This window comes from Phoenix dactylifera, chromosome 8 (genome assembly GCF_009389715.1).
Source record: "Phoenix dactylifera cultivar Barhee BC4 chromosome 8, palm_55x_up_171113_PBpolish2nd_filt_p, whole genome shotgun sequence".
In the NCBI taxonomy this organism is placed as follows: Eukaryota; Viridiplantae; Streptophyta; class Magnoliopsida; order Arecales; family Arecaceae; genus Phoenix; species Phoenix dactylifera.
In genome coordinates this window covers 14,179,869-14,251,024 of record NC_052399.1, presented here as the reverse complement: position 1 = coordinate 14,251,024, position 71,156 = coordinate 14,179,869, and the positions used below count along the sequence as shown (strand labels likewise).

The window sequence follows — 71,156 nt, the reverse complement described above, 5'->3', positions numbered from 1 at the left end:
TGAACCTGCCGACAGTGAGGAGCTAAACATGGACTTGAGCACCTATGGAGAGAAGTAGGTAAAAATGTAGGCTTTAAGGAGAGGAGAGAAGGTGAAAAAGAGGGACAGGATGGGGGACATGAGAACAGACTTGGCGATGTGGGGGTGAGGGTGGGGCCACCGTGGAGAGAGAAAAAAAAATAAAATTATTATTTTTTATAATTAAGATATCTATTCGAATGGTTGTAATTTGTTCTATGGCCATTTTAACTATAGTAAAATGGTCAACTTAACTTACCATGCAATTTGAGTTGTAAGATAGTTTTGCACATGCAAGTTAAAGAATGCAGAAAAGGATTTGAAATCAGAACCTTTGTTCTGATACTATGTTGAAATTTGCACTTATCTTAAAAGCTTAAGCTAATAGAATGAGATAGATTTATTTATATATTTTATATTTTTTTATAAAAGGTGCTGCTATGGTGTTTTTCTTTATATTTTTTTAATCTAAAAATTGAAATTCATCCTAACCGTTCTTTACCGGTGGGCATGGAAAAAAATCTACTTGGACCAGTTAAGAACCGGCTGCCCGGTTGCCTGTCTCTTATTTTTTTATTATTTTTATTTTGACGTATCCTGCGGGTGTCGGTGGAAGCTCAGGCAGGGGATGGCCGTAATACAAATGGACGATTTCATCTACATCGTCAACATCTCTCTATTAGAGAGAGAGAGAGAGAGCAGCTAAAGATTTTGGCATCGTACCATTGGGTTAAGCAATTTCTTTTCTATTTTCTGCAACCCAATAACTGCGGAACCCATGATGTTTATCTTTTTTAATGGAAATGGCAACAAAATATTGCTACTTTAAGCCTCAGGTTGGTTTCTTTTGTTAAAATAACAGTACTGTTATTCATTTTCTGAATAATGTCATCGTTCATGGGATAAAATAGTCCAAGCAGAAGAGGATGTTTGAATTTCAAAAAGCATTATTTTATTGAATAGATAGTGAGATGATATAATAACAATAATTCTAAGTACAGAAAGGTAGTTATAGCAAAATGATATCTTCAGAATAATTATATTTAAAAATAAATTGTTATTAAAACAAGGGAGTAGATGTTTGCGTAACAACGAATCTTAATAGTTAACTAGGTAGAGACCTAGCCAATTGAAATTTATAAGAGATTGAAAAACACCATTTGTACCCAAGAACATAGCCAAGATACTGTAATGGTAGATTACATACATTTAGATCTCCGAAACTGAATGGAATCTCCTACGTGCAACTCACATCATTTATATTTATTAGGCGGATGACTCTTCTTCATCTCCATGATATGACATGCATCGTGTTAAAAAATGTCCGGACCTATGGCTACTTGCCTTCGAGATGGATGATGTTTTGTGTGGTTATTACACTGAAGTCCCTCAGAGCAAGAAAAAACATGACTCAAATCTTTTCTGTCGAGTGAATCGAGCAGCATGTCGCCGCGATCGACGTTGCTGCTTCCTCTGGTTCAAAGCCAAACTGCTCTCCAGTCCAAGTTCTTTACTATTTGCAGAGCCTGCACAAAAGTCTTTGTACTTATCACTCTGGCGTTCTTCTCAAGCCAGACCGCCGATCCCAATGCAACAACTGACAATCTCAATCTTCCCGAATCCGACACGGTAGTCTTCTAATCTGCCACGATGTCTCCAGCGATCATATATTTGGAAAAAACATGCTTCAAATGCACCCACAGTGGTGGGACAAACACTCCCTGGCACTCTAGTTTCTCTTTATCCACTTCATTCCCTTCTTAAGTCGTCCAAGGTACCCATTGTGACGAGAAGAGACTCAAAGCACCCGCTGTTCTTTTGTTCAATCTTCTTTATTTAATAAAAACAAGCCTTGTCGTGATAAGAGCTGATCATTTTGTACAGCCAAATAAATAAAGGCCAGATTGCTATGTAAATAGACGTGGGCTACACCTGGGCTAGCTTCTTTGGATGACGTAGCTGGATTTGGCCTGTCAGCAGCTTCTCATGGGCTTAAATCTGTTTGGGCTTTAAGATCGTTAGGTTTTTCGTTGGTGACCCCCCTTCATTTTTCCTTTTTTAAAATTACGTTAAAATCTAGTAGATTTTTCCACCTCTGTTGCTTTGGGATCCAATATCGTTTTCAACCCATGATTTTGAATGGTCAAATAAGGAGAAATCTACTTGGTCGTGTGGCGTCAAGAGGAAATTCTACAAGATCCTCTTCCAATAAATTCCACAGGTTTAGTTCCATCGCGTACAAATTTCCCACGTTATGGAGGAAAACAACAACAACAACAACAAAAAAACGGTACTTTTCTTCGCGCGCGATAGTCCTTTTCGATTGCTAATAGATAATTCAATAACTATTTGTACCCTTGAAAGCATTAGCATTACAGTCGCGAAGCAAATCTCACACACAAACGCAAAGCAAACGCCAACTCTCCAGATAATCTTAGCCCACGCCTTAACGGCTCATGCCTCCTTCCACGGCTGGCGGTAAGGTCGCACTCTGCCTTCCCAAGTTACCTTCCCACCCTGCAAAATCCCAACCCCAATACACCAATGAGCACTCCAAAACATCAAACAAGCAGCCCTACAAACAAACAAAATAGTGACGCACAGAGAGATAGAGAGAGAGACAGTAATCCACACACCGGAGTGCAAGTCGAACCCACGGCTCTTGAGTTCTCTATACTCCTGGCACAATGCACACATCTCGCAGCAGCAGTGGACAAGGCAGTCAGCACAGGGGCTCTCCTCCAGGAAGTACTGCCCTCTCATCTTTGATCGGTAGAAGCACGAGTAGAGGCAATTGCACCCAGTCACACAGAATATCAGCGCATATAACCCTCCACTTGCCGCGCATGCTTCAGACATTCAGCAATTCAGTATGACAGATAAGTACATACGCGAGCCTCAACAAAGAGGAACGATCATGATAAAGGACTTACAGATCGATCCTTTGTCGACGATCTCGGCAATCTGACCAAAGGTAACGCATGGACAGAAGCAGGTTACACAACCTGCAAGAGTTTTGAAAATGAGATAAACTCTGGTAAATAATGGGGAAAAAACAATGCCGATAAAAGCATTGGTAATGTGGATGCATGGGATTGCATACAGTTGCCAACGTCGTCGCAGCAGTCGAAGAGGCCAGTGGACCAAGGGGTGGGCAATTGAGATTGGACCTGAAGGGTGGCGGAGGCAGGGCAGGTTGGAGGGTAGACTTGCTTAATTGTAGTTACTGGAATGGCCGTGGAGGGGGGTGGACTGGTCGCCGGCCGAGGAGAAGGCTGTGTGTGATACTCTTCTGCTTTGGAGGGATCCATGGCGAGTGTTACGAGATAGGTTAGGAGAGTAAGGAGTCGAGGGTACGAGCCCTAGAAGCCAACGTCCTTGAAGAAACCGCTATTGGTGAGGAAGGGGCGCCAACGGTAACCAACGTGGCGGTTGGTGATTGGGTGCTAAGTTCAAACTGCAAGAACGTGGACCTGTTTCAGATACGGGATAAGAAAGGGAGAAGAACTGGCAAGAGCAAACCAGTTACCAAATAACTCCCAAACGGGCATGCATGTCAACCCATGAATCGGCCCTGGTATTGAATAGTAAAAATCCCCTCATACCGTGTCCGAGTAAAAACTAGTTATGATGGGCTATTTACAACTACTTGAAAATAACTAATCCAAAAGAAAGATAAAAAGAAAAGCAAACAAAGCTAAAGCATTGCTCTTCAAGAATCAAATGCGGATGGAACAATGAATTTTTTGGGTGTGGCTGGATTTATTTCCTTCAGCTTAAAGATCGGTGTATAATTAAGTTAGTCTTGCATGGAGATTTTATGCACATAAATCTTGAGAAACTAGCGAATGATAAATAAATTACAGCTTTCCTGAGGATCAGTTTGGTATAATATAGCTGCGAGTAGATGATTCTCATGGTGTCAATCATAGACGAATAAGAAGAGATTAGGGGAAATTTCTACATCCATAGTACTTACGCCACATGCTCCTATGAGAGGATAGGTTTTCTGTGTGGGCCCAAAGCGATGGTCCGTGTGAGAGCAATGGATCAAAACAGAGGGCTTCCCCATCTATTGTCTGAACATTGCATTACGAAGAGTTTTTCCTTATCTATCCTTCTTTGTGAAAAATTCTCAATTCATATGCCCACTAGTGCTCTCATGCCATGTTCTATGGATCTTCATGTGCTTGGCGCCTAAGAGCAAACATAGACAGATTTTTATTTTTTTCTTACGAAAAAAAGAGAAATTCATCCATGTCGTGATTGGGGTTTTGGAGTGGTCTGTCCTGAAGTCCAAGACGATCTCCTATATATTCGAGCTGCCAACGTTTATTATAACTACAATGAAATGGTATACAAAGTCAACAGATCTCAACCAAAGAATAGTATTTTATGGCTACACAAACCGTTGAGGGTAGTTCTAGATCTGAGCTAAGATGAACTACTGTAGGGAATTTATTGAAACCATTGAATTCGGAATATGGTAAAGTAGCACCGGGCTGGAGGACTACACCACTTATGGGGGTCGCAATAAGTTGATTCACTTGTGATTTTATTTTCGTCTTATATCTTGAACTGAGGCTATCTTTAATTTGATTATCTTAATGAACCAAGGTGCAGGTAGACTTGTACTCACTGCAAGTGGCATTCGTAGCGTAGGTGAATGTAGAGCTCTCTTTTTTTGCCAGAAGTGAAAAAATAATAGGTACTATCTTTCAAATTAAAGTCTTATTTTCTTGTTTGCTTAGGGGGGAAAAATCAGTTTTAGTTATATAATCATGCATTACAAAACATTCCCCCCTATGAAATTACTTTTACCTTATAATCATCGCATCCCTCTCTATTGCCCTGACATCACTTAACAGCTCGTTGCTTCTGCCTGGCTTCGACTTCCTGCTGGTCTCATTATCACTCCTGCTAAAACTGGTTCAAATCTTTATTTTATAGATACATATATTATACTTTTCATGTTTCATATAATCAAAAAAAAAATTGTTTGACATGCATGCTGGGTTTGATGTTTAAATTAGCCCCAGAATACGTATCATATCTGAGGTGAGTTGGACCAGCTTATTTATTTTGGGTTTCGCTTAGTTCTTTTTAATGTTGGATCAAGCTCAAAGTAAACCATATATACACTATGTTATTAGAAGTAGGGCAAATTGGCTAAAATTTTAGGTATGACGAGCCTACCTAGCAATGAGTATGGTCCACAAGATGAGTAGATGTACAACCGAACCCACATTGCAGAAGACCGTGTCTACATTTTACATGTACTTTATCTTGGAGACGGACCATCATGATGGTGTGATGTTTGTTTTATTGAAATCACGAATTATCCTAAAAGCTTAAGCTCTGATACTAGATTGAAATCACCAATTATCCTAAAAGCTTAAACAAGAATGAGATAGATTTATTTATATATTTTTATATTTTCTTACACGTATGAGTTACTTTACCTTTGGTCTTGTAGACTGATTATGAGCATAGCACAAAATCTAAAACTGGATGAGCCCTATATATTGTTTTTGTCTCGGGATCTAATACCATCTTCACCATGATCCTGAGAGATTAAAATATTTGAGAAAGGACTACCCCCTTTTATATAATCCATTGCCAAAAAAAACCGTTTTTATAAAAAAGAAAGTATTCCTCTTAATTTGCATGAAGTAAGTGTACGTCAATTGCTTGGATTAATGAATGAAGTTGCTCGAAATTATCATCGAGGACCTTCCATCTATTTTAAAATCTATAATCCCAAAAAAATGGATGGGTGGCTAAAATCTCTAACCTACTAGGGAACAAGCTGTCCGCCCTTCCAAATAAGTATCATCTGCATCTTTATCTATGATTATTCGATACAATTCTTTATCTATAATTATTTTTTTTTTGGTAAACATCCATGATTATATAGTCTCTTTATCAAGTACAAATTGCATTATTGTCAACTTGCTTTTCTCGTGATTAGTGTTATAGAGTTTGTTACTGGTAAAACAATATCCAATCCAATCTCTCTCTCTTACTGGTACTCCATCCTCCGAGAATTTCTTCCATAGATAAAGTATTTTTCCATCCTTCAACTTTCTGTTTTTTATCTTTTTTTTATTTTCTAAGCAACTGAAGGAGTCGATTGGGTCAAGCCTCTACAGTGATCATGCTCGTTAGAGAAAGATCGGGCTGAGCCAGATTGTAGGATCTTGAGGACGAGATCGCTGCAAACCGGTATATAGAGAGCAAATTATGTTCTTAGGACAATGTATATCGCATGCTTTGATCCAGACAATTTTTTTTTCAATCTCCTGATTTTATTCTAATAAATTATTTTTTATAATATTTTTATAAAATAAAAATATAGTAATTTTTAGACAAAATATTCTTAATATTGTTAATTTGTTTTTCTCATGATTATTGCTATATGTGTCACCCAAACTTATTTGCTCTACTCCTAGTGATCGCAGAGGAATGGTGCAATTCAGAGGTGAGTTGGCAAAAATTAGTAATTTGATAGGAATTCATCAAGTGACATGTCAGTGTCACGTCGGACGAGAAGCGAGGACATAAATAGAGTAGAGCGCTATAGTACTCTTTCTTTATTTTTTTGCTTTTTTTTTAAAAAAAAGAAAACATTCTTGTCATATTTGCAATAGCCATTAGGCGAACCCTAGATGATAAGAGTGCAATGTCATGTCAGACTCAAAATCAATTAGGAAAAATGTGCTAGTATCCTAGATAGAATAGCTATAATTGCACACAACATGATAGAATACAATGCCATTGGGTGCTAGTATCCTAGGGAAAGATGTAACATGTGGTGTAGCATATTTTTTTTTTCTTTTTCGCTGAAAAATATAATCTAATTGCACCTTTTCATCATTTTATAGTCTCAAAAATTGCACGTCATATTGACAGTTCTATTCCATCCTTGCAATGTTGGAAAAATGATTTAGACACTGAACACTGAATACATGCGCTCAAATCAACATCAATACTCGAGAGGACCATAGATGTGAGAATGATAAAGGAAGAAATGAGGTTGGTGATCTAGCTCGAAACATGGCATTATGAAAATGACCAAGAGAGGTTGGTAAACAAGATCCGATCGAGTGGGTATTAGCATATGTAAATATTGAATTATAAGATAGTCAAATGACCAATAAAATTCACACATACCACATTTGAAGCTTAACTGAAACAAATAACTCGACCTAGCGAAGGTGGACTCAAATTGTTTAGCCTGATCATTTTCAACAATCAAGTTAGTGTTAGGCAATACGTAGTTGATCCATTGTTCGGATTTGGTTTGAGGCCGATCACCCCAATGGATCACCACATAGTCATATTCTTTATATGTGAAATTTGCCAAATTCAATCTTAACATGTCCATATTTTTTTATGTTAAGTAATTCAAAGATTTTTAACTTTAAACAGCAAGAAAATCTGTTTTGCTCCCATGGAGTCATGGAGATGACTTGCCATCTATTCTAACAATCCTAATCAGTGTTGTCAGGTGCCACCTTACCCTGCCAGTTTTTCCTCCATTAAAAACATCCAAGAGCGTACGTGGGAAGTCTTCATGGCCTACTTGTTTTCTCCGTTGGTTTCTCCTCCTTTAGCAACTTGAACTGACAAAAGGGAAAGGCTTAGAACTGCAAAAGGAAGAAACTTGAGAACAAGATGACGTTTCTCCGAAATTTCTCGGTTCTTCCCCTAAAGCAAGCAAACATTGCAACATTCAAGTTAATTAATAAATGAATAAAGCCACAACTAACAGCTTCTGGTCGGTCCAAAATGAAAAGAAGGGAACCCTTCTCTCGATGGAACAAAAGACCGAGAAAGAACATGGGACATGTGGAGACGTTAATGTTTGAACGAGAAGGTATGTGAGGATCTATATGGACGTATATTTAGTTTTATATTAATTATTCGGTGAAGAGATCTTAGATATTTATACAGGACTAAACAATTCAAAAAATATCTTCCGACTAGCTATTTTAGATGAGGTCATGAGGTGTTAGCAAACCCGGTGGGTGTGGTAGACAGAGTTATGTATCATGCTGCGAAAGTCATATCGGCTGCCGCAATGTTCGCTTCAAGGATGGCTAGGGACATTTGGGGTAACTATTCAGCTGTCACAGCGCCCAGATTTGCTCTCTTCTCTTGGGTACCTCCAACCCCTGGCTACCTTAAAGTGAACTTTGACGGTGGTATGTCGACGAATGGAGTAGCCGGAGGGGTGGGCTTCGTTATCAAAAACTACTAGGGGTGGTTGATTGCAGCGGGTGGTAGGAGCATGCCTGGTCTCACTCCGGTGGTGGCGGAGCTTCGGGCAGTTTGGGAGGGTATTTCTTATGCGAGGCGCGTGCTGGGTGTGGACATGGTATACTTCGAGAAGGATTTCTCCATGGTGATTGATTGGATCCGATGTGTGGATAGACATGGAGCTGGTCACCCTCTGCTCCGAAAGATATGCAGATTGATTCGAGATTTGGCTTCCTTCCAGGTGGGCCATATATTTCGAGAGGCGAACAAAGCAACTGACTGGGTCGTCTCATTTGTTGCTCAGCACATCAAAGAGGTTAGCTGGACGTCTGTATCAGAGATACCTTCACCCTTGTACTGTTTACTTTCTTCCGATTTGGCAGATTATACACACGTTAGAGTGACATGAAATGCTGCAATTCCCACAAAAAAAAAAAAAAGTCTAAATTATTAAAGCGTTCAACACGCTTGAGGCTGGCACCTTTCGAGTGAGGTGCAGCGAAAGTAGGGAAGTAGAAAACAAGTCTGCATGGACCATCCACCGTCCATCTCCATCGCAGAGAGAACCTTGTGCCCAGGTGGCTCCTTTGTCTTCCTTGCCATCAGACATTCTAATTGGTGATTGTTCGGAGCTGTGATGCGTTATCCAATGACCCTAAAGAAACATGAACGGCCGCCCAAGCCATCGAATATCCCAAAATGAGGCCTCTCCCCTTTCCAGTTTGTCCACCCACGTATATGGCTCTTATTCCATGCATGTGTCCCAATCTGTCTCTCTCTGCCTGCCAAAACATTATAAAAGGGAATAAGGGATAAAGCTCTCACCGCACCCTCAAACTCACCAACGCACTCCTCTCCCTGGCAATAGTCCAGACTCCAGTGTCCAAGTGTTTCGAGATGAAGCCAATTCCAGTCCACTTTCCTCTCCTTCTCTTCCTCCTCCTAGCTGCGTCGACCAACTCCGCCGCGGCTGGCGGCGGGCGGTGGGACCTCCTGCACCGCAGCATTGGCGTGTCGGCGATGCACATGCAGCTCCTCCACAACGACCGCGTTGTCATCTTCGACCGGACCGACTTCGGCCTCTCCAACCTCTCCCTCCCCAACGGCAAGTGCCGCAACGACCCCAACGAGAAAGTAATCAAGATCGACTGCACCGCCCACTCCGCCGAGTACGACGTCGCCACCAACACTTTCCGGCCACTCATGATCCTCACCGACTCATGGTGCTCCTCCGGCGCCGTCGCCCCCGACGGCCGCCTCATCCAGACCGGCGGCTGGAACGACGGCGACCGCGCAGTCCGCACCTTCGTCCCCTGCGATGACGGCAGCTGTGACTGGTCCGAGGTCCCGCAAGGCCTCGCGGCCCGCCGCTGGTACGCCACCAACCAAATCCTCCCCGACGGCCGCGCCATCATCGTCGGTGGCCGCAGGCAATTCAACTACGAATTCCATCCCAAACCCAATCCCTCCGACCTCACCACCTTCCCTCTCCCATTCCTCCAAAACACCAAGGACGACGTGGAGGACAATCTCTACCCCTTCGTCCACCTCAACGTCGACGGCAACCTCTTCATCTTCGCCAACAACCGGGCCATCCTGCTTGACTACACCAGGAACGCCATCGTCAGGACTTATCCAGAGATGCCCGGCGGGGACCCGAGGAACTACCCGAGCTCCGGGTCATCAGTTCTTCTGCCATTAAAGCCGTCAGCGACGGAAGCCGAAGTGCTGGTATGCGGCGGAGCCCCGGTAGGTTCGTACACCAGCGCGCGGGACGTCAAAAACTACATGCAAGCACTGAAGACCTGCGGCAGGATCAAGATCACGGACCAATCGCCGTCGTGGTCCGTGGAGACAATGTCTACGCCGCGGGTGATGGGGGACATGATCCTGCTCCCCACCGGTGAAGTGCTTCTCATTAATGGCGCGGCGGCGGGGGCCGCCGGGTGGGAGCTGGGCCACGAACCGGTCCTGACGCCGGTCGTGTACAGCCCAGAGAGCCCGGCAGGAGCCCGTTTCCAAGTCCAGAATCCATCGAAAATCCCCAGGCTGTATCACTCGTCCGCCATTTTGCTCCGCGACGGGCGGGTACTCGTCGGCGGGAGCAATCCCCACGTCTACTACAACTTTACCGGTGTCGAGTTCCCGACAGAGCTCAGCCTGGAGGCATTCTCACCCGAATACTTGACCTCGGGGAGCTCGAATTCACGGCCAAAAATTGACAATTCATCATCCCCAATTTCGCTGAATTATGGGAAACAGTTCACTCTGAGATTCGCGGTGGCGGCAATAAGCGGTGGCGGAGTTTCGGTGACGATGGCGGCGCCGGCATTTTCGACGCACGCGTTCTCGATGAACCAGAGGCTGCTGATTCTGGAGACGGGGAAGGCGTTAGCTGCAGGCAACAACGGTTCGTACGAAGTGACGGCTGTGGCGCCGGCGTCCGGCATCTTGGCGCCTTCCGGCTATTACATGGTGTTCGTCGTCAATGGAGGGATTCCAAGCGAAGGCGTTTGGGCCCAGATACAGTGATGTCTCTACCAGTCAAAATTAAAATACCGTAACTTCGTTCAATAACAATACAAGAGTTGGTGATTCCGATGAAGGGTTTGCTGATGTGATAGTATAGACGTAAAGGAAATCACTTGCAGGATAGTGCTTGCACAGTCTTCTTCCATTTTGCGAAGAGAATAAGAGTTTTTACCAAAAAAAAAAGAGAATAAGAGTTGGACTGCTTCTTGCTGAAAAAAAATCAATATTTTTTTATTTTTATTTAGTATTTATTCTAAATTTTGGACTGGCATTATCGATCCATTCCATTCTACAAGTCTTTCCTCGCTGAAAAGTATTTATTTGCTTCGACAACTTGATCACAGGTGGACATGAAGCAGCGGCAACTCACTGCGTCTATTCACAGCTATACACCAATTAATACTAAGAACCTTTGTCCCCATGCACACTTACGCAAGTTAAGGGCCTTAAGGCCAGCTGACGACGAAACTCATTCTTTTCTCTCTTTCTCTGAGCATATGGTGGGGGCTACCATGCTGTCGACTAGCTAGTCAAACGAGCTGGCTTCTTAACTCACTTTCTTTACTTTCCTTTTGGGGGAGACGGTGCACTTGAATGGCAAGGTAGTGTATTTATGGTGGACCTGCACCACGGCCCCATCGAGCCTTGTGCCAACCAGCAAGGGTCCATGAGCCTTGTCCTGACTCCCCCTAGAGCTCAAGTGGTCCAGGAATCATGAACTTAGGATCAGGCTCAGCTCCCCTGTATGTCCATGCATACAACTAGTTGCCAACTTAAATTATATCATCCCATCTCTACGTCCGTAACATTTTATGGTGAAAGTCACTGCTGACAAAGAAAAGCTTCACTTACATCACGGAATGACGTTACGGTTTCTGATGCTACGGTTCGAAGATGATGATGGTTTGGACCATGAACAATTTGTGGTTCTACTTAAATGGTTCCGGCAGGACAATATACTTTAGACTGGAAACCTTTTTTTTTTTTACTGGGACGAGGATAGGGAGAAGCGATGCCCCAGTGTCACGGGCCATTGGAATCAGCTCACGGGGTGGCTCGCTTTCCTCCTGTCTGTGCTCATACTTCCCGTCACCAAAGTAGAAAGGGAGCTTCGGCAGCCGAACCCATTAACTTCCAAACCGACTCACGGTTCCCTGCCGGTTTCTGCGCACATTGTTTTGCAAGAGTTTCACTGCTGTGGTTGGCACGTGTAAAAAGCGGAGGGCGTCCACCTTCACATGGTTGCAAGGTTTTAAACTTTTAATGGACTAAAGCGGCGTGGCATTCGATGGCTGTGGTTGGGCTTTAAGGATTAGTTTGGGAGAATGAAGCTTTTTCTTGATTGGAAGGGGAGAATGGGCATCGAGTGTTGCAAAGTGCAGCTGATCTTCCTTGACCGAGTCGATTCACCAACGGTATTTATATTTAGATTTAGATTGGAAGAATTCCGGAAAACATAAGAATTTATTATAAGAGTAATTTAGTTAATGCAGCGAAGTAAGATTTTATTTGACTTGGCATTTGTTGCTCTTTCGTGATATTTCATTGAATTTTCTTTTAGAAGAAAAGGAGAGGGAAAAAGTTCCCCATATTTTTTGTTGATACCTATCAAATTGTTGGACGAGCCTTTTCTAGTCATGGATTGGTCATCCAAGTATGCTCATTTGTTTAATTATTATTGCAGGCTTGGAGCTTTTTTAGGTAAAAGAAGCTTGCAACTTATTAAATAAGAGTTGAATTGCTATAGCTTGTACATCCAACAGCGGCTACCATGACCATGTCGTGAAATTGGAGACTAAACTTGAAAACTAGATTAGACCAAATACATAAACACTAGGCCGTTGGTACACAGAGAGAGATCAACAAAAGGGTCTCACCCAAGCCCATGACTGCCTCTTTTCCTTCAAGGTAGGCCTCCAATCCTAATCTCAAATTAAAAACGAAAGAATTCTGAGCCACAGTTAGCTTGTTGAGCGAGACGTCACCAAACCCGTACCCATACAGAGAGTTTTTCCGAAAGATGGCAGGGGAAATAAATATAGATAATTGAAGGAGAAAGGGGATTTACATGCCAAGCACGTCAGCTGCATAAAAAGGTCACTTGCCCTTCAGACTAGGCCGTCTCCAAGTGGTAAAAGAGGAACAAGCAAATCAATGCCATCCCAGGAAAAGATGTTGCTATTCCCACAGCCATTTTGGGAGCGCAGCATAGAAACCTCGGGCAACGCAGCGGGATTAGGCAATGCTCCCTTCCTCTTCTTTTTCTAAAGAAAGGTATATTTTTCTCCAGTTAGAAAGATACCAAAAACTAGAGGTCATCGAACATGGCTCTCGTGAGCGTACACCATTACTTCTGGCCTTTTCCATGGTACCGAACTTCTGGTTTTGTCCGCATTAGCCACTGAAATGGACGGTGCAACGTTTTTAGGGGTTTGGCGAGACACGGGACTGGGATGAGCCCGTGCCGGCTTGGCGTTTATCAGGCCGACCGAGCTTAAAGTCAGGCTTGGGCTAAATTTGGGGCATGTTCAATTGCAGGCTGCGTATAATTAGAAAAGAAAAGAAGTAGATCCTCGATGCAGCAGTCTTGTCAAAGTTTTGAGTAATGAGGGTCATAGGCTAGAAAGTATAGATTCTTGGAATGTTCCTTTTAATTTCAATAGAATTTGAGTGCATGTTATGCCTTCTTCAGTGTAGCTCCCTAGTGTCGATCCAATCTGCCTCAGATCCAGGGGAGGTTTGAGGTACTGGGAGAGAGTGACACTCGTTGTATAGCTCATCATTACAGGCAACTGGTCCTCTTCCAATCTCTTTGATCCGTCAAATCATTTACATAACAATGCAGAAATAGCTTCCCTTAGCTACCATGGTTTAATCAACTAAAACATTATTCCATGCCGACTGCAATTCTTACAAAGAAAAATATTCAGTACGTATAACTCGCCATGTCTTATTATCTTGGTCGCATTTCACATTTATGTGAAGGTATAGCTGCATGGAGTACTAAACTTTGTGAGGCAATATAAGAGATCTAGACAATTGATGTATGCCAACATCTGACTTTATTGATCATTATTCAGATAAATAACCCATTTGTTCTTGACAAATAGGGCTATGTTCCAATTACATGGTAGGAGGAAACTGTCGATCGATTCAATAACTATGCTGCTTTTACTGCAATCTTCAAATTCATCTGGCAATGGTTTGCAAAGCTGCAGAAGAAGTAGTTGGCTCCTTTCTGCAGTGAGATCCGATCGTTTCCAGAGTCGTAGACTTTGGAGTTTAATCCAACTTTACAGCTATTGTATCCAGCAGCATCGACCGCCACCACGTTATGGGCTTGAGGATCGTATCTGAAAACTGGATTAAATCAAAGAATACAAGCGTTTTGCCATAGTTAAAACAAATATGCAGTTATCTACTTTATTTGAACAACTATGCAAATACTTTTTTGCATGCAGTAGAATGTCTCTTTTCTTCTCAGAAGAAAAGGTAACATCTTGCATGTCAAGGCGCAGAGCCTGAACAGATACTGAGAAACTTAACTAAGCAACTAAGCCTGTCAAACAACTAGAGAACATTTCTAGTCATAGTTAAGTCCCTATATATACAGTGTCCACAAAGACCTTATCCATTCTGAATAGAGATTTCTCATGAAATGGAAAGAGAAAAGAAGTATACCAAGCACATCGCCTGCCTGAAAGTTCTTGCCGTTGGGCCAATTGGCGACGCCGAAGGTCCAGCCGAGGGCATCTCCAACAATGTATTCCTTCGATTCGATTATCTCAAATTGACAAACAAACAGGCAAATCAATACCAACCCAAGAGCCACCGTGCTACTGGTGGTGCCTCTTCCTTGAGCCATTTGACTCGTCTCCTGTAGGGATTTGAAACTACACAGCAAGAAAAATGGCCTCTAAAGTATTTTGTGGGGTTGGGTGGACATCCTGAAGGAATTGGAGATGTTTTATAGAGTCTTAGGTTCCTATGTATTAAATTGAATCTATCTGCAAATATATATTATGGATTCTCTGTTTGGTAAACGAGAATCTTTTGAAGATATTCTGCCTTAGAAAACCAGGTTGTATTAATGCAAACCATGGTATGAGCTTAATGGGCACATGCCTGACTTTGGCATGGCATGATAAAGGGTGTGAAGTTGCTAACCAAGTTGCAAGATTCATCCGGCAAAGATTCAAGCCAGACCTGAACATTTTGGTTTGAGTCAATGTCACGCTTAATCCTGGCTCAGTCGGATGGGCCTTTGGTTTAAAAAGTTTTCATGGGCCGGACTAATGCTGACCCAGTCCAATCAACCAACGAGTTAAGCCCGGGTCTAAAATCATGACCCAAAATATAAGCAGGTTGGGTCCGGCCCAGTCTCGGCCCTACCCATTTGCAGATGCAGGCATTTAGCTGTCTATATATTCAATGTGTCATTTGCTAGCGTGACATCCAATTTCAAATTCAACAAGGACATAGGTGTATATTATCATCATCAAGTAATACATAAACGTCAACAAATTATGAGGCTATAATTCTTTTTGGTCCACCATAATGAAGGATAGCAGGCTTCCCATCCCAGTGATTCCAAGCACCTCTTTTGTACCATGTCCTGAGGGAAATCAGCACACACCCCCCCTATTCTGCACTCTATGCCCGCTTCCTCCGACATCAACTTCGGTTGGTCACACCAATTGCACCAATGGAGCCATTTCCTGCTCCTGTCTCACCTATCAAAGACCAAGCCACTAACTCCCACCAATCCATCACAGTCCTCTGACTAACCATCAGATGTCTCCCATCATGTTATGTTAGCTGCATAGCATTGATTGATGCTACCTAACCAGTGTAGCTTAAGGGTCTAATTGTACAATTTCTGCTCCATATCAGAACTAATTCTAGGGCACCACAATCCGAGTCTGCCAATCAGACATCTTATTCACATGATAACAGTTCTGAAAGTCCTTCTGAACGAGCTTAATCACACACGAGGTCTTCTTGTTGCCCACAAGAATATGAGCTTAGTTTCTGTGTTTTTATTGTTTTGTTCAGTTATTACTAAATTTCATCAGACTATATCAGAACTGGATCTGTCTATAGGTGGACACAACGAAACTTATTTTCCTAATCTCCGATGTTCTAATTCTACAAACCACAAACCTCCCAGACTGCCATCTAGGATCAGAAATCCAAAGTCTTGAGCTTCCTAGAAATCCTTGATCTGATAATAGGGCTAATCTCCTCGATTCTGACATCTAGAATTCTCATCACTTGTTGCAAATATTCCATGTCCTTTTATGCAAACCTTTTACCACTTAAATTTCATTAAAAGTTCCGATGCAGTATAGGTGGGATAAGGCTTGCAGGTTGAAAACTTTTATCCAGATTAACCATTAGAAAGAAAAACTAATTTGCATTAGTGAAGGATTCAACTCATTCATGGTACGGTCTTGCCCAAAGAAATGAAAGATGGCTGGTCGTTATGCTCTGACAACCAGCTGACTATATTGACGAATTTATTTGATTATGACCCAACTTTCAGGTTCATCCCAATATGAAGGAATCAAAGCCCCACGGCCTATGCAAAACCATAGATTGCCAGAAGCCATGTGACGAGGCATGCAGCTCAAAATGAGCCTGCCTGCGCAAAAGGAGGAGATCAGGCTTCGAGATGCCATGAACAGAAGCCATGATCAGTTCTTTGGTTCGGTGAAGAGAGAGAACAGGCAGTGGGGTGGGGAGTGGTACCATCTCCCCAATGGACAGTTTTGCATCAGTGAAGAGAAAGAACAGGGAACCGAAGCTTGAGGTCGCAAGAACAAGGATGAGGCTGACTGATTTAGAAAAAGATCATGTCTCAATGAAACAAGAGTTTGTTCACAATGTAAAAGTATTATTCTAATTGGTGAAGCTAGTCATGAATCCTTGACAGCTCCTATCCCATCTACAATGTCCTTTTCCCTCCTACCGCATCCAGCAGCACCGAATTTAACTCCCCTGGACCTCTCTTCACCTCCCCACCCCTCTCCAAAACCAAACGACCTCACTCATAACCACCTCTGGCTTTCTCCAGCTCCCTCCCTCTTCTCCTCACGTTTCCAACCAATGTCCTCCTCAAAAACCTTGGACACCGCAGCACCGAAAGCTCAAGGCCACAACCCACCCTCACTGGGCTTCTGTCAGGCTAAGCCATCCTCATCGTCATCGCCAGCAACCACAGCCAGCTCCTGTCCTGAGAGGAGAGGGAGGAGGAAGCCCGCAGAGCCAGGGAGGTTCCTTGGTGTGAGGAGGCGGTCCTGGGGGAGGTATGCTGCTGAGGTAAGGGACTCCACGACCAAGGAAAGGCATTGGCTTGGGACCTTCGACACTGCCCAAGAGGCTGCCCTGGCCTACGACATGGAGGGAATGCGACGGCTGCCATGGGCAGTCTTACGGCACCTAGGAAGCCGGTCATTTTAGTCCCACATCGCGTGCGTGCAGAATCATAAGTTGGTTTAAGAGACAGAAGTCCCGCTTTCGCTATCGCCGAGCTTCGTTGCGGGAGCTTGTAACCCGAGTGGGGGCATTAAAGTGGTTCGGACGTGGGGTCACGCTCCCGAGTCTGGGTTCAAGTGGTGCGAATGGTTGGCTTAGCCCGTTCCAAGTGGAGTTGCGAGATATGCGCCTTGAGCGAAAGCTTGGGTCGCGCATCTCCTGAAGAGGAGGGAACAGCGTTAGGCTGGTTTCACAGAGCAGCGAACACCTCCCGCTCTCAACAGTGGAAGGACAACTAGCCGCCGCCCCTGAGGCCCTCCGCGGCTCGCGGGCAGACCAATAGCGGACAACCACTTTTTTTTTTTCTAATTTTTTTTTGTGGGTAAATTATCTCTATTCTCACTTTTAATGAATTCATATTTGACTATTAGTTATTATATTTTTAGGTATAAAAGAATTGCTAACCAAGTTGCAAAATTCATCCGAGACATAGTTTCAAGCTAGATATGAACATTTTGATTTGGGTCACACTTGGATGAGTCTTTGGCTTTAACAGTTTTTATTGGCCGGGCCAAAGCTCGTCCAATCGAGTCAGCCCGAGTCCAAAATCATGACCCAAAAGGTAAGCAAGATGGGTCCGGCTTAGTGTCAGCCCTACCCATTTGCAGATATAGGCATTCAGCAGTAGTCTATATATTCAATGTGGAAGGACAACTAGCCGCCGCCCCTGAGGCCCTCCGCGGCTCGCGGGCAGACCAATAGCGGACAACCACTTTTTTTTTTTCTAATTTTTTTTTGTGGGTAAATTATCTCTATTCTCACTTTTAATGAATTCATATTTGACTATTAGTTATTATATTTTTAGGTATAAAAGAATTGCTAACCAAGTTGCAAAATTCATCCGAGACATAGTTTCAAGCTAGATATGAACATTTTGATTTGGGTCACACTTGGATGAGTCTTTGGCTTTAACAGTTTTTATTGGCCGGGCCAAAGCTCGTCCAATCGAGTCAGCCCGAGTCCAAAATCATGACCCAAAAGGTAAGCAAGATGGGTCCGGCTTAGTGTCAGCCCTACCCATTTGCAGATATAGGCATTCAGCAGTAGTCTATATATTCAATGTGTCATCTGCTAGCGTGACATCCAATTCCAAATTCAACAGTTTTTATTGGCCGGGCCAAAGCTCGTCCAATCGAGTCAGCCCGAGTCCAAAATCATGACCCAAAAGGTAAGCAAGATGGGTCCGGCTTAGTGTCAGCCCTACCCATTTGCAGATATAGGCATTCAGCAGTAGTCTATATATTCAATGTGTCATCTGCTAGCGTGACATCCAATTCCAAATTCAACAAGGACATAGGTATATATTATCGTCATCTAGTAATACATAAATGTCAACAAATTATGAGGCTATAACTATCGTCATGCTTTTTTTTGCTCCACCATAATGAAAGGTAAGCAAGATGGGTCCGGCTTAGTGTCAGCCCTACCCATTTGCAGATATAGGCATTCAGCAGTAGTCTATATATTCAATGTGTCATCTGCTAGCGTGACATCCAATTCCAAATTCAACAAGGACATATGTATATATTATCGTCATCTAGTAATACATAAATGTCAACAAATTATGAGGCTATAACTATAGTCATGCTTTTTTTTGCTCCACCATAATGAAGGATAGCAAGCTTCCCATCCCAGTGATTCCAAGCACCACTTTTGTACCTTGTCCTGAGGGTAATTAGCACACACACCCCCTATCCTGCTCCTGTCCTACCTATCAAAGACCAAGCCACTAAGTCCCACCAATCCATCACAATCCTCTGATTAACCATCAGATGTCTCCCATCATGTTATGTTAGCTGCATAGCATTGATTGATGCTACTTAACCAGTGTAGCTTAAGGGTCTAATTGTACAATTCCTGCTCCATATCAGAACTAATTCTAGGGCACCACAATCCGAGTCTGCCAATCAGACATCTTATTCACATGATAACAGTTCTGAAAGTCTTTCTGAACGAGCTTAATCACACTCGAGGTCTTCTTGTTGCCCACAAGAATATGAGCTTAGTTTCTGTGTTTTTATTGTTTTGTTCAGTTATTACTAAATTTCATCAGAATCTGTCAGAACTGGATCTGTCTATAGGTGGACACAACGAAACTTATTTTCCTAATCTCCGATGTTCTAATTCTACAAACCACAAACCTCCCAGACTGCCATCTAGGATCAGAAATCCAAAGTCTTGAGCTTCCTAGAAATCCTTGATTTGATAATAGGGCTAATCTCCTCGATTCTGACATCTAGAATTCTCATCACTTGTTGCAAATATTCCATGTCCTTTTATGCAAACCTTTTACCACTTAAATTTCATGAAAAGTTCCGATGCAGTATAGGTGGGATAAGGCTTGCAGGTTGGAAACTTTCATCCAGATTAACCATTAGAAAGAAAAACTAATTTGCATTAGTGAAGGATTCAACTCATGATAAGGTCTTGCCCAAAGAAATGAAAGAAGGCTGGTCGTTATGCTCTGACAACCAGCTGACTATAAATATTGACGAATTTATTTGATTATGACCCAACTTTCAGGTTCGTCCCAATACGAAGGAAACAAAACCCACGGCCTTTGCAAAACCATAGATTGCCAGAAGCCATGTGACGAGGCATGCAGCTCAAAATGAGCCTGCCTGCGCAAAAGGAGGAGATCAGGCTTCGAGATGCCATGAACAGTGTTGGGGGAATGTAAGTCGCTCCCTAAGCACTTGAGCGCGCCAACGGCCCACGACCTCGGAATCGCCCGACCCCGGACATCCGACCGGACGCCCGACCTCGGACATCCGACCGGACGCCCGACCTGGCGCCCCGCCAGGCGTCTAACTTCAGAGCTCTTGACCTTGGAAGTCCGACCTCGTCGCTTACCTACCGCGGTCGCATCCTTCGGAAGTCCGGTCATGGGCCATACCCTGTCACCGCCCCCAGCATTCAATGCGCATGGTCTTTGCAGACCCCCGGCTCACTCAACGTTTAATGTATATCTCCGGCTCACTCAACAATTAATGCATATCTCCGGCTTACTCAACAATTAATGTATATCTCCGGCTCACTCAACAATTAATGCATATCTTCGGCTTACTCCACAATTAAAACGCGTGGCTCCTATTATCTACGGATCTTCGGTCCTCCACGGCAAATCAGCTCGGCAGTGTTCGGTCAGCCGTGACAACTCTCTGATCCCGGCCTCACCTCCGACATCAAGGTATTAATTCACCTGATCGCGCGCCAACTCATGCGACGTGCTAAGCCGTACGGCAACCTCGCCCCATCACATCACAGGTAACCCAACACTCCCTATAAAAAGGGGACCCCTCCATCCTAGAGGGGGTTGGACTCTGAAACCCGAAAAAGTATATCTTCCTCCTCTCTCCTCCCCCACAGATTGGCCCCCTCTGACTTAAGCATCGGAGGGCCGGCGCCGGAAACCCCAGCCACCGGCTTTCTTGCAGATCTCTCGGAGGATGCTGCCCGCCGACGGATCACCGCCCGCCAGTTCTCGACGGAGCTCCTCCTTCCCAGCGGACAGGTCATCCCCGGGTCCCGTTTCCAGCAACAGTTGGCGCTAGAGGAAGGGTCCGAGTCGCGGCCATGAAGTTGAGAAGTAAAGGAGCCTCCAACGCTTCCCGGCGTCTTCCGTCAAGTCCTGGACACTCTGTCCAGAACTCACTTTCTTCGGCTGATCCGGTTTCTCAAGTTCAACCGGAGCAGTTCAACGTCCTGGTGCAGCAAGTCCAGGCTTTGGCCGCCGCCGTCCAAGGCCTGCGGCATGAGGAAGCCCCACCTACGCTGCCTCCGCAGGCCCAGATCCCGCCGGAGCTTCCTCCGAATGGCCCGATCCTCCTGGGCCAGAATCTTCATGGCTCTTCCAGGGCCAATAACGAAGAAAGAGCGTCACCCCAGAGAGAGCTGCCAGGGGGAAGCCTAGACAGAAGACTGCAGCTCTTAGAAGCCGAGTCGGCCCCGGACCGCCGCGAGTCGGAGCAGACTACTGTGGCAATCTCCCAAGCCGGGGAGCTCGATAGGAAGGTCGAGAATCTTGAGCGCCAGATCGAGGCGCTTCACAGCAGAAAGGCAAGGCGCGAGGGCGACTTTGAGTTTACTACCAAGTCCCCCTTTTCCCGCCAGATCGAGGATGAGCCGGTTCCACCCAGATTCAAAATGCCCCAGGTGGAGCCCTACCACGGGACTACCGACCTCCTCGATCATTTGGAGAGCTACCGAGCCCTCATGGCATTGCAAGGGTCTTCGGAGGCCGTGCTCTGCAAGGCCTTCCCAGCTACTCTGCGGGGATTGGCTCGGCTTTGGTTTTCGGGACTGAAGCCGAGCACAGTCTCCTCTTTTGAGCAGCTCGGCAGGCAGTTTGCCACCAACTTCGTTGCCAGCCGGCGCCAGCGGCGAACGTCGGACTCGCTCCTGGACGTCAAGCAGCGGGAGGGAGAATCTCTCAGGGAGTATCTCGACCGTTTCACAGCTGCAACCTGGGAGGTCCGCGAGCTCGACCAGTCGATAGCCATGTCGGCGCTGAAGACTGGGGCTCGCTCCTACAGATTTCTCTTCTCTATCAAGAAGAGCTTCCCTGCCGACTTCACCGAGATGCTGGCCCGAGCTCGAAAATACGCGAAGGCCGAGGAGGCTATCGCCTCTAGGCGAGGTGCGACCGAGCCGGCTTCCAAGAAGCAGAAGAAGCGCCACGAGGAACGTGGCCACCCGGGAAGTCGATCTCCCCGCCAGGATGGGAACCTGCCTCGACTAAGGAGCCCGCCTCGGCAGCAGAGACGGTTTCGATCAAGGTCCCAGCCTCGACCCAGATCCCCGCTACGGCCTCGGATGCACTCGGGGAGGTACGAGAACTACACTCCCATCAACGCATCTCGGGCCGAGATCCTGATGGAGATCGAAGGTCGGGATTTCTTCCGACCCCCACCCCCGATGCGGGACATAGGAGTCCCGCGTAATCCCAGAAAGTACTGCCGCTTCCACCGGGACCACGGCCATAATACGGAGGATTGTTTCCAGCTCCGAGACGAGATTGAGGCGCTCATCCGCCGCGGGGTACTCAACCGGTTCGTGCGGGGCCGGCGTGAGGAAAGGAGGCCGGCAGAAAACGCTGTACAACCCGAAAATCCAAATGATAATAGGCCCATCGCCGGCACCATCAATGTAATTGGAGGAGGAAGCCCGGCTGGAGAGCCAGCCCAAGAGGGGATTCCCCCAAAGCGCCCGCGCACTTCCGAAGCCATCTCGTTCTCGGACAAGGATTTGGAAGGGGTTGAGACCCCTCACGATGATGCTGTGGTCATCTCTATAATTGTAAACAAGTTTGATGTAAAGCGTGTCTTAGTTGATAATGGAAGCTCGGCTAATGTTTTGTACTTTGACGCCTATTCTAGAATGGGGATGGCAGAGAAGCAATTACGGAGGATGAATGCCCCGCTGGTCGGATTTACTGGAGACTCAGTTCCAGTGGAGGACGAGATCGATCTCCTGATCACGGTCGGCCTCGCCCCCCGAGAGAGTACCGTGAGGATGGATTTCCTCGTGGTGCGTTTGCCCTCGGCCTATAATGCCATCCTTGGAAGACCAGGGCTCAACGCTCTTCAAGCCGTGGTCTCAACCTGCCACCTACTTATGCGGTTCCCCACCGGCCACGGAGTCGGCGAAGTCCGTGGGGACCGGGCGGTAGCAAGGCGATGCTACATGGCGACCCACGAAGCGAAACAACCAGCCAAAGTGTCGGCCTCGACATTAGATGGCAAGCTCGCGGCCGAAACCTTAGAGGCACGGGTCGGCCCACAGAAGAAGCGGGTAGAGCCTGGTGAGCTACTCACCCAAATTTCCTTACGAGAAAATTGCCCTGAGCTAACCGTGCAGGTCGGCTCCGGCCTTGATGCCCGCGAAAGGGAACGCCTTATCAACTTTCTACAGGCCAACATGGACGTCTTCGCCTGGTCGCCTGCCGACATGCCGGGAATAGATCCGGAGGTCGCAGTCCACCGACTCCAAGTAAAACCGACCTGTAAGCCCGTGCGACAAAAGAAGCGAAATGCCGCTCCAGAGCGACAACGAGCAGCGGCCGAGGAAGTCGACAAACTCCTCAAGGCCGGCTTCATCCGGGAGATATCTTATCCGGAGTGGCTCGCCAATGTGGTCCTCGTCGAAAAGGCTAGCGGAAAGTGGCGCATGTGCGTGGACTACACCGACCTGAACAAGGCTTGCCCGAAGGACAGCTTGCCACTCCCTAGCATCGACCAGCTCATGGACTCTGCCTCGGGACATGAGCTGTTGACATTCATGGACGCCTTCTCAGGGTACAACCAGATACGGATGGCGCCGGAAGATGAAGAAAAGACAGCCTTTATTACTGACGGGAGCACCTATTGTTACAAAGTGATGCCCTTCGACTTAAAGAATGCTGGAGCAACTTATCAAAGGCTGATCAGCCAAATCTTCAAAGACCAAATAGGCCGAAACATGGAGGTCTATGTCGACGACATGCTGGTAAAGAGTCGAATGACGAAGGATCATGTGGCTGACCTCGACGAAGCATTCTCCATGCTTCGAAAGCACCGGATGAAGCTCAATCCCGCGAAAGGTGCATTTGGAGTCACCTCGGACAAGTTCTTCGGCTTTGTGATCACCCAACGGGGAATTGAAGCCAACCCCGAGAAGATCCGAGCGCTCCAAGAGATGGTGCCCCCAAGGACAGTTAAAGAGGTGCAGCGGCTTACGGGACGGGTTGCAGCTCTCGGAAGATTTGTTTCTCGATCGGCCGAGCGTTGTCTTCCGTTCTTCGCGACTCTCAAGCGGCCGAAGAATTTTTTGTGGTCGGCGGAGTGCCAGCAAGCTTTCGAAGAGCTTAAGCGTCTCCTCGCTTCTCCTCCTTTGCTCACAAAGCCTCAGCAGGGTGAGCTCCTTTATCTGTACCTGGCTGTTTCTCCAGTTGCAGTGAGCTCGGTCCTGGTTTGAGAGGAGAGCAAGCTTCAGAGATCGGTATACTACACTAGCCGGGTCTTGAGGGATGCCGAGACCCGATACTCCAAGCTGGAAAAGACCATCTTTGCCCTAGTTGTCTCGGCTCGGAGACTTCGGCCCTATTTTCAAGCTCACACGGTGGCCGTGTTGACCGACCAGCCGATGAAGCAGATCCTGCAACGATCAGACCGTGCTAGCCGAATTACAAAGTGGGCCGTCAAGCTCGGAGAGGTCGACCTCGAGTACCGACCCAGATCGGCGATCAAAGCGCAGGCGCTCGCCGACTTTATAGTCGAGTGCACTGTGCCAGACGAGGCCGAGTTCGAGCCCGCACCAACGGAGCAGACCCCGAGGTCGACGTGGACTCTGCACGTCGACGGTTCTTCGAACTCGAGGGGTAGTGGAGCGGGCCTCATCCTCACCAGTCCAGATGGAGTGGTCGCCGAGCAGGCTCTACGTCTCGAGTTTTCCGCCTCCAACAATGTGGCGGAATACGAGACACTCATCGCCGGGCTCAAGTTGGCAAGGAAGCTGGAAGTGGAGGACCTACAGGCCTTCAGCGACTCCCAACTGGTTGTGAACCAAATCTTGGGCGACTTCGAAGCCAGAGAGCCCACGATGCAGGAATATCTTCGGAAAGTGCGGGATCTCACCTCGACCCTGAGCTCTTTCTACATCCAACACATTGCCAGGTCGGAGAACCTCAGAGCAGATCAACTGTCAAAGTTGGCATCCTCTCGCATGAGCGAGCTTCCCAAAGCGGCAGCGCTGGAGTACCTCCAAAAACTCAGCACGGAGAAACCCGAGCCAGCCTTTTGCATCGAAATCGAGCCGAGCTGGATGGACGAGCTCGTCAGCTATCTACAAAATGAAGTCCTCCCCAATGACGAACGCGAGGCTCGCCGAGTCAAGCGTCTAGCCGCTCGGTACATATTGTACGAAGGCAGGCTTTATCGGAGATCTTTCACCTCTCCCCTCCTCAGATGCCTCCGCCCGACAGAGGCGGATTATGCAATGCGCGAAGTCCATGAAGGGATTTATGAAAATCATCTCGGAGGCCGAGCGCTGGCGCACAAGATTTTGCGCCAGGGATATTACTGGCCGACACTCCAGAAGGATACGCTAGACTTCGTCCGGAGATGCGACCGATGCCAGAGGAACGCCAACATCCAACGCCGACCCTCGGCCCTGCTGACCTCGATCAGTTCCTCCTGGCCATTTGCCCAATGGGGAATTGATATTCTGGGACCATTTTCCCTGGCAATCGGGCAAAGAAAATTTTTGGTCGTCTCCATCGACTATTTTACTAAATAGGTGGAAGCCGAGCCAGTCGTCCGGATCACCAAGCAGAAGATGCGGGACTTCGTTTGGAAGTCAATAATCTGCAGATTCGGACTCCCCCGCATCCTTATATCAGACAACGGTTGCCAGTTTGACAACGCTCGCTTCAGAGAGTTCTGCTCCGAGCTCGGCATCGACCACCGCTTCACCTCGGTCGCGCATCCTCAGACAAATGGAGAAACCGAGGTAACGAATCGTACTATTTTGCAGGGGCTCAAAGCCAGGCTCGAACAGTCCAGGGGACAGTGGGTCGAAGACCTATACAACGTCCTGTGGGCTTATCGGACCACGTTCCGTGTACCCACCGGCGAAACTCCTTTCAATTTGACATATGAAACGGAAGCCGTCATTCCGTTGGAGATCGGGCTCCCTTCTCCGAGGGTAGAGCATTATGACGCCGACTCCAGCTTCTTGCAGCTCAGAAACAACCTGGACCTAATCAAGGAGACAAGGAAAGCCGCCCAAATCCGCATGGCGAGGTACCAGCAAAAGACGGCGCAATACTACAACGCCAAAGTCAAAGTCAAGTCCTTCAAGGTGGGAGACCTCGTCCTCAGAAGAGCTGAAGCCTCTCAGCCGACCGAGCGAGGAAAATTGGCTCCGAACTGGGAAGGGCCCTACCGGGTCGTGTGCGTCCAGCGACCCGGAGCGTACAAGCTGGAGTCTCTTGACGGGAGCCCAATTCCACGAAGCTGGAGCTCCGAAAACCTCCGGGTGTATCACCAATAGAACCCCAAGGGGTTCCCTATTTGGAGCATAAGTCTCATCTTTTTACAATAACTTATCTGCAATTGTTTCATTGTGCTGTGTTTCTCCTGATGTCTAAATATTTCGTAATTCTTAGACAACCCGGCCCAGCTCGGACGCCCGACACAACTCAGATGCCCGACACAACTCGGATGCCCGACCAAGATCGGATGCCCCAGCCAAGCCTGGAACGCCCAGACGCGCCGATATCGAGCTCGGTCTCGATCTCCCTCAAAGACCTCGACTAAGTTCGGGATGCCCCGAGTGTCAATCGTAGAGTCCCAAACTCCCTCGATCTCGGAAAGCGTCGCAGGTCGACAGTGCGTCCCTAGACCCCTCGACCTTGCGCACGATTCTCCGACTAAGGTCGGGATGCCCCGCTGAGTCGACAGTGAGCCCAAGCTCCTTCGGCCTCGGAAAGATGGGATAGTACCTTCGCGGCCCTCCGTGGCGCTCGACATCAACAACGGGGTAGTACCTTCGCGGCCCCCCGTAGCGCCTCCTCGACTAAGGTCGGGATGCCCCGTGTGTCGACCGTAGAGTCCCGAACTCCCTCAACCTCGGAAAGCATCGCAGGTCGACAGTGCGTTCCCAGATCCCTCGACCTTGCGCACGATCCCTCGACTAAAGTCGGGATGCCCCGTGTGTCGACCGTAGAATCCCAAACTCCCTCGACCTCGGGAAGCATCACCAGGTCGACGGCGAGCCCAAGCTCCCTCGGCCTCGTGCTCGATACCTCGACCAAGGTCGGGATGCCCCGTGTGTCGACCGTAGAGTCCTAAACTCCCTCGACCTCGGGAAGCATTACCAGGTCGACAGCGAGCCCGGGCTCCCTCGACCTCGGGAAGACGGGATAATACCTTCGCGGCCCTCTGTGACTCGACAACAGCGACGGGATAACGCCTACGCAAGTCCCCGACGACAGCGACATCTCCCAGCATGCCGGTGTCCCCAGAGCGGATCTCAGGCCAAAAAAAAAAACGCCTCTGAAAGCTGACCGAGGAACGAAACGGCCTGCTTCAACATGGGGCACCTGATTTCGAAGGTGCAAAAGGTACATCCCATTTAGCACCTGCTCCATTACATTTATTTGCTTATGTATCGCCAGTGAGATCCCAATCAAGCTCGAGATCCCTCCCGACCAAGGTCGGGATGCTCTTCTGAACCAACCCAAGGCTGAGGTCCCGGCGACCCCGTGCTTGTTTTCTTTATTTATGACCTCTGAATGAGGGCTCAGCCAAGCCCGAACACCAGGAAGTCGACGTCCGTGCGTAGCAATGACCTCGACCTTTGATGCTCTGGTCGACTTCAAAAGTGCCAAGGCACCCACCATATATTCTTATTTTGCTTGTCGGTACCTCGACCAAGTCCGAGGCCAATAGCCGCGAAGACCCTAGCGGCAACTTTACTTCGGTTTACAGTCCTCTCGGGGACCGACCCTACAATTTTTCGTGAACTTACGTCTGAAAAAGCAGAGCTCAAAAACTTGGCCGAATACTCCAGAAGATGAATCTGGAAGCCTAGCAAAGCCTCTTGTGGGGTCTGAGGCCCAACTTCGGTGCTTTAAAAATTCGAGAGCAAGGCTCAAGGACCTGGCAAACTACGAACCGAGCTCAAAGATTTAGTGAATTTTCCTAAGGTTTGAGCCCGGCGCCAAAAGGCTCTTCATCGGACCTAAGCTTGATAATCTGGCGAACGTAATCCGAACCTAAGTCTATGAGTTTAGCCGAACTCCAGTACTTAGAAAAATTCGCCAGGAGGGAATCAACTCGGACGATTAAAGTAAAGCCCTATTCGTTACGCAAAGAAGAGAAAAGCAGACATGAATTTATAAAGAAAGCTCTCTCATTAATGGAAGGCCCGAAGGTTGGAGTACAAAATTGAGGGTCGGCCAAACAACAAGTTTGAAGGCCAACCTCGCTTATAATAAAAGAAAAACAAAAGAAGATAAGTCCTAGGGGGCTACGGCCTCGTTAATGCCAGGATCGTCCACGACGATCACTTGGGGGCCCTCGGCGGAACTCAGCTCGGGACCCCCCGCGGCCGGCTCAGGTACCTCCCCAGTAAGAGCCTCTTGAACCGATCGATCAGCCTCGGCGGCCTCGGGTTCGGCAACCTGTCCCTCGACCTCGATTCTGGCGGCCTCGGGTTCGGCAACATGTCCTTCGACCTCGGTTCCGACGGCCTCCTCCTCGTCCTCAAGTGCGGAGGGCAAACCGAACTCATCACCGAATCCTGATTTCGACCGGATCCCAGACAGGTCGAACTGAGGGCAATACCGAGCCATTTGTCTTCGAAAATTTTCGAAGCCCCGGAGGAACCCGTCCACGGTCTCCTCCTCCAACATATCGCGGAACTCTTCCGACTCTTTGAAGAGCTTCCCGGCATTCTCGGCCCGCTCGAGCGCCCTTCTCTTCCAGGCCTCAAGCTGCTCGACCTTTAGGCGGAGAACTCCACCCTCATATTTATAGCCGGCGGCTTCAGAGTGGGCCTCAAGACGTGCCTCAGAGTCGTGCAGCGCCGTCCTCGTTAGGGCATGCGCGGCCCTCTCTTCCTCGAGCTCATCGGCGATTGCTCGCCGACCGGCCTCGGTGGCCTCCCTCCGAGCGACGGCCTCAGTTAGCGCGGCCTCCGACTCCGCGAGCTTCTTCTTGGCCGATTCCTGTTGTTTGCGGAATCGCCGAGACTCATTCTAGCATTCCGAGGCAATGAATACCAGAGTGTCTATTTCATGAATATGCTACAGGAAAAATAACAATGAGTAAGAGAAAAGAAAATGTCGACGACTAAGGACAAAATAAGAGGACAGCTTATCCGAGCAGTGTTGCAGTATGTCTGGTCGACAATCTCTTCGAGACCGAGATTCCTGAAGTCGGCCTGGTCGGCCGGGAGCATTGCGCGACGAAAGACGGCGCGCGCAACGTCACCATCCCGGAAGGCCGAGCTGCCCTCCGGGATCGGGGATTCCGGGTCGGCCGACTCCCTTCCGGAACACCCCCGGGGCCCCTGCTCGGCTCGGGCCCCGAGCGCCGCAGGCGCAAGGCCGGCCGACCCGCTTGTTGAGAAACGGGGGCAGGATGTTCCGAAGGCGCCGAGTCCGATGCCCCCCTGGAACCCGAGCTCGTATGCTCGGCGACTGGGACCCCTTCCCGGACGGACCCCGACGCTCCGGCCTCGGAACCCCTCACCTCGGCAGGGGTAGAAGCAGCAGCCAACTTGGCCTTTTTTCTGGGCTCGGGAACAGCCCCACCTGCTTCGGCTGACCTCCGTTTCAGCCGGAAGAAGAGAGATGTGTTGCTAGTCGGCATTCGGGGAATGTCTGAAATAAAAAAAGAGAAGAAGAAAAAATTCTAAGAAAAGAGAGAAAAAAACGAATAAGGTAAAGACAAAACAATGTGACCGCTCTTACCCTCGGGACGTGCCGAACTCAGGCCAACGCTCGCCAAGGCACCCTCTTTTAGGAGGTCGGTCAGGTTGAAATCCTTCCCGAGGCCCCGCGGAGCGTTAAGGACCCTCTGCTCGCTCGCCGAGGGCTCGGAGAGCCTGTTAAGGGCCTTCAGCCGGGGGTGCCCCCACTTGGGTCGAATCCCATGACACCTCGGATGCAAGAAAGAAAAATCTTCTCTTTCACTCATGAATAGAGGAAGGGGCACCTTGGAAAAGTGACATACCGCTCCGAAAGGCGAAATATAGCCACTCTCCATCCGTCGGGTTTGTCTTTAATAAAAAACACCGGCGAAAAACGCTCACCGAAGTCGGAATCCCGTGCGCAAGGCAAAGGGACAAGAATCCGACGATGGTCCTCCATGAATTCGAAGCAAGCTGTGCTGGGACGAGTTGGTACTCCACCAGCAGGCTGTTCACGAACTCATGGAGAGGGAACCGTAAACCAGCCCAGAGCGTCTCGAGATGAATCCCGATCCGACCTGGGATCGGCCGCGTCACCCTATCCTCCCGCCTCGCGGTTTCGAGATGAAACCCGGGCCGGAAAAAGAACAGGGTACGGACCAATTCCAGCTTCTCCCCCGACAGACTAGATCCAATCTCATCCGAACCAAGACCCATTTTAGAAGAAAGAAAAACAACCAAAAGAGGAAGAAGACGAGAAAAAGCCCAAAAAAGAAGAAGAAGAGGGACCCCCTAGCTAACGCAGGAAGGAAACCTATGGGGGGAACCGCCGGAGATCGCTCCGAGCACCGTCGGGGAAGCTCTGTTGCGACTGAGAAAGAAGACAAGAGGATAGAAACGGCGGAAAAAAGGGAGCAACCAAGCAAGACCTCCCTTTGAGCCAGATTGAGGGGTTTATATAAACCTTTCTAACGGCCCAGATCGGCAGAGCTGGTTTCCACCCCTCATCCAGATCACGCCACGTGTCGGCCTCGGAAGCCGAAGCAGCGCATTCATTCTGGGCTGATGCCTCGAGTACAGAATCGAGGCGATGTCCCGTCGGATCCCGAAGCCCCATCATGAGCTCACTATACGAAGCAACCTCGAAGGACGAAGGGGCATCGCCCCCTCTTCCCCCATTAAGGACGCCCCGAAACGTGCGGAGCGCCAGAATAATTTAAGATTTACTGGTCCCCACTAGTTTAATAATGGCAGTTACTTCCTGAGCCCGAGCTCGCGAAACGACTCGAACTCGGAAGTCGGGGGGTAGTGTTGGGGGAATGTAAGTCGCCCCCTAAGAACATGAGCACGCCAACGGCCCACGACCTCGGAATTGCCCGACCCCGGACACCTGACCTGGCGCCCGACCTCGGACGTCTGACCGGACGCCCGACCTGGCGCCCCGCCAGGCGTCTAACTTCAGAGCTCTTGACCTCGGAAGTTCGACCTCGCCAACTCATGCGACGTGCTAAGCCGTACGGCAACCTCGCCCCATCACATCACAGGTAACCCAACACCCCCTATAAAAAGGGGACCCCTCCATCCTAGAGGGGGTTGGACTCTGAAACCCGAAAAAGTATATCTTCCTCCTCTCTCCTCCCCCACAGATTAGCCCCCTCTGACTTAAGCATCGGAGGGCCGGCGCCGGAAATCCCGGCCACCGGCTTTCTTGCAGATCTTCCGGAGGATGCTGCCCGCCGACGGATCGCCGCCCGCCAGTTCTCGCCGGAGCTCCTCCTTCCCAGCGGACAGGTCACCCCCGGGTCCCATTTCCAGCAACAAACAAAAGCCATGATCAGTTCTTTGGTTCAGCGAAGAGAGAGAACAGGCAGTGGGGTGGGGAGTGGTACCATCTCCCCAATGGACAGTTTTGCATCAGTGAAGAGAGAGAACAGGGAACCGAAGCTTGAGGTCGCAAGAACAAGGATGAGGCTGACTGATTTAGAAAAAGATCATGTCTCAATGAAACAAGAGTTTGTTCACAATGTAAAAGTATCATTCTAATTGGTGAAGCCGGTCATGAATCCTTGACGGCTCCTATCCCATCTACAATGTCCTTTTCCCTCCTACCACATCCAGCAGCACCGAATTTAACTCCCCTGGACCTCTCTTCACCTCCCCACCCCTATCCAAACCCAAACGACCTCACTCATAACCACCTCTGGCTTTCTCCAGCTCCCTCTCTCTTCTTCTCATGTTTCCAACTGTTGCTGGAAATGGGATCTGGAGGCGACCGTTGGCTGAGAAGAAGAAGCTCCAGCAAGTGGTGTGGCGGTGGGCTGCGTCCTCCGGGGGACCTGCAAGAAGCAGGTGGCTGGAGTTTCCGGCGCCGGCCCTCCGATGCTTAAGTTAGAGAGGGACTCTTATGGAGAGAAAGAGATATTGCATGTAGAAGTCAAAAGTCAGAAGTCCTCTCCTCTGAGAAGAGGGAGTCTTCCTTTTATAGGAGGGGTGTCAGGGTTACGTGCGATGTAACTGTGCGAATTAATGAGTTACCGTCATAATTGGACGTGATCGTGTGAATTAATGAGTTGCCGTGGATGACTGGACGTGATTGAGTCAATGAGTTGCCGTGGATGACTGGACGTGATTGAGTCAATGAGTTGCCGTGGATGGCTTGAGATTTCGGGCTGGCTGGAGGTCCGTGGAGATCGTGCGCATTTAACTGTTAACAGTCGCTCAGGCAGAGATCGCGGGATTGGATCCCGGATAAGGAGGAGAAGGGCTTGATTTTCGGTGAGATGGAGAAGTCTGCTTCGTCCTTTGACCGGGTCTTCCTCGGACTTGAGGTCGATCGGGGTTCGGCTTGGTCGAGATCAAGGCCGCAAGCTCTGAGGTCGAGCGCCTTCAAGTCGTGCTCCTTTGAGGGTTGCTGCTATTACGCTCGCCATCACGTATCGGTGATGAATCCACGTATTTTGGGGCAATTCATTTTTCCCCCGACACCAACCAATGTCCTCAAAAATCTTGGACACCGCAGCACCGAAAGCTCAAGGCCACAACCCACCCTCAGTGGGCTTCTGTCGGGCTAAGCCATCCTCATCGTCATCGCCAGCAACCACAGAGCCAGGGAGGTTCCTTGGTGTGAGGAGAAGGCCTTGGGGGAGGTATGCTGTTGAGATAAGGGACCCCACGACCAAGGAAAGGCATTGGCTTGGGACCTTCGACCCTGCCCAAGAGGCTGCCCTGGCCTACGATATCGAGGGAATGCGACGGCTACCATGGGCAGTCTTACGGCAGCTAGGAAGCCGATCATTTTAGTCCCACATCGCCTGCGTGCAAAATAATATGTTCGTTTAAGATACAGAAGTCCCGCTCCCTTGATCGCCGAGCTTCGTTGCGGGAGCTTGTAACCCGAGTGGGGGCATTAAAGTTGTTTGGACGTTTGGTCGTGCCCCCGAGTACAGGCTCAGGTGGTGCGTATGGATCCGGCTAGCCCGTTCCAAGTTTGATTAGTGAGATGTGCGATTTGAGCGAAGGCTTGGTTCGCGCATCTCCTGAAGAGGAGGGAACAGCGTTAGGCTGGTATCACAGAGCAGCGAACACCTCCCGCTCTCAACGGTGAAAGGACAGTTAGCCGCCGCCCCACTGACCCTCTTAGGCTCGCAGGCAGACCAATTGCGGACGACCACTTTTTTTTGTCTTTTCTCCGTACCCTTATTTCTAAGCCCCTCGAAAAAAAATAGAATTAGGCTTCATATACCTCAAAAATAATATTCATTCGATGAGACCGTCTTCTTAATTAAAAAAACATAAATCATGGTCAGATATATATAAAATATACCCTCCACGCATGCTTCTATTCCTATTTCCTCTACAAAATAATATATATTTAATTTAATGTAATTTCAAAAAATATAGCCAGAAAAATAAGAATAAATTATTTCTATTCCAACTTCTAGTGAATTCATTTTTGACTATCAATAATTATATTCTTAGGTATAAAAGAATTGCTAACCAAGTTGCAAGGTTCATCCGGCATAGTTTCAAGCTCGCCCAATCCAGTCAGCCAACGAGTTAAGCCCGAATCCAAAATCATGACCCAAAAGATAAGCAAGCCCGGTCCGACCCAATCCTACCCATTTGCAGACATAGACAAATCAGCAGTCCCTATATTCAATGTGTCAATGTGTCATTTGCTAGCGTGACATCTAATTCCAAATTCCATGAGGACATAATTGCATATTATCATCAAATAATACATACATGCCAACAAATTATGAGGTTACAACTATCGTCATGCTTCTTTTTGGTCCACCATAAAATTTGCACATGCACCCCACTATTCTGAATTATCTATAACATATGCTCAATAAGATTTTCATACACAAGAATAAAAGAAAATATACAAACAACACAAACTAAACGTTTTTTATTACATATATACCATACACAATTACAGGCTGTAACACATTCTCTAACAGGCATTTTGTTGGAGAAAGAAGTTTATCCCAGCACAAAAACACCAAAAAAGAATGCAAAGATGGGAATTTTGAGGTTGATGAATGGACTTCTTTAAAGCCATGACCTCAAAGTTGCGACTATTTCTTTTACTCCCAACCGAGGCATGGGGCTTGGATACAGGAATGTTAAAGGAAGTTTAGAAACTGACCAAATAAAAAGAATGGTGAGGAAGAACCCTATTGGGATGACATGGCATTTGAAATGAAACATAAACAAGCCTCGGTGAAAAAATTGTGAAGCCTAGATTGATTTCAAAGAATAAAACCGGAGGAAGTTTTGAGAATAATTTGAATACCTTTATCAACAAATTTTATAGACCTCGACAACTAGAGACCACTTGAAAGAAAATGACAAAGGATTTTTGTTTGATTGGCAATGAAAAACACAGGAAAACAACTAGAGTGTAGAATATAAAAAAATGACATATGAGAATAGAAAATAAAAAATTATGCGAACTAACAAAAAGTAGAATAAGGGAGAAAAGATATTTATCTTAGACTAAAAGAGTGGTCCAATTTTATGAGACTACTGTAATTGCAAACTTGAGGAGGATCGAATGTAAGTAGTATCATCCTTGCATATGAATAGATTATTTTTGGATGTTTTAGGTCGGAGTCACGTTGGAGCACCACCCGATGCTGTTTCTCCACCATGCAACTCCATCAGAGCATTGCTGTGGAGGCGTGTGGCGATCCTATTCGATCTTTCCAGTTCGAATGGCAGACAACTTAGGAACTCTGACGATACAAACTACTTGCCGTCTGGGTCAGACCGATTCCTAGCAGCTATATTTTTCATTTGAACTTTTCCCAATTTCTAAAGACGTGAGAAATCGTACTTTTTTATTGAAACTCTTAATTACTTGCTGTGATCCTTCCAATCAGATCTCCAAATAGATTTTTATATTATTATTATTATCATTACGTTATTACTTGATGTGGGTGTAAGTAGAGAGGTTATTGGCGTGGGTACAATGCTTCTTGTTGAAGCACCGAGTTGGTTTCCAGTCTCTGCGATGCTCAGCGGAATACAAATCCTAATCTGGATTAGATATGATCGATAAATCTTGGTTTAAGAGGGACTTTTGAGGATCCTCATGGTCAATGAATTTTTAATATTGGTAGAAATACTTGCTCTCCTAACATAGCATCAAATCCTCAAATTTCGATCATCCTACATTAGCTAGCTTGGCGACAAACACTATTTTTGTTTAATGAGGTGAGCCTATTTTGAGTTGTCATAAATCTGAAGTAGTTCACTGCAATAGCTCATGCAATGTAGATTGAGCGCTCAGTTCATGATGAAGTATTTTGAGCCACCAACACCTTCTAGTCAAAGTGTTGATCTTTCATTAATGCTCTAAATATGACAGTGAGACACAAGTGATACATTAGAATACGGATAGCAATAACCCTCTTGCTGTTGGAGTGCAAACATCGTAATCAGGTGAAGATGGTAAACTCGAAGAAATATCACCAAATAATTCTACGTGACACATTAATTATTTTCACATAGCTTGACCTTCAAATCTTCTTAATTTGCAAGAACCTGCTCCTTTTCTCCGACCAAGAGTCCCTGTAACAAAAAAAAATAAAAATAATCTTAAAGTAAATAAATACTTTGTTCATAACGGTCATGTTTCTGTCCTCTTTAATTAGAAAGTAAGTGCACTAACCAGCTTCAGCCCTTCAGGTATGAGGAGGGGGGCAGCAGCAGGGAATAAAGACTCCTGTTCCCTTCCTCTCTCTCGGCAACAAAACCTACAATTCCGACCTCCCTGCCTTAAAAACAATTCCACATACCACTAATCTACCATATGCAATAGAATGGAGCTAAAAACATTCCCAAATAAATAAAATCCACTTATGTTTACGCCCTCGAGGATGGCTGCACTTACTGCTGCTGGCCGCTTCGTTTTAAGGCGTTGTGGTGTTAGTGGGTTTGAATGCCTCCGGCGGCAAGCACTACGGCTGATGCCGCAGTCCCACTGCTGCAGCATGCAAGATTTCTTCATAACTCAGCACTCGAAAAATAAAAAAGATAGTTTCCAAGACCTGAATCACAATAAGCAACAAGAACTCGATACTCTAGTTATCAGTCAGAAGATAATTCTTGCCTCAGTGAGTAAAGATGGGCTTGTTTTGCTCTCTTTAGGGGTCCGGCATGCCGCGTCTAACGAGCTCTCTCCATCGTCAGCCATGAGAAGCAAAATCTGCCTCTCTATATCCATAAAGAACTCATCCTTTTCTCCATCAACGTAGGGATCCATTTCTACAAAGGAAAGAGGGAGTTTGATGAACTGGTGGAGCGGCAGAGACAGCGAGGAGGCTATATATAGAGAGAGATGTAACTCCATGGGTGTGTTTCATATATAAGGTTCAGTTTACGATCCAGGGCTCGTGGGTCCAAGTTGAATGGCTCGATAACGACAATGAATCTATCTTCTTTTTTGTGCGTACAACGAATCCATCCTTATTTCCAACTTTTCCGTGTGGGCCGTGTTGGAGATGAGACAACCTTTTGTCACCCTCCTTGTAACGCTTGCAGCCATGACTGCCATATAAAAATGTATCAACTTATGGGGACGATCGGTGTTACCGTTAGCAATATGTGTGCGTATACGGGTGGAATCTGATCACGGGTCAGAACGGACAAGATCCTAAACAAACTCCTCGATCGTGCCATAGTTTAAGTTTGGCTCCATATTGGATGCCCCATAAGTGGCTTCTTTCCGAGAAAAACTGAAAACAGCTTTGAATTATATCTTAAAATCGTCATTTTTGCTGACGTTTCAGTATGGATGGTGTAATTATTTCCATAAATGTCGTGTTTTTAATATCAGTGATAGCCATGACTATCATTATAGATTCTTATGTTAATTTTGCTAGTTTCTTGTGCAAAAAATAGCAGATAATAGTTGTAACAAATTGAAACTTAAAAAATTAACATGATATTTACTTTTAGACGCACTAAATTAATCATGTATGTATCTTAAGGATGGTCTTGTTTAAGCTCGACCACTCTTATCTACATGCACATGCAAGTACTATGATCAGCCATGCATGAGACAATCATGGGACATGCTGCAATCAATCATAAGCTGGCTCATGAGTGCACAAATTTGCATATAAAGATATAGAAATTTTCTTTAAACTTTCACCGAATGAATTTATTGGTACTAGATTACGTGATAATGGTCAAGTAAAACTTATTGTTTGGGCCCAGCTAACAGCCCAATTTTCATGGGTTAGAAACTGGCCCAGGTTCAAGCTGGATCTGGTTCGTTTCTCTTCCGGTCCGGCCGGAACCTCGCAAGCTGCAAGAAGCCTTTTAGGCTGCGGGGGTTTGGGAAAAGATTGGAAGAGGAGGACGCGGCGGCCGAGGGAAGAGAGATGAACACGGACATAACAGCATCGGTGAAGCCGGAGTACCCGGTGGTGGATCGCAATCCTCCCTTCACCAAGACCGTCGCCAACTTCAGCACCCTCGACTACCTCCGTCTCTCCACCATCACCGGTGTCTCCGTCACCGTAGGCTATCTCTCCGGTCAGTCCCGCCGGCTTCGCCCATTCTCCCCCAATCTTTTCTAGGGCTAGGGTTAGGGTTAGGGTTAGGGTTAGGGTTTGACAATCGCTTTAATTCGTGCAGGGATTAAGCCCAACATCCGAGGGCCCTCGATGGTGACGGGCGGCCTGATCGGGCTGATGGGCGGTTTCATGTACGCCTACCAGAACTCCGCTGGCCGGCTTATGGGCTTCTTTCCCAACGACGGCGAGGTCGCACGTGACAAGAAGTAGAGGAAAGTCCAATCGCCGTCGAATAATTCTTCAAACTGCTTTTCTGGTTTTGCTGGTTGATTGTCTTCTAAAAGTCTTCATATGATGTTTATAACATGATGCTTCTGATTTGCTTCTATGATTAGAGATTTGCTTCCAAGGTCAAAAATTCGTAGCGGGTCTCAAATGTTATATAATAAGTATGCGATTGCATCATGTGAAATTTCTACCATGAACTTGAGTATGGATGGATGTTCTTGGATTTTGATGTGTTATGGATCATTTGTAGTTGTGTTCTAGTCATCAATCTCAAGCCTGGTGTTGGTTACTCAGGGACTTTCACATGCCTATTCCAGAATGTTTTCATGTTTTATATTTGTAACGTTTATGTTTTCTTTTTCTTGATAATGCATGATTGTTTTAGATTAATATGTTGTTCATTGGGTTCATTTTTGGTGCTTTTTACATAGTTTTATATTGAGATATGATATTAGCTCGCTTTTTTCATGCATTGATGAAATTCAATCCTCCTAATAATTGCAACAACACTTGATGGTTATGATTATGGTATTGATAAAGTGCAAATTAACACTGTGTACACTAATAGTTCTAGATTTCATTCATGTTCATTACCATATCTAGAATCTAGACAGTTCTAAATGCATCGTCAGAGTAAATCTGAACTCTGTATTGAGTGGTTTTACTCTGTGAATTGTTACTGTTTTGCTTAAGAATGCAAGAGAAAGGATGTTAATCAAAATACTACATTTCAGGGCAAGCTGTTGGCATGTTGCTGTTATCATTTTATCCTCAACTTGTTTTTGTGCTTGGCAATCCAAGAGATAGAGTGTAAACAAAAAATGGAAAGAAACATTTTAGTGTTTCTTGCAGGAATCTTAAAGAGTTTCATCTTGAGATCCATAATTACGGCCTCATGATAGATTATTGTTTCCCAAAAACCATACATTTTGCGCTTTAGCACATTTTCAAAGATGCACTGTTGTGACAGATCCATTGTGGGGTAATAAATGATATGATAGTTGTGTTAAATCCCTTGAGTTATCGGCTTTGAAATGCACCAAAGGTTTATTTATTTATGTTTGAAAGGATGCACATTCATACTTCATCATTGCCTATCTATTTTGTAAATTCATCCCCTTTAGCTTTCTGGATGATTGGTAATGTTTAGGAACAAGAGCTCCACAAACTTCCTTTGATCATTGACCAAATCAAGCAATAATTCAACTATAGGTTCAACACCGTCTCACACATTATGCAGATTGGTAGGAGAAGAAATGAAGGTTGGTTCAGATTTTTCAGCTTTGCTAATTGCTGTAGTGGGATTTCTTTATAGATTGATGTTGTGCTCAATGAACATAATAGGTCTAGCTTTGTATCAACAGCAAATGTTCATCCTTCCAACATTCTATAAAGCAAATCTTAAAACTTACACCTAGTTGTCTAAAACGAGGTTCATCGTGTAGTATTATATGAAAGCAATGGGCCAATTTTGTTTATTTGATATGGCTTTTGAGAGTTAGAGACTCCTTAAAGAACCTCTATATAGGGGCAACAAACTACTAAGGAAGTTACGATAATTCCAATATTAGCCATCAAAAATTTTGTTCTACTTCTTTGTTGGAGCAAACCTATTCACTAGTTATCATAAAGCGTAAGCATTGGCACACAACAACCAACCAAGGGGATCTAAGGTACCTTTAACCAAAATTAGCCTTGTACAACACGAAAAGCAGCCTTACAATCTAGTTAACTTGTTCGCCAGGTTAAGAAAGTTGTGAGTTGAACCAAACCAACCAATATTCAGGTATCCGAAACTTGACCTGAACATCTATTATTTTTTTTCCTTTTGCTTCTGGAAGGAAAAGTTTTAGGGGTTAGGACTAAGGATTAGGGTTTGGTCAAGGTATCATTAGCAGTCATAGCAATGGTAGAAGAAGGGTGCATGTTTTTTTTTCCTCCTTTTTGGGATAGGTGGTGGTTAGCGGGGTTGGATTGGGGAAGGGTGGAGAATAGCAAGGTAGGGGCCTAGGTAAGGGTGGGATGGATGGGGCTTGGTGGAGAGTGGTGATGGCACAAAGGTAGAGCATGGTGGAGGCAGGTGATGGAGCATAGATGGAGTGACGTTGGAGGTCGAGATGAGTTAACAACTGCAGTGAGGGTGAGTGCTTTCTTGGGTTATAGTGCAAAGAGAGATGGAGATGGAGGTGGAGATGGGGTAACGACTGCAGTGACGGTGAGTGCTTTCTTGGGTTATTGTGTAAGAGAGAGAGATATGGAGGTAGGGATGGCTAGAAGATGAGAGAAGGAAGGAGGAGTTGTTGTGATTGATGATCATTTAAGGAAGACTTGAAGGATTGCGGATTGGAAATTGCATGGGAGAGTAGCAAAATATGGAATCAAGGGTTTGGAAAAGCGGTTATGAGATATTTGATAAGTAAATTGTTGTTGGATATAAATTTTATTTTATAATACATATAATTTGAACAAGTCCAATTAGGTCCACACAAAACTGAGTCTGACCTAGTTACTAGTAGGGTAATTTGTTGGATCATTTTCTAGGTACATTGGGTCAAAGAATTTTGGCCCATACGTGGGCTAATTGGGTTGAATTTGACCAAATTCTAGCTTATTGGTAGGCCTATGGTCTATGAGTTTCATTCCATGCTTTCATTGGTTAAGATACAATTAGATTCGACTCTTGATTTTAGTTTTGCTAAAATTCTCAACCATTGAGATCCACCATTAGATGCCGCATTTTGCTCAACTATTCATACATATTTTTTTAACCATCAATCATCATCGTCATTGTCATCGCATGATGCTTATGTTAAATGACTGGGAATAAAGCGAGGAAAGTTATACGATAACTCAAAAAGAAGTTATAGAAAAAGGATTACATAGCACTGGCAGTGACTACGTGTTGCAAAAGTTAAACCTGAGTACTTGGGATAACCAGACAAGGCATGTTGGTTTTGGTTTGTTTTGAAACATTAACAATATCCTTTGTAATATCTTGGTCATGATTTGGTTCTCTACTACAATAGTGAACCAAGAGGGAAAAAACTGTTATAAATGCATAGTATCAATGTTATTTCATGCTTAACTTCTTTTGGAGACATTGTCCTAGTCATTCCACTCCATCTTTGAGCAATTTGCAACTCTTTTCAGTAGTCTTATGGTCTGCATTGTAAAGGGCATTTCTGTAATTCTTTTTTTGAAGAATGTCTCTTGCATCCGTTTGATTGTTTTCTTGCAGCATTTTCATCAATAATAAAGACTCATGAGCTTCTTGTGGGGGAAAATGTTCATTTCATTCCACCATGAAGTATTCTGTTGTTTTCTAGTCAAGCTCTTAAAGCCTAAGGAGGGATTAATATTTTAAAGAGACATGAACAAGGATCCCCAGTATCCAAACTCCATTTTATGACAATAAGGCAGTGGTTAGAAGCTTATTTGAAAATGATCCTTCCATTTTTTGAGAAAAGAAAAAGTTCTTAACATAGCACGAATCATGTTCTTGAAGTGATATTTGAATTGTAAAGATCCATGTGCCTTGGTTTCCATAGTAAGAACTGATATTTTACATCCTAAAAGTTATTGACTCCATCATCTCTCTAGTTAATCTTAAAATCGAAGAAATAGTTCTCCATGATAGTTTAGAGTGGATCTCACTCTGATGAGAGTCAATTTTGTTCTGATTATAAACCTTCCTCCAGATTATAATTATTGTCTTACTAACACATAATAAACAGGTGAAACTTTCCATGAATACATATTTGAAGATAATATATAATGTTTCTGGCTTATCATCTGATCTCTGAACATAATCAATAGGTTTGCTAGTGCATTGGCTTGATTGTAGTCTGGCACAACCCAAATCAAATCCTTATTGGATTGAGACAATAATTTTAATCCAAGCCTAACCTATTGGGTCAGAAACATTATATATTATCTTCAAGCTGAGTTATCTAAAATTTTATGTATTCATGGAAAGTTTCACCTGAGTTATCTAAAATTTATTTTGCCAGTCTATTGGGTTTTCAAGGCTGAATCAGGTCTAAAACATCTAAAACACAAACCATAAGACCTGATTATAGCCTAAACATATTATGCAGAAGAAGAGCTGTTAAGCAACATCTAGGTGTTAGCAACGAGGCATTTTACACAAGATTGATCAACAAATGCATAAAGATCATCATCAACTACTCAAGTTAATGATTAACTAAATAAGGGTTATTTATCAAAAGTAAATTACTTTCTTAAATCCAAGGTGGTTTGTGAAAACAAACACAGTTTTCAGCTTGGATTATCTGTATCCAAGCCTAATCCAAATGACTTTGTTTCAGATTGGACTGGATCATTTTTATACATATGATACCAAAATTATACTAATTTTCATCTTGAATTCAACATTTCTCTTATGTTGAAGATTTTCACTTCAGGGTTGCTTTTTTGTTTTTCATTCTCCTTATTCCTGGAATTCAAGAAGATTTTTCTTCCTAACTATGGTCAATAACCTCTCTTGCAGTTGTCATCTCCATGTTCTCCGTCCTATATAGATTGAGTTTTAATTTGTTCTTGTAATAGTTCCCCTTTTTCCATACGCAGTGTTGTGTTTTTGATCAAACTATAGCATCATTCGATGATCTCAAAGAACATCTCCTTGAGTCAGCAGCTGAAACAACTTTCTGAAGTCTAGTGTAGTTTTCTTTACACTGTCACTATTTCACATCCTTAGGAAGTATTGTATCTTTATTTCTAATTCAGGAAGTTGTCCTGGTTTGAGAAGGAGTGCCTGATGTTGGCTGTAGAGATAGAATGAGCAACAGAGGAAGAAGTGGTTCCCACCAAGTATATTCAGAATGAATGACACAGAGTCATGGAGGGAAGATATGCTATCGGAAATGAAATAAGAAGGGAGAGGAGGATTGGTTGCCATCATGTATTGTATAACAATGATGTCTATAACAATGCTGGGTTTTCCTGCATAGACTTGAAAGGTCCTGTTGAAAAATATTTTGAAGAAGAATTTATGAAAAGTGTTGGAGAAGCTGTAAGATCCTGGATTCTTTTATGTTAATCAAGCCTTCTTGTCTCTGATTGGTAGATCAAGATGTCTTCTGGTGCACTTCTATTTTCTCAGCAGGAGAACGAGACTGCACAAATGAGGCAATTTAGGGTGATACATCCATGTATGGCAGTAACTGCAATGAGGTCACGTGTTTGGAGCATCAGAATGCAGTTATTCAGCGACTTAAGGTCCAATTCCACCAGAAAATGTTCAAGTAGATGTGGCTTAGCTTCCAATTTTGGTATATGAAAGTTTTGATTCTTACCCTTTCTTTGGATGACATGTTTTTGCCTGTAAGTGGCCATAGGAGTTTGAACTGAATGCCTGGTTAGAATGGATCATCGGTGCCAGCATTGCGAGCAGGTGAGGGGAAGCATATGTTTTAAGAACACTTGAAGTTTCTGAAGCAGGTATGTCACGCTATGTAGAAGTTTCCTATTAGTAAGTGATGGACTTTAAGATGTCATAGGAAGAAGGGGAGCTGTGTATTTGAGCTTGTTATAGCATTTAGATTGGCTGCGGTCCATTAATTGCAGTTTGAGCCAGTAGAAAAGCAACTCATCCCACTTGACTTGATCGGGTTGGAAATATTTACAGCAGGAGATGCTAAAGACCATATAGGAGCACCTAGGCATTTTCATTGGCTTCATCGAGTACTATGCCGAAAAGGGACCCTGGCAATTCAAGGTTTTCACTGAGGCCATTGAGAGCACAAATTCTTGATTTTGATAAAGACATTATCCTCCTAAGAAAGAGAAGATGCAGCAATCAATCAGATTTCCAGAGGAAACATCCAAAAATAATATAGCTTTCCCAAGGGCAAGACAGTGGTAATGGCTCTGCCCAGAAGTTCTATAACGGCTGTGAGGATCATGCCATGGATAACGCCATGATCATGAGTTTGATGCTTTACAGTTTTAAAAATGCGATCTTTGATATGGCTGTGTTTTCAGGTTGTCGTGAACAAATAACGTGACCTCGCTTACTACCTTTGAGAGTATTTAGTTCTCAGAGTTTCACACAACCATGATAGATGCCTGAGTTTTGGTTGGCTTCTGAATCAAGAAATATTCTCAGGAATCAGATCGAGGAATGTGTTGTTCAATCTACTTGCTGTGACTTTTAAATGCAAAAAAGAACCCCTCATAATATTTACATTTATAGGGTGCTAACAAAGCAGTCCCCAAAAATAAGGATTTAAATGATTACTGAAAAACATGAAATCTTATTGGATAGAATCTATTCATACCTATAAAAATTGTGGTTCCCGTTATATTACATTATGTCTTGTAAATTTTGGTCCAGCAAAAATTTTAAGATGAAGTATAAAGTTTGGATGACCTTAAAACTTCAAATATACAAAAGGCTGGCCTCACTTTATATGGAGTGGATCCAAGTTGTTTAAAAACAAATCTAGTGAATAAATCATGAAGATTGCCTCTTTCATCTTGAATGGAATCTTTGTTGGTCTGACTCTAACGCTAGACAATACGCAACCTTCTATGGTCTGGAAGGAGCCTTGGGTCACGTTTGAGATGCACATATTGACATTGATTGGTCAGCTAACCTTTAAGGTCTTCTAGAGGCCCAACTGATTTTCTTGCTTCACTGAGTATATTACATGCATCAACTAGGGGCTACATCAACCAAAGGAATCTTTGTGTTGGTGTGACTGATTGTTCATCAGCTTCCATTATGAGGAATCTTTGAGTGATAGTTTTGACTGATTGCTCGTCAGCTTCCATTATGATGTCTTCCTCAACAAGGTAGTCAGTATTGGCTCAGGTCTTGCATCAGTCTTCCATGACACTGCTAGGATTTTTTTTATTCCCTTTTTTGAACATAAAACTTTTTAAACTTTTTCTGAGGGAAGCTGGGTTCCCTGCCTTGCAGACATTCTGCTCGTTTAGCTTTGAACCTGACCTAAATGGCAAAGATGGAGAGACTAGCTAGTTTTGACTATATAACACACTTGACTGCATTGCACGACTACCTTGTTAAGTTTCATCACCTTCCAAAATCAATATCATAAGCTTTAGTTGTTGCCCGGCAAATTATTATCCTGCTCGGTGAATTCCAATCCAATCAAGTAAATGTTGTGCACCCACTGCATTATGCCCATATCCAACCAGGATACGCTGAGCATTGGTAAGTGAAGTGTACTGCTGTTAGTATATCCATTGAATGATAAAAAGCTACAGATGATTATTTTGATTGATTTCAGTTGGTTAATTGTTCGCTAAACAAATTGTGCAAGTCCTTATATTGGTGCATAAGAACAAATTAAAATCCAGCAGGACTGGGCTGGAGTTCAGCTGCACAAATCTCCTGCATATATTGTGCTGCAGTGTTGGATCCTCTTCCTTTGTCCTGCCTATGATTTACTTGAACTCATTCTTATGCACCATGATGAAGAAAGAACAGGATGAAGATATCAGAGATGCATTTTGAGTTCTTGATTTAATTTTTACTGTTAGTGTAGACTTGAGAAATTCTGTTTAAAGGGTGATTGTGTTGAACTAGTTGCAATTCTTGTCGATAGACAAGGTAATTTCATATGAAATGAGCAATAGGTGGATCTGTGAAGAAGTAGCTAGAAATGAATACATCAGCTAAAGAATAAGAATATCATCGGTAAGGAATAAAGTGCTGGAGATCTGATTGCGATGTTGTCATATACAGCCGGCCGGATTGCGGGGTGGGAGAAGGAGAGGTACTTTGAATTCGTATTAAAGTGCTCAAAAAGATAAGGGAAGGGAACCCAAGAAAATCTGCGAGCTGGATTGAGATTCTTAGCAAGGAGATACTGAAAATCTTCAATGCAGCATGTCTGGTCCAAATTGTTAGCATCTTGCCATTGCCAAAGAAGAATCTGCTTGATTTTTGGTAAGATGGATTGAGCTGTTGTTGTCAATTAGATATGGATTTACATCAACTCTGCTTATGTTTGCATGCAGACAATTCAACCTCCCTTTTATTCAATTCAGTTATTTCTCTCTCTGTATCTGGTGTCTATTGCCATAGACTTTGTTTAGACATGAACCTAGTAGGCTACCCCTTTCTCTCTAATATTTTTTCCTAATGGTTCCCTATTTGCGAAATAATTCAAGCGACCGTTTGTAAGAAAGATTTCACTGACATTTCTAGATGAAATGCCCTGTTTGGATGGCCCGACAATTGCCCTCTGTTTGGATGGGTGTCGGTTATCCATGGATAACCTCGCGCTGCGGTGAAAACAAGTGGCTGCGGGCATTGGAAGAGAAGAAAGTACATGGAAGTGGAGAAGATTGGTCCTTGGTTTTCAGATATAAGATGTCTTGATAAAACATTGATTTATCTTATCATTAGAAGACAGGACAAGTTTGTTTCTACTCGGAAAAACTCTTCCCTTCCACACCTCCCCTTGCATGGGTATCCAAGCAGGCCGGGCCCTAGATGTCTGAAGTTCCGGTTTGAGTACTTGAATGCGCGAGTAAACTAATGATGGTGCGTATTATGTTTCTTGCTAGTAACGTGCTTCCGCAGGATGGTGGTGCAAGGAGTATATATTAATCAATCAAAACATTAAGATATCTTTGATTAACAAAGATCATGATGCTTCTTTCCTTCTCCATCTTGACTCGCAAATTTCCATCATCCCTGCTTTCCTTTGGGGTTTTAGATACATTGCTCGTCCTTGCGGCCAGTAGGTGTTCTCATGAATTCCATCTCAAATCTATTTTCCTTTTTCTATTTTGCTGTAAAACGATCTCCTGCTCCGTTAAGGCGCTTACTTCACACCCGACACTCGCCTGCCAATCTTCTTGCATGGAGCATCACTCCCTGTCGTGGACAAAGTAGGCCCCTGCTGAGGCCTCGTTTGCCCCCGTTTCCCCTAGCCACTGACCGATGTATCGGAACCCATTTGCCTCCCAAAATGATATGTCTATAGAAAATCTTTGTAACATTATTTATTATTGTTGCTGTTATCATTACTTCAACTCCTCCCAAGATTAGCTGGATCAAACGCATCTTCAGATAAAATCCCTAGATGAAATCAAAGGCCAGAATTTCTTCAATAAAAATACCCAAGTTGCTTAGCAGTAATTGCAAGCAAATCATCCTGGATTATGAAGGGCATCTGTCAGGTATTCAGATCTATTAACTACATATACACAGGAAATTTTCAATCTCAAGGCTTGGCCACCGCGGTACAAGATTTAGAGACATTTTAATTTGCGAAGGAAGGCACAGCTAGCCTTTAATATTCCTTTCATCTATTGCTAATGAAGGCTTTCATGTGCGCCAACATCTCATGGGTCCGGGCTTGGGACATATGATGGTTGTGGAGAACTTGGAAGGCATGCCCCACTCCGGCATACATCGCTTGTTCCACACTCTTCCCTGCTCTCCTGAGGGCCTTGCAGAACTCTAGATTCCTGTCTCTCAATATGTCCATCTCCGATACGCACACCAGAAGAGGAGGAAGCTTCAAGTCCTCCAGCCTCGGGGCGCCCTTCGCCAAGGGATTGCACCACGGGTGGTCACGGTTGCAGCCGAAGGGCAGCGCCAACCTCCAATAACAATCCGACGTGGTCAAGCCGAGCGCTGATCTCGAAGATTGCACCAGGTCCTTCTCCGACGCAGTTCGTGCCTCGCCGCCGATGAAAGGTTGGATGAGAATCACTCCTCTGAGGCAGATCGGCTTCAGGACGGACTCGGGACCGCCGAGAGATCCCAGCTGCGCGGCCACGTTGTGCGCTATGGTCGCGCCGGCGCTGTCGCCGCCAAGAAAAACTCGAGCGAAGTTGCAGTGCATCCTCCACCAGCTGAACTCGTCGGAGCCGCCATAGCTTGCTTGCTGCCTCACCCACCTCGTCGCAGCGAGGCCATCCTCGTAGGCCGCAGGAAGGCGGTTCTCCGGCGCCAGGCGATAGTTCACCGACATGATGAGGCAGCTGGCTCTCGAGGCCAGGCGAGCCAGGAATTCGTGGTAGCAGCTCCATGCAGCAGAGCCGACGCAGAACCCGCCGCCATGGAAGTACACGAGCAAGGGCAAGCGCCCTTGGGCCTTGGGCACGTAGAACCGAGCCCAGACGCCCGTGGAATGGCTGATGACCACGTCCCTGCTGGTAACGCTGGCCTCGGGGGCCCAAGTGCACGGCACGTCGGAGACCGCCGGGAGACGATCTACGTGACCATTCTTGTAGACCCTGATGAGCCCTACAATCTCCTCAAGTACAGCTCCATGATCCTTGCCTGCTTGATGGTTGAGCCTTGAGTCGCCCAGGGAAAGGACGCCCATTCTTCTCCTCATAAAAGATACTGATGGAATTACTCCAAGAAGGGGATGATCTTGATCTATCTCCCAATCCAACGCCCTCGGGGGGGCTTATTTATAAAGGTGGGGGTCTGACCCAGGGGTCATGGGAAGCACGATGAGGAAACGTTCGGATGCATCTGAAGTGCTTGGCTCCTCCTATCCTTTGCTGCCAAGTGTCCGCGAGGCTCTGCCACATGTGAGCAAGTCCTGCGATGGAAGGAGGTCCGACACTCCCTTTCAGAAGTCCTGCAAGGCTTAGTCATCTACCAATTAATACCCGCAAGTGGGGGTGGGTGAAGGGCAGAAAACCCCACCAGACGCCGGCCGGCCACTGCCTAATTGTGTCGAAATCCGGACACTTCCGCCTTACAAAGTGCAAGAGGAAGCAATATTATTATTTACTTTAAAGTATTGGGTTAATGGCTTGGCATTGCCGTCTCATACTTGTCTTTCACGCTTCAACCAAGATTGTCGATGCACTTCAGAGTCTTGTCAGCACTGCAAATGGGCCACAGCTGGAATGCCGTATATATATATATATATATATATATGCAACAGGCCAAGTGGCAGCTTCTGAGATGAAGTCTAGGGTTGAAGGGCAAAAGGTGATGAGGACCCTGGTTGGGTTTTCTTCGAGGAACCCACCTTGAGCGACACGAGTATGGTTCCAATAATTGTGGGCTGGTCTCCATGCCTCATCCTATCTGAATTCAGTCGGGACTATTAAAAAGCAAATATTCTCAGGTCAAACCTTGGATCATGGAGAGCATAACAATGCCAAGTTGCCAATTTGAGAGACACTGACTACAGGTTGGTCATCACCGTGGTCATGTTGTTTGCCTTGTGTTTTCCTTCAGACTGACCTCGTGAGCAGTTCTGTGTGGGCTTGTTTTATTAGTTTTCATTGTGAATTATCATGCTTGGCTACTCAAGTGTTGGTTCATTCAGTAACAACGATGCCTGAATATGGTCATTCGTCCTCTCATGAATTCATTCTCTCGCATAAGGATGGTCTTATGACGGTGGCATGAGTTTGTGGAACCATGCTTACATCCTTGGCCGTGCATAGAGATTGAATGCCAACTTGGTGTTGTATGCATGCATCCTTGCATTTCTCAGAGTTGCAGCAACTTTATTCCGACCGAATGTGGGCTGAGTGGTTTTGGATGGAAGTATTCGACGTTTTCTCCCTTTGTGTAAACAAATGATGTTGACCTAGGAGTCAAACAGTGTATAAAAGTGTTATTTTGGTTTTGTCGTTTACTTTAGTTGCTTCACTTAGAAGCGCGCCAAGACATCGTTCGTTGATCAAAAAATTTCGCGTAGAATAAATACCATACCCTCCTGTAATTATTGAGAATGTAGAGATGTCTTGTCTACACCTTGGGAGGCTATAGGACATGACCATCCTGTTTAGGATGTCACCCTTTGTTTTTGCTCTGGCTTTAGAATGTCACCTAAGTAAAACAACAAAATAGCTCTTTCATTATTCATTTGATTAAGATTAATATTATAAAATATTATGTAGGTTCAAAAAAAAAAACATTATTTCATGTATGCAATGCATAAAGGCAAAATGACATAATTGTGGGTGTTATCATTGTTTGATATCACAGCTAATAATGGTCAATATAACAACCTTTTTTTGTGTTTGAAGTTTTCTCTTGATGATCTTTGTTTATTTGAATTCTTTTTCATGCCTTAGGAGGACTTAAAATTTCATATAGAATAAATATCAAAAGAAAAGTGCACCAAAAGAATGAATAAGACAAAGAGAAAGATATCATAGAGAATCTTTTATTTAATTTGAACTCATGTACTATTGATTTATCTAATACAAGTAATTGAGAAAAACAAGATAAAATAAGATGGGTTTAAAGAAGGAATGAGATTAGAAAAAGGAGAACACTCAAGCATTTTTATACACCAAAATCAAGATACACTGTAGAGTAGATTAAATCTCCACATTACATAAAAATATAAGTTCTAATATAACAGGTTGAAATAGCCTATTTGGTGAAGAGACTGCGATAAATCCATCCTAGTCGTGTGTGAGAACGTGAGAGACCCATTGAAGTCTTCTTGCTAGCTTTTATAAAGCAATAATTTTTCATGCTTAGTAATTCTCTTGATGCAGTTCTTTGTATGATTGACTTCTCATTCATCTAAATAACTTCCTTCGGAAAGTTAATTCTAGCAAAAAAAAAACCCACTCATACATGGTCTTTTATATAAGTGACAAGTAGCTAAACTAGTCTTTCCAATTATCATATATAAATTAATTAACTAATTAAATTTTGACCAATCTAATATTTTTGATCCTTTTCTATAATTTATCTATAACCAATTAATTTTTAAGTGTAAACAGTGGAAAATAAACAATAGTTTGATTAAAAGGGGCTCATCAGTTGCCTAGGGGCTATAGGCAGCTACCTTGTCCCCAGGCAGTCACGGTTGAGACCTACTTGAGCCAATCCAGAGACTCGGACACCCTTTCCCGCGGTAATAGTTTGTTTAGAACATCATAATAGCCCTTCCTGAAACCATGGTAATACTGGATTGTGTTCCCTTCACAAATCATTACTATAACTTTTCTTTTAAAAATGGTGAGGATGACAACCAATCTTTCTAGGGATCAATACAAAGATTGCTAAACCTAGTGGGTCGGTTGTCTCAGCACAATAACCCGCGATATTTTATTCCATCCCAGCTTTCCAGTGTACCTTGCTTTTCACGTGTCTTAGTGGACCGAAACCAGAAACTGGACATACTGCAATTGCATGCATATCATGGCCAATAAGAACATCTTGTTAAGAATAACAAGAAGTCAGACAAGCTTCGAATTCACCTCACATCCAAGGATAGAAGATGAAAGCCGAAGTAGTAGCAGATTAAAATAAGAGACATGGAGTCGTGTCCTTCCTTTTTACTTCTGACACTATAAAAATTGTTCTATCGGTCGGTACAAGAAAGTTAAACCCGTCGCTCAGCCAAGCAAGCAGCGTAGGTCAGCATCAGTAGCCTTAGCCTTAGTTGATTCACAAGATACGCTCGATCTCATGACTTGAATTGTGCTGATTGCATGGCATCTGTACGATCGTGCTCACGCCTTTGGGAACCATAGATCATGCTCAGCATGTCACTTTGAATTATAAAGCTATTCGAATTTTTTTTCGGAATGGCCTCCCAGGGGAATATGGAAAGATGGCACCAAACCAACTTATCTGACGGGCGGTTGGGCCATTTTTCACACACTCTCTCTCTCTCGTGAGACGACCAAAGAATTGGGTCAAAAAGATGACTACGAGAAAGTGGGAATATGGAAAGGATAAAGATATCAATCCGGTACTTATCAAGAAAAGATAGCAATCCTGTCGATATATTCTTGGTAGCATGTTGACGGAACTACGTCGCTTCTCAACGAATACAGGAATCTTAATTAGTTTGAGAAGCTTTTCTTCGTTCCCTGGCTGCTGTAACACTCCCTATAAATTAATGGAAGAGAAAGCACGCACGCCGTGCCGACTTTGTTCGCTTGTTAGCACGTCCATTTCCTGCTCGAAAGTTCCAATGTCACTGCTGATCTCCCATTCCTTCGATTACAAGTGCTTCTGATCAACCGCGAGACACGTTAGGTGGAAATAACAGTGGGCTGCTCCAACTTGTCACACCGCATAAATCGTAGGCTATGGTCGAAGTTGCATCTGGAATTTAGGATGGGTCTTGCTTGCTGGAAAACACGATTCAGATCAATAACAAGCAGACCATTCACCCGAGTTTTTCATCTCAGGCTGACATGTAACAAGAAGTTAAATCGCCTTCAGCTATGTATTACCTTAAAATCTCTGCACGATGAAGCGCTGCATGCACACTGCAAATGGTTACATGAAAGCATACAGCACCAGGATCCATCCGTATTCGGTTGTCGAATGCTGTTCGAGATCACTGGAATGACAGCAAGGTGAAACAATAAGAAAGAGATCTAATTTATTCTCAAAAAATAGAAAAAGATTTAATTGAAGCATTCCCTTTTTTGCCTTGTTCTCAGTTTCCAAGCATTGTAAGCAGCATTGTGTCCTCTAGCATGTTCTCTTCATGAACAGAGTCTCAATCTCGTTGCATTTGGCATGACTCGATATACGATACTGTACCATAAAAAATCAGAGTCTGAGAAACTAAATATGAAAACACATACGTCGTTTCAGTCCTTTCCAGGCTTCTACCAAACAACACAAAATGGGCCAGGATATTCCAATGTAACAGATGATATGTTAACTCTGCAATGGATGCCAAAATGTAAAAGCTGCTTAGAGCTGACTTCTGTCCTTTCTTTCCCGTTCAAGCATGTGATATTTTCTTCATTTCTTCCAAGACATTGTCACTGGTACTGCCAACAAGAAGGAGAAAAATAGTCATAATTCTTCCAAAGAAAAACGACTGAAGGTTTTTGCAGTATTTCACATTTGCAGAGGAGCAGACTTGTATGGACTACTTAAGGACATACTGCATAAACGAGCACACAACCAAGAGGAAACAGCAAGAAGCATGAGAGGTAATGTTCGAGAACAGTGCAAGGATAGTCCAACTCCAGTTCAATGGAGAAGAGACATCTGTCAAATAAGAAAAAACAATTTGGTCAGAGAAACGAGGGTATTTATACATTTTTAAAAGCAATAAACTTAAAGATCAGAAACCCACATCCTTTAACTATTAGATACTGAACAATGGAATTCCAAAATGGAAATAGAGTAGCTTTGCATAAATCTGGGAAGAAAATGTTTGCAAAATTTTGGGACCCATCTCACAAAAACTGAAAAATCTATGACTTTAAAAATGTCTGATAAACAAATAAAAGATAAATCCAAAATACTCGGATGAGTTCTACCGAAAACCTCGTTGACAGATCTACTAACCAGACAAACATCCATGGGATTTCAATGCACTTACTATTTGTGATCTTCCATGGAGCTAATCGTCATAGACGTCACTGTAAGATGTCCAAATATTTTGGATTTGTAAAACAAACCTACTGTTTCACAAATCCATCTAGGTGGGCATTCAAATGCATAAAACACCATATTGCTCAGGCACATGTGTCACACATACAACCCCTCAGCACATTTCAAAACCCTAACTATAAGCCCCTTCAGCTCCCTTCAAAACCTTAAATACATACCTCTTTATAAAAATTTCTGTTATACATAATTTTACAGGTTAAATTTGAGGCAAATCCTAATGAAGCAAAACTCACAGTGGCCCATCTAAATTGAGAACCCACACAAATAATCATAATGGACAACATCTAAAATTTGCATAAACCAAAACCAAATATCAATATATAGGTGGTTTCTTATCCATGGATCAGCAGACAAAATGAAGTGGTACTATTAGTGTTAGGGTATGAAAATGCAAGCTGCAAGCTATACCATACAAATCAAGAATTTATAAAACTAATAATCATAAACACACAGTCGAAAAAAATGCAGACCGAAATTCAGTAGGCTGGGATATAGATGACATAAAACTGCCTAATCTTATTCCTAAATTTATTCTATTTAGTGACGTCTTTATTCATGGGTAAGAAGGCTCCCTCTCTGTCTCTCTGTGTGTGCATGTGTCTGTGGTTTCTTCGCATACCAGATGCTGAAAATCATGATCAACATAACAAACTCTAAATTTTTCACAGCATCATTTTCAACAGTATGATCTGGATCTGGACTGTTTAATCTGTACAGCTCCAATTATGGAGTTCAGCTCTGCAGGAAGATCTCCTGACTCGCCAGACAACCAGGTGTAAAAGATAATAAAAGAAAACTTCTTGATTAGCCTACTAGCAGGTAACTAGTCGATCTAACTTATTTAGAAGTACAGCTAGAGATGCAACCTTGGATCTGGTTACAGGTACTTCTAATATACTAATACCACAAGTCTCAGCCACCAACTTGCCTTCCAAGCCCCTCAAACATGTTTGTCAACAAGGAGTCCACTTCCACATAAAGCTTTGATTCTTCACACCTTCATTTAATAGCTGCTGTATTAAGCAAGCTTAAGCTTTTGCATCAAGAGAATTAATTCCATGATCCATCAAAGAGTAAAAAAGTTTTCACAAGCACCTCTAACCATAATGCCTAGGCCCACAAGACCAGACCTACTTAAAGGACCACATTATGTTAATCTTAATCCATTGCCCTTTAAGAGACTTCTATTTTAAACTTGCTTTTTCTTGCCCAATAAGGACGGAACATAGTCCCAGCTCCTCTAAGGTATTCCTTTCCTCCTATAGTGCAATTTGTAGTATACATTTAGACTTCCGAAATCACTAGCTTGCAGCAGAGTGTTTCTCACTGACCAATTAGTTGATCCTGTTTGCTCTTTTCAAAGCATCCAACAAGCCTATCCCATGATTGTTCACTCATATTCTTCAACAAGAATGTTCCTGAAGTCTTTTATGCTTACAATTTCAGCAAGCAAGTCTTCCATCATCTTCATATTTGCTATCCTTAACCATCTTGAGATAAATCCTAGATTCCTTGGTGTATGAGCATTCCTCTAGGATATACCATATGCTCTCAGGTGGGGCGTTGCATCTGGAACAGTGGGCAATGTAAGAAACTTCCTGTCATGTAACAGAGTCATTGTCAAAAATCTTCCCAACAAGACTACCCAAAGGAGATTCCATAGAATCTTCCTTCTAAATTCCTTCATTTGGAGTACTATCTGGATCAGCAACAGCAAAATAAGCTACAGACCGACATCATCCTCACATGTTGGTATTGCACATGAATTTGCCTCAAGTTTAGGTCTTTCATGATCAATTTTCTTCCATGGTTAGATAATGTATTCCCGTCCATGAATTTGTGGATCTTTTCTCAATTGCAAATATGAGAGCTTTGAAAATGTATCTGCTCAAGGCACCAACCAATAATTTGCTCCCTACCAACTACATGGCTTCAGGTTTCTCCCCTGCTGTTCAGCTGTAAATTTACTAAAAAGGAAAGTAAAGTTCTAATATGTTGTGATAGGTACGCATCATGATACGCTTCAAAGGTAAAGATTTTTGAAGCAAAGGTAGACTCAATATAAAAAAGATGACATTTTAAATGAAACTCTTCCATATAAACTTCTTTAGGGATACATCCATCATAAGATGGATTTGATGAACCCCACCCTCTTATCCTTCCTCCAATAAGAAGAAGAGAACCATAGCATGGTTTGCCGTACCAGTTGATACCAATGCGTATTGGTACCAAACCAATACGCGGTATGAGGGGTGTACTGAGTGTCGGTATGTGGGCTTGCTTTTCCTGCTATCCCACTAAGCTTTCTTGTTTCATGCCTTCTGCCTCTGCGTACCGTTTGAAGATTTCTTATCCTTTTAAATGCCTTTGCTGGAGCAATCCTTAGTGTCAGAAGCAAAGAGTCAACGAAGAGCACTTCTCCTTGCAGATCGGACAAATTCAACAAACAATCTTTATTTGTTGCTCCCAGTTATGGGGAATTATTTGTTCAAAATTCCAATGCATATTACAAAAATCTTTTGTTGATTATCTGACCTCTGTACCGAACGTACCGACATAGTAACAAGATGGTACCGGTACGGGCTCCAGTACCGAAATGGTGAATTTGAAACCATAAATAGATCAACCTACCATTAACACGCAAGCAACTTAGATTCTTATATGAGAAACAAGCCAAAAGGAGAAAAGATTAAGCTTGCTATAGCTTAAACTAGTGTAAGCAAACATGTAACGGCAAAAGCACAATCATAGGACACATTGTATCGACAAAATGATATTTACAAAAGGACCATCCGACATGTAAAACAACCGAGGAAGCCTTATCAATGACAAAAATTCAATTTTGCTCCTCCACGGCATGCATATTAAGATATACACATATATAACAATATGAAATCAACCAAAATTAGTATCCAGGAGCCAACTCATATGAAAGTGAATTCTGGTCTTATAGACTTAAACCATATGAACTTACTATTGATGAAGGCATTCATTTAGCTCGTTTGCTTGTTTACAACAATACCAAACTACTGATATAGTTCTTCCCACAGCACATTCAGCATACTTTGCAGAGCAATGGTCGCATTCTTTGTGCTTTTTGCTTCATTTTGCTGCCTAAAGCTGGAAATATCACATCAGTCAACGGCCACAAAAATGATTTGCAATCAACTACTAAGTTGACACTATAGCTAACTTGTATCTTCTCTTGCATTACCGCAAACAATAACAGGACTTTTAACAGACTAAGTTGCATTCCTTTTCACATCCCAATGGAAATGTAAAATCTATTGTATATTCTATGCATTTTCTTTTACCAAAAGACAACTGCTTTTAGCTGTTTCACCATGACCACAAGATGGTATAGTTGATCATTTGATGCATTAGCAGCATGGCTAGGATGAGCTAAATTTAGACATACAACAATCACTCAAAGATAAATGATCTTTCTCTTTACGATATTACAATTTCTTAGCTTCGTACCTGCTAATGATAATTTACATTCTACACTATCTGAGCGATCATTAGTCACAAGTGCAAAGTAATTTTGGGTCAAGTTGAGTTAGCTAAATGGGATAAGTAGACTATCTTCTTCATGTTCTTCTTTTTTAATATGTCACCTAAACCGTTTTATATTAAACATATTATCACATGGGATTTCATTACTATTTTTTCCTTTTTTTTCTTGTTTCATGGGAGTTTGGCATTGGTTTGAGTCGGGTGAAGGTAAAGCATGGTGTGTCAGGTAAGGCAGATCATACCAAGATTGGCCAAATTGAATAAGGGCGTAAGATCAAGAAGGGTTAGGCAGGTCAGATCATGCCAGTTTATGTCAAGCAGGCTACTGGGGGTTCAACTAGAGGGTGGGTTAGGATTGTGCAACTTGATTTAATGTCAAGTCAGGTTGGATAAGAGTCAAGCTTTTGTATTTTATCATTTCAATTAGACCCAGCTAAGCTAAGCTCCACCCAACCCATTGGCCCTGCTAGGGTTGATGTACAGAGGATAGAGGGGCATATGGAAATTATGAATTTGAAGTACCTGACATGAAGCCCATATTAGAAGATATAAACTGAAGGTGTAAATGTGATAAGAGACAAAAAGATAGAAAGGACTAGGATGATGACCAATCATAGGGGAAGCAAAATAGTAAGGGAAGGAGGTCACCAGATCAAGGAATCCACCACTAAGCAGGGTTTTCGTGCAGTATTTTGCACCTCATAGATAAAGGATGAAACTGGAGATGCCCCAACCAACCAACCAAATACTACAAATATAAGAAAACAGCAAAGAATGAGAAGGAATCATAGAGGCATGCAGCAGCCTCTGAACTCAGCCAATCTAAATCAAACTCTTGTTTTTCAGACTAGGAGCCTTCTTTTATATGCCTCTAGTTTTCTTGTGGTGTTGTTAGGAAAGGTAAGCTAAGAGTAGATGTGATATGAGGGAGACTAAGAGAGGAGAAAGAAGAGAGAAGTTCGGATATAGCATTATGACAAATGAAATGGTCCTAAAAACCCAATCCATTAACTATTCCTAATAAAAGATTATCAATAAGGCTCTCAAATAAATGTGGTGGGCAGCATCCCTTCCAACCTTTCAAATAAGGCAATATGGCATTAAGGGTGCATGTACTTATAAATGCACCAACGAAATTGCCACAATTTCTATTTAATAGCACAAATGCTTTATTCCCCCAACTCTACTGTTTGTTAGTTTTGACTTTTCATACAAATCATGCTGTCGCCTGGTACAAACTCTTCTTCTTTCACATTGTTGTGGAGAAACCAAGCTGAAGTAGCTTCTTATAAACACTCCCCAGGACCGTCAACGGACATGAAATCAATTAATCCCCTCGAAGCATGCACTAGGTTAATAAAAACCCAACCCCAATAAAGGGTTAAAAGCTAACCTACCGTCCTGCCCATTCACTTTTGTTTGCCTTAGAGGGTTATGTCTCCCAATGCTCGGTGTACTCTCCTCATTGTCAACAATGATCAAACCGTGAGCTTCTAGTGACCATTTTGTTTTATCCAAGTGCTAAAACTCCTTGCATTCTACAATTTGAAACCAAATTTACGAATTCAATAACATCATAAAATCAGTAGGCATACATAACAAGAAAGAAACGAGGATTAAAAAATCTCCGCAACCAGTGCCATAGATCTCAACTATCGGGAACACCAACAAATTTGACTCGTTGACCTGTAAGCAGCAAAACCATCATATCCTAAGCATCTGAAGTTCATAAATCCATACTGAGAAACTCTAAGAGATTCGGTTTTTTTATTATTATTACCTACCCATAAGAGAAGGAAAAGAAAAATCACAGAAAAATATGATCAGTCAGGCTTGCAATTGCAAGAACTTAGACAAATGCAGTTCACCGAATTTCTTTCCCTCCTTCCATTGTAAAAGCAGGTACTAGTTACAGGATCAAAAAAAAATAGGAATATTGGAAGAGAAGTTCAGCGGGATTGCTCTTCCTCCCAAATTCCAGATCCCATCATTTTAAAGAAAACTAAAATTGGAAGTGGAGGGTTTTGGAAGCGAGAGCGGGAGAGTGGGGTGAGCTCCATTACCTTCTTCCACCTTCTTCTTGACATGGTTTTCTCTTGCCTCCCGGATGTATCCCATCGAGGGCGAAGACAAGCCGAGCACTCAAGCGGGGAAGAAGGACGCGACGGCGTTCATCGGAGCCGACCGAGGCCGTTCTCCGGGTGTCTTTTTTAACTCGTAAAAAGACTAGCGGGGTTGAGCCAGGCTTGTATGATGTGCGTGTAAGGCCCAATTACAGCCCAATTTGTTATGGGTCAGTTAATGAAAAGCCTCGTGCACGGTGACTCGTGGGCTGGAACACGGGCCTTCCTCCCCTGATTGTTATGAGAGACCGGTGCGTAAAGCATGAGTCCTGTTTAATAGATTCGAATGGATCGTTGAAGATATTGAAGTAGGAATGGTGTGAGGACCCATGCGGGCATGTGCTTAGTTCCATATCGATTATTCGCTGGTTAGATCTTAGGTACTTATATAGAATCAAAAAATCCAAATAATATTTTTCGGCTAGCCATTTTGAATGAGGTCCTAAATTGTTATAAAATGGTACCAGAGCCATTGTAATCCGGCCCATAATCAATATGGACTAGGGAACATTGTAATACGGATCCATTGGGGTGAACCACGAGCCGATCGTGGTATTTGTGATTATATTTAAATATATTTGAACTCATACCCTGACGAGGACGTCGGAACTTGAACGGGATAAGTATGTGAGGACCCGTGCGGGCGTGTGTTTAGTTCCACATCGGTATTCACTGGATAGATCTTGGGTACTTATACAGGATCAAGAAACCCAAATAATACCTTCCGACTAGACATTTTAGTTGGGATCCTAAGTTGCTACAAATGGTAATGGATGGTATGGATCATATAAAACCTACATACCCCATAGTAAATTGCCACTCGTATATTGAAGAGTGAAGAGATATAGTCTAACACAGGAGCACAGTAGCAGGGTGCATGAAACTTTATAACACAATCCACATCGATTGGATTTCGGCATTGCTGTCCACCGTTAGACAGTGGAAGAGGACCACGTAGATTAATTTTGCCTTGACATTTGAAATGCGGGCCTAGTAATAATGGTCTCCATAAAATCTGTGGAAAATTGGGGATGGCGTGTGGGTGTCGACAGATTTTAGGCTCATAATGTATTTGCTGTTGGAAGAACTGCTCATGTTACTTCGTGAGGCTGGGAATGATCCCTCAATTGACCAGCTGTACTGAAGAATCCTTATGTGCAAACTACAAAGTCGAGGTCGCCCTTTTAGTCAAGATTAAGGCGAGTCTTCGTAACGGCGAGAATGACTGCTCTTATTATGACAGTTTAAAAGGCCTTCAAGGCATATATGCAAGATGGACGTGAAAAAAACTATCATTATCTAGTCATAATTCGGCAGCAATGACAGTGAAATAAGAGGAATCAAGGCTGTTATTCAACAATTTTTTATAGTTTATAATTTCAAAATGATATATATTTTTTCAATTCAGAACTAATTTTCAATTCAAAAATAATATTTTAATTTGTTGATATATACATAATAGAATTGTTCAACACGAATGTTGTCTATGCATTATTTTCTATGATGACTTTTGCGTTATGAGCGATGCTACAGCATGCTGGTGAACTATTTTTAAGTTCTACATGATAGTTAAGGATTGATGCAGTAACATGGTCAGCGCAGGAGATTTTTTCAATTGAATTAAGAAGCAATATATATACCAATCTTTCTTTAGGAGAAGGATTTTTTCCGTGATTTTTCAGTATTTAATAACATATTTTTATTCTGAAACATGTAATTCTTTAAAATGGAATTTTAAGCTTGAATCCGACAAATATAGATATAGAAATGTTATAATAATAGACAATAGTCTCAAACGTTTTAGTGCAAAAAGGAGTCCATTAATTATTGTTTTTGGTTTTATAATACTAATATAGCACCAAAAACATGAAAAATATTATAGGCTATAATGCTATATTTAACAGTTATTTTTAAAAAAATATATATATTTCAAAATTCTTTTTAATATTATATTATATCATATTATACGGTTGCTACAGTATAATCCCATATAGAGGCTCGTATTCAAGAATGGCATTTCACAAGTCTTTTAAGATTCTAGAATGATTGTACGGGCGATTCCTAATAGTCTGATTGAGAGAAGGAGGCGTGAGAATATGAAATGGGTAGGGACGGATTTGACCCATAACGCCGTGATTTGGGATTACGTCCTTTCTTTCGTTTTCTAGGCAACGTGAACGAGACGGGACTGCGATAAATAACTACGCTCACGAGCAACTTCCTCGAAAGTGGAGACTGGAGACAAATCCTAGCAGTCAAATTCCCACCCAAAAGTTGATGCCTTCGGCTCGCTCTACCCCGGGAAAACATAGAAAGAATCGTCACAACCTTTTCCTTCCCCGCACTCGACTGCATGTACTTTTTTTTGGTTACTTCAACTGCATGTACTTCACTGGTATCGACGTGGAAAGAGAAGGCACCCTCGCCAAATTTTTCTTTTGTGCTCGAATGCACGCAAGCCGTAAATTGCCGTTTGCTTGCTATGTTGATGCAATTTTTCATGCCTATCTGTGGCTGACGTAAGTCTTCATGCCGAGCCATACAAATTTTACGCTAAATAAGTCTTGCATAAAGTTGATTTTATTGTTTTTTGAGATAATAAATCATAAGACCAATCATTATGTCCTTTAATACAATAGAGATCTTCCGTTGGTATGGTAAAAGATATGGTTGTCAATTTATAATTTACTGATCAGAAATAATAAAATCGGCTCTGAAAATATCACTATTCTTTGCAAAAATCATTTTTGATTTTTAAAAATAAAAAATGGCGTGAAGAAATTTAGGACTAAATGGTCGGTGATGCTTCCTGATGGATTGGCTATGGATAAAAAACAATGCCTATATTCATAACATAAAATTTTTTGAATTATACATAAAATAACATTTCTAGCATTTTTTAAAATAAAATTCTGTCTTTCTTGTGAACTTATCAATGCAAGGATTATCCGGTATGATTACCTTATACTTTTATTATATATCTCAATATCCATGAATGTTCATATGGTGGTAGGATGCTTCTTTTTTTTTCAGGACTAGAATTTATTGATGTGTATATTCATAGTACATCATACTAGAATATAATACTATATTTTTTTAAAAAAAAGATTTATTTGAGCAAATCATAAATATTAGAGAAATGTCTCGAATCTTCAATTTTTATGGTTAATAGCAGCACGCTCTGACCAATTTAGCAGTCCCGGGTAGGAAAATCTGGACCAGTCTACTTCACATGGTCTTGAGGAGAGATGCAGGTAAAGGAAAAGCAGGATAGAAAAAACAAGGAGTGGGGCAACATGGACAGTCAGATATATCTAAGAAGAGTTGGTGTTATAGAGCAATGGTGGATACAATAGACTAGATATGTACCAGTTATATCTATCATGATCATATTATTAAGTGTCGCAATTGGAGCCCCTCTAAACCAGTCATATTCATATGGACTTCCATGCTTGGCGTCGAACGACATGTCCTTCATTAATGTTCAATAGCTCAAGCAATTTTAGAAGGATAAGAGCACCACTGGCATACGGAGGTCACTTTTTCCAATCCATCTCGGAGGTTTATTTTCCTCTCTCGCCCATCATCGTACCCAGCCCAGCTATTAGCTCAGCCCAATCTATTCATCTTTTTTCTTCCACATAAATATTTTGGGATCTCTCTTGTTCATCAATCTTGAAACCGGATCAATAGAAATTTATCGATGGGTCCATCCATCTATAGAAAGATCTAGAGGACAGATTGTGAAGTTATATATCCTCTATTTTGTAACTTGCGAGCAGCTTCGCAGAAACCAGAAACAAGCGGTGGCGTGCGGGGGGGCAGCCGGACACGACCAGGTCTCAGCGGTGGAGGTGTCCGTGTCGGGACGAACGCGGCCGCTGTGATTTCCCACCCAAAATCACGACCCAACGCGCACAAAGGCCGAGTCTCGCCGCCTTTTAGGCTCCTTCAACGAAGGTCGTTCTACTCTGCCTACTCTCATGAGAATGCCAATCGAGCAATCATTGACCTGTCCCACTTTTTTGTTACCCAAAGGGTAACGCCAAAGCCTAAGAAAGGGGACGCCAAACCTAAAAAGTTAAAGGGGTTTTGAAATTCAAAAGAAAGCTTGTCCTCACCTATTCGTTTTGCTTATTCCATTAAAACAAGTTTTCCCCCAGTGAGTGGTTGCCTGTGCAAAAGCACATAGGCAGGCAATGAGATTTTATACATACGTATGGACTCAAACAAACAATAGATTTTATTGCTTTCGCGCATGGCGCGATTGAACGAATTAATGATGAAATTTATATGCGGCGACGCGTGCTAGAATTAATCCTCTTTCGATTCCAAAATGAGGTTGATTAAATGGCCTCTGGGCTATCAAGAAAGTGGTAGCATTGATAAATGTGGAAGCAATACCATCAGATACGCTTCAGATTATCCAACCAGCATGCGGATATAGGATGATAAGTTACTGAATATTAATGTTTTTTTTTTGGGTAAAACTAGAACAGGAGGAATTTTGGTTGATATCGAGATGAGGACGAGAATTCAATCAATTCCTTGGTACTAGTTAATAACCCTAAATATTTTATTAACTACACTAGTTTGTGCCTTCAATATTTAGAGATATTGAAACTATGGTATGTAAAGTATATTACATTTCTTAAAAAATGAACTATAATCTAAGATTATCAAACACATGCATAGCCATACATGCATGTTAGACAAGTAGTACCACGTCTCTAGAGATCATAACCTTTAGCTCTGATATCACTATGTCATAATTTCATGTGATCTTAAATCTAAGCTCTGTCCGTTTTTCTATCACAATCCCCAATGATTTTGAACCTTAGCTTTGATAGTTTTTCTGTTACAATTCCTAATGATCTTAAACCTAAGCTCTGATAATTTTTTCCTATCATAAATTCATCCAATGATCTTAACCCTAAACTCTAATACCACTCTGTTACGCCTCGAACCCAAAATTCGGGTATGGCACACAACATGGCCACATATTCTCTAGGGGCATGACAACTCGGTTTACTGTAATCAAGGAATAGTAAGGGCATTAGAACTCCAAATTATGTTTTCAAAAACCACTCTTAGCATTTCAATTATTAGAAAGGACACTTAGGGCTCGTTTGGTTCGCGGGAAGTATTTTCCCTCATAGGAATATAATTCCTGGGAATCAGATTCCTAGGAAGAGAATATCTAGGAAAGTACTTTTGGCATGTTTGGTTAACCATGGGAAAGTGACAAATTTCCAAAGTACTTATGTTTGGTTGACCATCCACTTTCCTAGGAAAGTTATGTATAATTCCTATTATGCCCTTAATAAAAATTAGTTCTTTAATGCCTCTTTAATGCTTCTTTAATGTTGAAGGGTCTTTTTGGAAAAAAATAAAAAAGGTGTGATTCCCACCTCATGGGAAAGTAACTTTCCCATGTTTCTCATGGGAAAGACTTTCCCATGAAATGTGGGAATCATATTCCCATGGGAATACAACTTTTCCATCTCTCTCCTTTGAAAACTCCAACCAAACAAGAGACATTTCATTACTTTCCCGTTGACCACACTTTTCCCCCTCCTTTTCCTGCGAACCAAACGAGCCCTTAAGCTGCTGTATCATACTTACCGATCTTTTTTGGGAGGGGGAGGATAGGAGGGGTTTGAGGGGCCGGGATAGTTGTAGTTGTAGTGGCCTATATCAGGAAATGATTTTTGTCTTAAGTCCTTAAATATTTATATGGTTACACGCATGATCGCATTCATGAAAAAAATATTAGTAGCTTCCTTATAAATTGTATTGTACGATAAACATCTAATATGTAATAAAAATCTTCACTAAACTAATGATTTCGTTGATAAAGCTGCGGTCATTTCTTCATCAAAATCCGAAGCCCCAGCCAAGCCAGTCGGCCCTAAATTTTCAGTCCCTGCATCGTTCACACGTTAGTCTAAGACACCGTCTTCAATGCATTACCTAATCAAATTAGAGCTGACTCTTCGTGCAAACAACGGAGCCCATTACTCGGACCGAGAACTTCTTCAGCGAACTACGCACCCAAATGCCTTCCTTGCTTTAGTCGGCAACCGCAGAAAATCCTTAGCCTACAAGAAACCACATTAGACTATAAAAGCAATAGCACTCGCATCAGTAATTATACAGGCAAAACCAGCTGCTTTGCTTCCCCGCAGTGCTCCAAAGCCTCTGCAGTCGGGCGCGGTGGGCTATTCCAAGGAAGAAAAGAGGAGCAGATGGGAAAGAAGCTGGAGTTTCTGTGGGGAAGGACCTCAAGGAAGATATCCAAGCTTAAGACCCTCCTCGGCCTCACCGTATCTCGCCTCGCCATCCTCCGCAACCGCCGCCAGGTCCGGTGTGGCCAGGCCCGGGGCGACGTCGCTCAGCTCCTCCAACTCGGTCATGTTGACCATGCTCTCCTTCGGGTTAAGACCCATGAATCACCTATCTATCTATCAATCTACCTATGTTAGATACCATTATTTTTTATAAAAAACAAAAAGAAAACCGTGGTCTGATGGGGTTGCGTTTCAGGTGGAGCATGTGATGAAGGAGCAGAACATATTGGAAGTGTATGTGATGATAGAAGGCTACTGCCATCTCATCACCGAAAGGGCTATCCTCTTGGAGCACCAAAAGTGAGTCTTTCTTACTTGGCCTTTGTTGGTTTCAGTGCAGCAGTACTTTCTCTCTTCTTCTACTGCTTCTCAAAGCATTTGTTTGGTCACTGGGAGTGCAGGGAGTACTGCCCGGAGGAGCTCCGGGAGGCGATCTCGAGCCTAATCTTTGCTGCCTCGAGGTGTGGGGACATGCCGGAGCTGCAGAGCGCTCGATATATATTTGCATCCATGTTCGGGAAGGAATTCGCCGCTGCTGCAGTCGAGCTGCGGAACAATTGTGGTGTCAATGCGAAGGTAGTGTTGATTCAGATGTTACTGACTTAATTTCGGGATCTCTTTAATCACCACTTAACTTTTTTGAAGGAGTTTCCGGTTTCGATTCCTTTGCAGATGATACAGAAGCTGTCAACCAGACAGCCGAGCCTGGAAAACAGACAGAGGGTGACGAAGGAGATCGCTGTCGAGAAAGGGATCGAACTGGATTTTGATGAGCCGCCTCCTGAGATTCCAGAGGTTAGCTAGCTGGTGGTGACGTCCAATTACCTATCTTCGAGCATGTTACTTATTTTCGAACGCTAATTGATGCAGGTGGATCCAAACCTGAAACAGAGAAGGAATCAGAGCCGGCCGGTGGTGAACATAGCATCGGAAACCGCCCAGGAGCTGTCTGAATTGGATCAGGACGATAATTCGTCATTGAGATCAAAGCAGGAGTACAAAGATGTGGCGAGCGCAGCACGAGCTGCCTATGAATCTGCGGCACATGCTGCAGCAGCTGCAAGGGCTGCGGTAGAGATCTCGCGATCAGAGTCCCAAGGGAACGATTCCGGTGGTCTGGGCAAATCAGACGGTGAAAGGAAAACTGGATCATGTGAAAAGACCAGGAATGAGGACGAAACTTGGACGGGAGTTAGAGACGTTGAGAAGATCCATCCCGTCCGGAGCTACAGTTCAGAGTCGGAAGAGGAAATACCGGCACGTAACAATAGTTTGCTTCAAAAGGAAAGACTCCGAGAGAAGTTCGCGCCATGGCTGGAGAGATCCTCATCTTCCTCAAGCTCAGATTCCACTGAGGCTCCTTTCCAGCATAAAAACATGGCCTCAAATGAATTGGGTTCCCCGGGGCGGAGGGGGAAGGAAATTTTGTTCGATAAGGGTGACAGCGAGACAGAAAAGGATCAGAATTTAGGAGCGAATCCATTACCAACGAGTAGCAGAGTTCTGAGCTTGGGAGGAAGAAATGGAGGTGGTAACCAAATGGCCAGGCACGTTGACTTGGCTTCGGATGAAAGCTTACCTGACAAGCAACGACTCTCTTACCTTCAGCCTCCCTACCGAAGAAACCCAGTAAGATATAATGCGAAGGACTCTTTGCATGAAGAGAGAGATAAGAAGGGATGGGGATCAAAAAATGAAGATGACACCGCAATGTATTATTCTGAAGCAAAATCACGAACTGGGAGCGTTTACCTGGACGCTGCAGAGAAGTCGCACATGAAACACTCAAATGGAGGGAAGAGAGCCGTCTCAGTGAGGACCCGAAGAGGATTTTAGCTGCAATTTTCAAGGGGCTGAGGAAGATAAATTAACTGTGAGAAAGATCAAGTATGCTGTTTCATGGATGGATCATTGGTTACTTTTGCTTCTTCAGCTGATGCATGACAATGTAAATTCAGTGCGTTGATTTTGACGTGTAGCAAGATTTGGTGTAATTTTCCGATATCCGTTCATGAGCTCGTTTAAGGAGAGGGTAATAAAAAACCTATTTTACCCATATGCTGACGAAATTTTTGCTCATTTACGTCTTCATTCATGTCAAGAGACAATAGAATTTTACTGGCTTGCCAAGGTTCTTTCTTATGCGGTTTACTAACTGTAATTACTGTTCTGAGGGAATGAAAACATCAAGTCGCGAATAACTTGACAGCAAAGCTGTTGACCATGACCGTCCTGAAACCACCATTCCCATCTCTGAACTCAATCCTCATCGCAACAAAAATTATTAGGAAAGAATGCAGTAACAAAACATGATCGCTTGAATCTCAGGTGCGAGCCACGTCACTGCAACTTGAAATATCGTCAGAATGCTGAAGAATTTGAAAAGTGTAGGCCAACAGCTGTTATCTCGGACTAAATGTGGAAGACGTATTTCATCGGCCGAACAAGATGGAATTCATGTGCGAGTGCTGCAATACGTTGCCGCTTCATTCCCCGCTTGATTCCTTAGTCTTCCGTAGCAATCGGGGACTAGTGGTTGAGCCGGTTCTCTTACATCGTTCGTTGCTCAGAAGGGGCGCACTACTGGCTGATTGGATTGCCTCCTTTATTGCTCGGCATTCTGAAAAGTTTATTTGGACTAGAGATACTGATATTCCTAATGCTCTGTTTTATTTTATTTCTGCTGATGTAATTGGCTGTACTTATTTAAGAGTAATATGAAACACCGTTTTATCAAAAAAAAAAAAAAAGAAAGAAAGAAAGGGCGCACTACCTGTTGCCCCTTTGCCAACAATGTTTCACTGCTCCATCTTTTGCGATACCTTAGGGAAGAACCCAAGAAACCAGTCGATCTAAGCCAACAAGAACAATTAACATGAAATCATGACCTCCAAATATTTGAGCTTTGATGGCTAATTAACCTGGTACAACAGCTAGTTGACAAGTATATTGAATACTGTTTCTGATCCAATCCAGCCAACAAGTACATTGGCTGCTAAAATTCATGGCATCTTCAACGAAGTGAGTTATTTTCCTATCAGGGCAATTTGGAATATCCTCGCGACCTCCCCATGTTATAAAATTCCTTTGTTTTTGGGCACCACAATCCCTTGGAATAATACTAAGGATTGGATGGATCGACAAATGATGGCAAATTCAATTGGAATGGGCTTTGAAGTTTAGAAACATAAAAGCTTCAAGCAGCTGCTGTTAGCAATGCTTATCCTAGTTCATTTTCATTGGCATCATGGAAGGGCTTCCTTTACTCTAAAACAATAATGCACTATCAGAGAGTGACAAAGTCATCGCATGGATAAAAAGTACCCAATATTCAGCTGATTCCTGCACGTTACAAAATTCGCCGTGCCACGTAGCATTAGGGAGGTGGATGAGTTAAGATTGCCAAACTTTCACGCATTCAAGTTGCCAAAATTCGTCTGCACACGTCTTCTTAAACCATATAAAAGTAGGGGTAAGTTATGCTTTTGGTTCTACAAGTTTTATAAGTATTTTTAAATAAAAATGAGACATGATTTACTAGAATTTGATAGTTATAATTAAATTATTTTAAATATTTCAAAACTTAAATTTTAATTAAATTATATTAAATTTATATCTTTACACTCAGAATCTGCTAGTTATAAGTAAATTAATTTTAAATACTTTGAAACTTAAACTTCAATTAAATTGCATTGTATCTAAAATCTGTAGCAGCTGCATGTAGCTAGACGTGCAGACAGAAGCCCCCGCGTAATACTTATATCATAAGGATGTGGGATTGATACCCCGATATCGTCCAAAATCCGAACGTGAAACCAAGATTAGGAATACGAGATTTCCAGGTTATATGCTCTTGTATAATCAACCAACATGCACCGTACCCCAAAAAATTAAAAATAAAAGAACAAACTACAGGTACTCGCAGAGAAACGAAAAAGTCTTGAAAACTACCATCTCGAGAGTTCCATCACGTAACCCAGCAGTTGACGGATACATCAATTTATTATTGCAGCTTAAGAGATTAATTTCCATGCTCGGCCCCAAGAACTACTGTTGTGCAACTCTTAGCATACCCCCTTACTACAGTATCCAGACCATCTTTTGCGAGCTACCCGGGGTAAAACAGGCAATAATTAAATCACCTACCGTGCATAGCACACAACAACCCTATTTGGCGCTCATTGAGGCTACCCTAAGGGAAAACATCAAACATTAGTTTGCAGCACGTAAAAACGAGTCGGATAAAATCCAACTGGATTCGAATAGAAATTATAGTATCCAACCAGAGACCGATCCGATTTCAGATGTTTAATTATAACTTTTAATTGATCCAGATCCGAATTCAGACTTTAAAGTTTTATCATATAAGGCCCCAAAAATTGAACCACAATTTTGTTATGAATGTATATAGCTGGTTTATTTTACCAACTGAAGTAATCAGATCATTAAATAACTATTTCAAATATATAATACTATTTCATATATTAAGCAATATTTTTTTTGTAAAAATAAAATGTCGTTTGGTGACCCAAATAGCATCACCGAGATGATAATAGATCACCGGTGATTCTTATTCTAAAATAATCTAATCCCAATGATTTAAGATCACCATATTCAGTACGCTATGTTTCAATAATTTCCAAGTATCCACAAGTAACCTGTTTGAAATACCATGATAATCTAAAATCACTCACCATATAATACCCAAATTACCTCTTTTATATTCCATAAAAATATATTTATTAATCATATAAAATATATTATAATAAATATTAATATATTTATTTGCATATTAATTACTAATATATTTCAAAAAAATATTTATTAATTCTATAAATTATTAATCCTTTAAAGATAAATTAATTGTTATTATAGAATTAATATTTTTACTAATACTTATAATATATTATTTTTAATACCAATAATTATATTAATTAGGAAAACAAGACAAATAGAAGTAATATATTAAATACTTTCATTATATAAATATAAAGTACAATAATATATTTCTACTAAAATTTAAAATTATCATTGAATAGTAATATGACAATAATATGATTAATAAATAATATATTATAACATAAAATATAATAGCAATAAAATAAAATATTATATATAATTTTGATATAATATATTAACATTATATTGATAAACCATTTTTTTCCACTAGCCGGAGCACTTTCAGCCCAAGATCACACTACCTTGGGTTGGGCGATGATTTGAGAGGTAGAGATGATTTGAAATCACTGCAACGTAGGATCACCATGGTGCAACCAAATGCGGTGATCTCATCACCTCCACCCACATCATCCTTAAACTTAGGATGATCACCCCATACCAAATAAAAACCTAAATTCATTTTTCTTTAATAAAAATAAAAAAATATTTTAGATATTTTATAAACTTTCTTGCTATAAATATTTTGAAATATTGATACCTTCCATATATTTAGGGGTGCAAATGAGTTGAGCGGTCCCAATAAAAGATTGGATCAGGTCGGATCCATGGCTAAAATTTCTAACCTAATGGGTCATTCGGATTGGATCAGATCCCTGTATAATCCGGCCACAATTCGAATCCAAATCAAGTCCGAGTCAAGATCCGAGTTGGACCTATGTACTTGGTTTCTTTTGCAATGAGTGAAAATTACATAAAGCAAGTTATGCATAATCATACAAATAAAAGTGCCTAAGCATCAAAAATTGATTCTATTACTACTAAGCTAATAATG

General features: G+C 43.4%; 5 protein-coding genes, 2 long non-coding RNA genes and 1 pseudogene across 7 annotated transcripts; 3 read left to right on the top strand and 5 right to left on the bottom strand.

Moving 5' to 3' along the window:
- Positions 1 to 2,291: 2,291 nt before the first annotated feature.
- On the bottom strand, positions 2,292 to 3,023 carry LOC120111784. Its single transcript, XR_005513187.1, has 3 exons — positions 2,952 to 3,023; positions 2,655 to 2,867; positions 2,292 to 2,535 (listed from the first exon to the last, which is right to left on the bottom strand). It is a non-coding gene; the product is annotated as an uncharacterized LOC120111784 (long non-coding RNA).
- A 6,093-nt stretch (positions 3,024 to 9,116) lies between these two features.
- Positions 9,117 to 11,032, top strand: LOC103695456 (aldehyde oxidase GLOX-like). Its single transcript, XM_008776797.3, has one exon. It carries the CDS (start codon positions 9,178 to 9,180, stop codon positions 10,810 to 10,812), a length of 1,635 nt encoding a protein of 544 aa, XP_008775019.1. The 5' UTR covers positions 9,117 to 9,177; the 3' UTR covers positions 10,813 to 11,032.
- A 2,825-nt stretch (positions 11,033 to 13,857) lies between these two features.
- On the bottom strand, positions 13,858 to 14,755 carry LOC103695466 (chemocyanin-like). Its single transcript, XM_008776807.3, has 2 exons — positions 14,494 to 14,755; positions 13,858 to 14,172 (listed from the first exon to the last, which is right to left on the bottom strand). Exons 1-2 carry the CDS (start codon positions 14,675 to 14,677, stop codon positions 13,973 to 13,975), a joined length of 384 nt encoding a protein of 127 aa, XP_008775029.1. The 5' UTR covers positions 14,678 to 14,755; the 3' UTR covers positions 13,858 to 13,972.
- Positions 14,756 to 35,546: 20,791 nt separating this feature from the next.
- LOC120111783 lies at positions 35,547 to 36,555 on the bottom strand. Its single transcript, XR_005513186.1, has 3 exons — positions 36,146 to 36,555; positions 35,924 to 36,008; positions 35,547 to 35,823 (listed from the first exon to the last, which is right to left on the bottom strand). It is a non-coding gene; the product is annotated as an uncharacterized LOC120111783 (long non-coding RNA).
- Positions 36,556 to 37,533: 978 nt separating this feature from the next.
- On the top strand, positions 37,534 to 38,352 carry LOC103695473 (NADH-ubiquinone oxidoreductase 20.9 kDa subunit). Its single transcript, XM_008776815.3, has 2 exons — positions 37,534 to 37,794; positions 37,897 to 38,352. The coding sequence occupies exons 1-2, from the start codon at positions 37,641 to 37,643 to the stop codon at positions 38,043 to 38,045; spliced, it is 303 nt and encodes a 100-aa protein (XP_008775037.2). The 5' UTR covers positions 37,534 to 37,640; the 3' UTR covers positions 38,046 to 38,352.
- An 8,795-nt stretch (positions 38,353 to 47,147) lies between these two features.
- Positions 47,148 to 49,364, bottom strand: LOC103695482 (probable carboxylesterase 17). Its single transcript, XM_008776827.4, has one exon. It carries the CDS (start codon positions 48,410 to 48,412, stop codon positions 47,369 to 47,371), a length of 1,044 nt encoding a protein of 347 aa, XP_008775049.2. The 5' UTR covers positions 48,413 to 49,364; the 3' UTR covers positions 47,148 to 47,368.
- A 2,367-nt stretch (positions 49,365 to 51,731) lies between these two features.
- On the bottom strand, positions 51,732 to 59,182 carry LOC103695485 (annotated as a pseudogene).
- Positions 59,183 to 64,946: 5,764 nt separating this feature from the next.
- On the top strand, positions 64,947 to 67,483 carry LOC103695492. The gene is made up of 5 exons (XM_008776842.4): positions 64,947 to 65,512; positions 65,622 to 65,725; positions 65,827 to 66,001; positions 66,098 to 66,220; positions 66,296 to 67,483. The coding sequence occupies exons 1-5, from the start codon at positions 65,324 to 65,326 to the stop codon at positions 67,259 to 67,261; spliced, it is 1,557 nt and encodes a 518-aa protein (XP_008775064.2). The 5' UTR covers positions 64,947 to 65,323; the 3' UTR covers positions 67,262 to 67,483.
- Positions 67,484 to 71,156: the final 3,673 nt, after the last annotated feature.

Bases quoted from the DNA above. Each gene is read 5' to 3' on its own strand.
- LOC103695456 (XM_008776797.3), top strand. From the start codon at position 9,178: ATGAAGCCAATTCCAGTCCACTTTCCTCTCCTTCTCTTCCTCCTCCTA.
- LOC103695466 (XM_008776807.3), bottom strand. From the start codon at position 14,677: ATGGCTCAAGGAAGAGGCACCACCAGTAGCACGGTGGCTCTTGGGTTG. The intron at 14,173-14,493 runs GTATACTTCTTT...GATTTAATCCAG, and splicing joins TCAGGCAGGCGATGTGCTTG to TTTTCAGATACGATCCTCAA.
- LOC103695473 (XM_008776815.3), top strand. From the start codon at position 37,641: ATGAACACGGACATAACAGCATCGGTGAAGCCGGAGTACCCGGTGGTG. The intron at 37,795-37,896 runs GTCAGTCCCGCC...TAATTCGTGCAG, and splicing joins CACCGTAGGCTATCTCTCCG to GGATTAAGCCCAACATCCGA.
- LOC103695482 (XM_008776827.4), bottom strand. From the start codon at position 48,412: ATGAGGAGAAGAATGGGCGTCCTTTCCCTGGGCGACTCAAGGCTCAAC.
- LOC103695492 (XM_008776842.4), top strand. From the start codon at position 65,324: ATGGGAAAGAAGCTGGAGTTTCTGTGGGGAAGGACCTCAAGGAAGATA. The intron at 66,002-66,097 runs GTAGTGTTGATT...ATTCCTTTGCAG, and splicing joins ATTGTGGTGTCAATGCGAAG to ATGATACAGAAGCTGTCAAC. The intron at 66,221-66,295 runs GTTAGCTAGCTG...TAATTGATGCAG, and splicing joins CGCCTCCTGAGATTCCAGAG to GTGGATCCAAACCTGAAACA.